This window comes from Primulina tabacum, chromosome 7, assembly GCF_025594145.1.
Source record: "Primulina tabacum isolate GXHZ01 chromosome 7, ASM2559414v2, whole genome shotgun sequence".
NCBI classification, from domain to species: Eukaryota; Viridiplantae; Streptophyta; class Magnoliopsida; order Lamiales; family Gesneriaceae; genus Primulina; species Primulina tabacum.
This window is the reverse complement of record NC_134556.1, coordinates 20,220,562-20,281,509: the sequence shown is the minus strand read 5'-3', so window position 1 is coordinate 20,281,509 and position 60,948 is coordinate 20,220,562. Positions and strand designations below refer to the sequence as shown.

Here is a 60,948-nt window from a genome sequence, read left to right as displayed (position 1 = left end):
TATCCTACAAAGTAGCACAAATTGGATCTACTATCCAATTTGTCTCCCACTGTCTACTTCACGTAAGCAGGACATCCCCATATTCTCAAGTAAGAATATTTGTGAGGTTTTTTCATCCATATCTCATATTTCATTTTATCCACTGCTTTAGTATAGACATTATTCAACAACATTACCGCAGTTTCAAGCGCAAAGCCCCAAAACGATATAGGCAATTCAGTGAATCCCGTCATAGATCGAACCATGTCCATCAAAGTTCGAATTCGACGTTCAGAAACACCATTCAATTGTGGTGTTGCTAGTGGAGTCCACCGTGAGAAAATCCCATTCTCTTTTAGATAACCCAAAATTTCAGCACTTAAGTATTCTCCACCTCGATCAGATCGAAGTGCCTTAATACTTCTTTCCAGCTGGTTTTCTACTTCAGATCTGAACTCTTTGAATTTTTCAAATGCATCAGATTTGTGTTTCATCAAATAAACGTACTCATACCTCGAATGGTCATCAGTAAAGGTAATGAAGTAGGAATGTCCAAATTTTGTGCTAACACTTAGCGGGCCACAAACGTCCGTGTGGATCAAATCCAGTAGACCATGCGCACGTTCCACGTTTCCATTGAATGGAGTTTTAGTCATTTTTCCTTTTAGACAGGACTCACAAGTTGGTAGAGAATTTATGTCTGACAAGTCAAACATGCCTTCTACCACTAGCTTGTGCATCTTTCTTTGGGAAATATGACCTAGTCTAGCGTGCCATATTTGTACGGGATTTGGATCTTCTATTTTTCTTTTTTTGTTGTTGTTGTTTTCGCACGCACTTGGATATTGTTTAACGGAATATCCTTTAATTTTAAGTTATAGTGATCGTCTGTTAATTCTTCAGTTCCAATCAAACATTCATTCTTGTATAAATTGCAAACACTTTTAGCAAAAACACAAGAATAACCATCCCTATCAAGCATAGAAATAGAAATAATGTTTTTAACCAATTCTGGAACAAATAAAATGTCTCTCAAAAACAACTTAAAATTATTTTCTAAAATTAAAGTAACGTCTCCAACGGCAGTGGCAGCAACTCTTGCTCCATTTCCTAGTCTTAGAAAGGTCTCACCATCTCTAAGCCTCTTTCTTCTTCCCATCACCTGCAAATCATTGCATAGATGAGAACCACATCCGGTATCCTATTACCCAAGAAGAGGAATTAATAGAAACATTAACTTCAATATAAAACATAGCATGGCCAGAACGCTTTTGGGCAAGATACTCCGTGCAATTACGCCTCTAATGTCCAGGATTGTTGCAGTGGAAACAGACATGCTCTGACTTGTCGGGCTTTGAAGGCCCCGGAGTAGGTTTCTTGTATGATTTTTTTTTGGGCTTGTTCTTCTTTAGAAGGGCAGAACGCTTCTTGCCTTTATTTGGGGCTCCCTTTTTCGCACCAGACGAAGAACCCACAAGAATAACAGGCTTCTCCTTTTTGATTGTGGCCTCATAAGTAGTGAGCATATTGACCAACTCTTCAAGGGTGGCCTCAAGCTTGTTCATATTAAAGTTAACTACAAATCCATCGAACGAGGAGGGTAGTGACAGCAGGAGAATATCAGTCGAGAGCTCACTAGGAATAACCACGTCGAGTCCCACCAACTTCTCAATGAGCACAATCATCCTAACACCATGCTCATGGACAAAAGTCCCATATCACAGACATGAGTTTTTTCACAGTAGCATGTCTCTCTGAGCGAGTCTGTAATCCATACAACTATTTCAGATGAAGGTGAATGTCAGCAGCATTCGCAGCCTCCTCGAACCGCCTCTGCAGTGTGAGGGCCCGTGCTCCTGATTAATTTTTAATTATCAAACAACAGGATTTATTAGCATAAACAGCGAAAACGAGTAAAAATTTTCAATTTTAGGCCTACAGAAATTTCGGCATGACCTCCCCGTAAATAGGACATACCAAAAATTCCAAAACAACACAACAAAACATTTATACTCGAAAATAGAGTCCAATAAAACAAACAGAATACCAATTGCACATAGAGCCAGCTAGGCTCGATCACACCAAATAATATCCAACACTCAAAATACAACCATACAAATACACGAGGCATCTCCTCGGCAAATGACTCAATATAAATAGTATATATGGGGACTCCCAACTCAAACCGACTCACTGGGCTCCACTGGCAGACGCTCCGCTAGCTGCATCAGAACCACATGTATAACCTGCTATAGAATCACAAAACAAACCACAGCAGCCCCGAGGGACACGGGTCAAACCTCAGTACGAAGATCAAATAAATTAAAACATAAATAAATGACATGTAATAAAATCAATGCAATGCAATGCATGTAGGGTACCAATAATCTCGGGTATCAAACTTGATCCAAAGAAACGAAAGCAACAATTGTGGCCACATGTGCCAGGGGTGTGACGTGTCAAATACGCCCTCGGCCCTGCACATCTGCGTCAGGGGTGTCAGTCTGCAGAACTGCTCGGCCCTTTCGCTAGTCATCAGAGGTTTGACGCTTAAACGCCCTCGGCTCTGATGTCTAAATAACTCATCCAAGAGTAAACAGAGATCTCGGAAACAACAGAGTCATGGCTCGATATGAATGCGTGCTCAACAATGCATATAAATCCATAGATTATTCCAATATATTTAAAAATTCAGATTTATTTAAAAAAATTTTGAGGAATAATCTTGAAATACATCCAAACACCACAAAGAGCACATAAACACATACTTCTCATAAAATCACATCAATTTAATTACACGTCGTTATAGACGCTGTAAGGAATCGATCAATCCGTACCTTAACCTTCAAATTAAATTACCACAATAGTTTATAAACTCCTTGGTGCTTCCTGGCTACTAAAACCTGTGGCAAATAATTAATTACCATCAAATAAATATTCAACTCTTAGCCAAAAACAATTTTACTAATTCCAGCTTGGACCTAAGCTCGGTTGTAAGGCCATTACTCAACCAAAACTTAACCAACACATACTTATCATACATGGCTGGAATCGTAACTCAAAATTCCATATTTCATCAGAAGACTTCAACATGAAATTCAATCATCTCGAAACTGAAAAACACCCAAAACCAGCAACCATGAGATGCAAGGTCTGTGACAGATTTAGTTTCGACACTTAGAAGTATAAAATTCATATCTAACTCATTATTGACTCAAATCAATATCCGCCAATTGGAGATGAAAGACAACTCAAATATCTAAGTTTTCCTAGAAGAAACCATTTCCAGAATCCTAACAGAATAATCCTAGAATTAACAAGAAGGCGCTACTACATGCACACTTCGCGGACAGAAGTCTGTACTGAGCAGTTCCGGCAAAAACAGCATAACGACCTCAATTCTTAATGGATTTAAACGAATCTTATATCAATATGAAGACAACGCATAGATCTACAACTCTCTTTTGAATCACAAGTCCAAAATCTGAGAGAATAAATGTCATAAACTCGAATTACAGAAGCTAATCTGCACAGCTCCAACACAGCCTTCCATTTTGACACAGTTTGGTAAAAAAAATCATATCAAATCCGTTTTTAATTGAAATTCCATTTTGTCAGTGGCTACGGAAAGCTTAGACATAGAGCTATAAGTTCTTAATGAACCACAAGTCAAGAATCTTAGAGCACGACACACCAAAAACCCAAAAAACAGAACTCAAAAACCTGCAACTCGAAAAAAACAGCAACCAACTTCTTCCATGGACAAACTTTTAAAACCTAGGCTTAGGGATTACCTTCAAAAGCTTCCTTTGAACTGAAATAGAGTTAGAATCGACCTCTTCACACTCTAAAGAACCAAGAAAAATGACAAGCAAGAGGCTGGAAAATTAACGAAGCAACAGCTCGGTAGCTAGAGGAGATGCAAGAAGAGAAGGAAATGGATGCTTGTAGAAGAAACGAGAGATTTAAAGGAAGAAATGGATTGGGCTTGGGGCAAATGGGCTTCCTATAACACATATCTATATACATGAATTCAATTATTTATCCCAATTGCTAGAATATGACCCGATCCAAAAATTACAACTCTCGCGTGCTATTAAATTCCGATATGCATTTTAATATCGTCTATAATTCCGATATTTGCTAATACATATTTTTAACACACAAGTATTATTATTTGGCGTAATTATTTTAATTTAGCACTTTAAAATAATTATTTCTAATTCTTGTCAAATACTGAATAATTAAATTCGGGTTCTCACATTCTCCCCTCCTAATAAAAGATTTCGTCTTTGAAATCTAACATACAAAACACTAGTACACAAAGTGGTTAAAACATTTACCACTGATAATACATAGGAAAATCTGAGTACATGGAGTTATTCATCATATTTTCAAACAAGTGAGGCCACTCTTGACGCATTCGAGCCTCTAACTCCCATGTAGCTTCTTCTATCCCATGTCTACTCCACTGCACCAAAACCAAAGTAATCGTCTTGTTCCTGAGTTGCTTCTCTTTGCGATCAAGAATTTGAACCGGCTGCTCAACATAACTTAGGGAACTACCTAACTCCACATCCTCGGTACTCAAAACATGAGATGGATCTGGCTCGTACTTCCGCAGCATCGATACATGAAAGACATCGTGTATCGCAGACAAACTCTGCGGCAAGTCCAAACGATAAGCCAAAGTGCCAATCCTCTCAACAATCCCATACGGACCAATATAACGTGGAGCTAACTTCCCTTTACGTCCAAATCTCATAGTACCACGAAACGGCGATACTTTCAAGAAAACATAATCACCAACCTGGAACTCTAAAGGCCGACGCCTTTTATTAGCATAACTTGCTTGACGATCCTGGGCTGCTTTCATTCTTTTACTTATCAATTCAACTTTATCTTTCATTTCTTGTACAAACTCTGGTTTAGACATCTGTCGTTCTCCTACATCCTCCCAACAAATCGGAGATCTGCACTTTCTGCCATATAAAGCTTCAAATGGTGCCATACCGATTGTTGTCTGAAAACTATTGTTGTAAGAGAATTCGACCAAAGACAATGATTCTTGCCAACCACCTCTGAAATCCATTACAACTGCTCGTAACATATCCTCTAGAGTCTGGATGGTTCTTTCTGACTGACCATCTGTTTGGGGATGATAAGCAGTGCTCATGGCCAACTTTGAACCCAAAGCTGATTGCAAACTACTCCAAAATTTTGAAGTAAACCTTGGATCGCGGTCTGATACTATGGTTATTGGCACACCATGCAATCTCACCACATGATCAATATACAATTTCTCCATTTTCTTGTAAGTACAAGTACGGTCATATGGAATAAAATGGGCTGATTTAGACAATCTATCAACAATCACCCAAATTGCATCACAACCACTGTTAGAACGAGGTAGGTGTGTCACGAAATCCATAGCAATGTGCTCCCAATTCCACTGTGGTACTTCCAGACTATTTAACATACCGCCAGGTCTCATTCGTTCAGCTTTAACCTGTTGGCAAGTTAAACATTTAGCCACGAAATCAGAAATTTCCTTCTTCATACCTTCCCACCAATAATGAGCTCTCAAAGTATGATACATCTTTCGATTTCCTGGATGAATGCTATGTCGACTACAATGTGCTTCACGTAGTATAGCTTCTTTCAAATCTATCAAATTAGGAACCACAAGTCTCCCATTAAAGCGCAAACTACCATCTGAGGCAACGGTTAACTTATCTGACTGATCTGTTTGAGCCAATTCTTTCAATCTATGAATATGCGGATCAGTTTTCTGCGCTGCTTTAATACTTGATATTATCTTTGGCTCGACTTTGATAGATGAAACTATAAAGTAATCTCCACTTGTTTGATAAGTCCATCCTGATGTTTCCAAATGCTCGTGGACTTTAGAAATATTCAGAGATGTCAGCATAGCGTTTTGAGCTTTCCTGCTAAGTGCATCTGCAACTAGATTCATTCGCCCTGGTTGATATTGAATCTCACAATCAAAGTCTTTAAGAAACTCCATCCATCGACGTTGTCTCATGTTCAAGTCGGATTGTGTGAAAAGATATTTGAAACTCTTGTGATTAGAATAAATTACAAATTGTTCACCGTACAGATAATGAAGCCATATTTTTAACGCAAACACAATGGCAGCCAATTCTAAATCATGAACTGGATATCGAGTCTCATGTGGCTTCAACTGTCGAGATGCATATGCAATCACTCTCCCATTTTGCATTAAAACACATCCCAGTCCATTCAAAAAAGCATCTGTACATACAACAAATCCACCTGAGCCTGAAGGTAAAGCTAACACTGGAGCTGTTGTCAACTTTTCCTTCAAAGTCTGAAAACTTGATTCACATTCTGCAGTCCACACAAAACGTCGATCTTTTTGCGTTAATTGAGTCATAGGCCTTGCAATAACGGAAAATCTTTCAATAAAACGCCTATAATACCCTGCTAATCCCAGAAAGCTGCGAATCTCAGAAACATTTGTTGGTGTTGGCCAATTAATAACAGCTTCGACTTTACTGGGATCCACTGAAACTCCTTGAGCAGATATAACATGACCCAAAAAGACTACTCTGTCCAACCAAAATTCACACTTAGAAAATTTAGCATATAATTGTGCTGCTCTGAGTGTTTGGAGGACTAGTCTCAAATGTTCTCGATGCTCCTTCTTTGTTTTTGAATAAATCAAAATGTCATCGATGAAGACAATAACAAATTTGTCTAAAAATTCTCGAAAAACACGGTTCATCAAATCCATGAAAACCGCTGGAGCATTAGTCAATCCAAAAGGCATGACTAAGAATTCATAATGCCCATAACGTGTCCGAAATGCAGTTTTAGGAACATCTTCTTCTCTAAATCTAAGCTGATGATATCCAGAACGAAGATCGATCTTGGAATATACAGACGTACCCTGCAACTGATCAAACAAGTCATCGATACGCGGGAGTGGATATTTATTCTTCACTGTAGCTTTATTCAACTGCCGGTAATCAATACACATCCTCATCGTCCCGTCTTTCTTCTTTACAAACAATACTGGAGCTCCCCAAGGTGACATACTTGGTCTAATATAACCTTTCTCCAATAAGTCTCGTAATTGTTCCTTGAGTTCTTTCAACTCCGCTAGAGCCAAACGATACGATGCTCTAGAAATTTGATTCGTCCCTGACATTAACTCAATACTGAAATCTATTTTCCTTTGAGGCGGAAAGCCAGGAATTTGATCAGGAAATACATCAGGAAAATCCTTTACCACAAGAATATCTGAAACTTTCAACATTTCTTCCTGGGTGACATCAACTGCATAAATCATGAATCCTTCATTCCCTGCCGATAGTAGTCTAAACATTTCCATTGCTGACACTAATGGAATGCGTGACTGAGAATCATTACCATAAAAGTTCCACTTATCGCCAAAATAAGGTCTAAATCCGACAACTCCATGGAAACAATCAACGGTGGCTCGATAATTCGACAAAGTATCCATTCTCAAAATACTGTCGAAGTCAGACATAGATAATTTGATTAGATTAGTTATCATAAGGTTATCATCAAATCTAATCACACAGTTCAGAACTATCTCACGAGACATCAAATACACACCAGCAGGGGTAGACACAGACACCGTATCCAACAACAAGGTAGTAGCTATCTCATGCTCATCGATAAATGCAGCAGACAGAAATGAATGAGATGCTCCCGTGTCTATCAATAGACGTGCAGGATGATAAAAAATAAAGCATATACCTGCAATGACCCCTCCGGGCGTCTCATGAGCCTGGTCCTATGTCAAAGCATGCACCCTAGCCTGCTGAGGTCCTGGAAAGTACTGCTGAGCAGATCCTCTCGGCTGTTGGTAGCTAGGCTATGGAGTAGATGGTCTAGGCACTGGGGCTCGTGGAAACTGGCTAAACTGTGAGGGCTGATACTGCTGTCTTCCCGCATTAGGACAAACTCTCGCATAATGTCCCGGTAATCCACATGTATGGCAGTCTCCCTGAACTCCTGTGCACTGGATAGTAGGATGCCTACCTCCACATCTCCCACAAGAATCTCGAACATAACCACTAGGTCTTTCTCCACGAGAACTGCCTGAACTAGATGAACTACTGTAAGACTTCTTCTTAAACTGCTTTCTTTTAGCTCTGAATTTCTATTTCTTCGGTGGCTGGTTTGACTGTGGAGGCTGATAAGGAGGTATGCCCACGGGCATCTGAATGCTACTCCCGGACCCTTGGGAAGTAAAAGATGGAACCTGTTGTGATCCTCCCCAAAGCAAACTAGCCTCAATATTCTTTGCTTTCTCTACCGCTTCTGCATAAGAAGTTGGTGCTCCAGTCATAACCAACGTATGTATCGTACGATTCAGTCCTTGCATGAAACGCGAAAGCTTGGATCGATCACTATTTGATACATGAGGTACATAAGCTAGTAGAGCAGAAAATTGAGAGGCGTACTCTCCCACTGACATATTTCCCTGAACTAACTGATTGAACTCGGCTTCCTTAGCAGAATAATAAGATGGAGGCGAGTATTCTTGAATAAAATGAGTACGGAATACCTTCCATGAAATTATCTGACCAGATTCTCGGATTGCTTCCTCTGTGGCTTCCCACCACAGTTGTGCTCGATCTTTGAGTTGGTAAACAACTAACTTGAGTCTCAGTTCTGGAGTGTACTCCACAAAATTATATAAATAATTCATACTCTTCAGTCATGCCGTTGCTTTTTCACCACCTTCATTTCCAAAGAATTTTGGAGGACGCATATCTTGGAATTTAGCAATCACTAACTCCATTTCTCTCATTCTTTGGGTCAGCTGCTGAACTTCGCGATCCACTTCAACATTTCTTGCAACCTGCCTTTCCGGACGAATTGGTGGCTCCTGCTCTACTTCTACCTCTATATTCACATTTTGATTTGCCCTTCCACTAGGGCAGCCACGTCTACCTCTGTCAATACCCTCAGTATTCCCTATGTTCTGAGCTTCAGACTCTTGGATAACTTCTTTTCCTTTTCTGCCTCTTCCTCCCGGTGCCATTCTACAAGACACAAGGATTAATCCACAAGCAGAAAAAATAATAGTAAGCACTGAAGGGTTTCAAGGAAATTTAAAACTTACTCCACTAGGTACAAATAAACGAAGCGTCAAACTTACTTCACTACTAGCTCTATCTCAGCTAAGTTAAATAATCATAGCATGCAAATCAAATAAAGAGCAAGTAGTAAATCAAATACGCAATCAATTTATTTGTGTCTAAACTCGAGTGTCCTAGACTCTAATTCGAGCATACCCCAGTTACGCTCTGATACCAACAGTGAGGGCCCGTGCTCCTGATTAATTTTTAATTATCAAACAACAGGATTTATTAGCGTAAACAGCGAAAATGAGTAAAAATTTTCCATTTTGGGCCTACAGAAATTTCGGCATGACCTTCCCGTAAATAGGACATACCAAAAATTCCAAAACAACACAACAAAACATTTATACTCGAAAATAGAGTCCAATAAAACAAACAGAATACCAATTGCACATAGAGCCAGCTAGGCTCGATCACACCAAATAATATCCAACACTCAAAATACAACCATACAAATACACGAGGCATCTCCTCGGCAAATGACTCAATATAAATAGTATATCTGGGGACTCCCAACTCAAACCGACTCACTGAGCTCCACTGGAAGACGCTCCGCCAGCTGCATCGGAACCACCTGTATAACCTGCTATGGAATCACAAAACAAACCACAGCAGCCCCGAGGGACAAGGGTCAAACATCAATACGAAGATCAAATAAATTACAGCATAAATAAATGACATGTAATAAAATCAATGCAATGCAATGCATGTAGGGTACCAATAATCTCGGGTATCAAACTGGATCCAAAGAAACGAAAGCAACAACAATGGCCACATGTGCCAGGGGTGTGACGTGTCAAATACGCCCTCGGCCCTGCACATCTGCGTCAGGGGTGTCAGTCTGCAGAACTGCTCGGCCCTTCCGCTAGTCATCAGAGGTGTGACGCTTAAACGCCCTCGGCTTTGATGTCTAAATAACTCATCCAAGAGTAAACAGAGATCTCGGAAACAACGGAGTCATGGCTCGATATGAATGCGTGCTCAACAATGCATATAAATCCATAGATTATTCCAATATATTTAAAAATTCAGATTTATTTAAAAAAATTTTGGGAATAATCTTGAAATACATCCAAACACCACAAAGAGCACATAAACACATACTTCTCATAAAATCACATCAATTTAATTACACGTCGTTATAGACGCTGTAAGGAATCGATCAATCCGTACCTTAACCTTCAAATTAAATTACCACAATAGTTTATAAACTCCTTGGTGCTTCCTGGCTACTAAAACCTGTTGCAAATAATTAATTACCATCAAATAAATATTCAACTCTTGGCCAAAAACAATTTTACTAATTCCAGCTTGGACCTAAGCTCGGTTGTAAGGCCATAACTCATCGAAAACTTAACCAAAACATACTTATCATACATGGCTGGAATCCTAACTCAAAATGCCATATTTCATCAGAAGACTTCAACATGAAATTCAATCATCTCGACACTGATAAACGCCCAAAACCAGCAACCATGAGATGCAAGGTCTGTGACAGATTTAGTTTCGATACTTAGAAGTATAAAATTCATATCTAACTCAATATTGACTCAAATCAATATCCACCAATTGGAGATGAAAGACAACTCAAATATCTAAGTTTTCCTAGAAAAAACCATTTCCAGAATCCTAACAGAATAATCCCAGAATTGACAAGAAGGCGCTACTACATGCACACTTCGCGGACAGAAGTCTGTACTGAGCAGTTCCGGAAAAAACAGTATAACGACCTCAATTCTTAATGGATTTTAACGAATCTTATATCAATACGAAGACAACGCATAGCTCTACAACTCTCTTTTGAATCACAAGTCCAAAATCCGAGAGCATAAATGTCATAAACTCGAATTACAGAAGCTAATCTGCACAGCTCCAACACAGCCTTCCATTTTGACACAGTTTGATAAAAAAAATCATATCAAATTCGTTTTTAATTGGAATTCCATTTCGTCAGTGGATACAGAAATCTTAGACATAGAGCTATAAGTTCTTTATGAACCACAAGTCAAGAATCTTAGAGCACAACACACCAAAAACCCAAAAAACAGAACTCAAAAACCTGCAACTCGAAAAAAACAGCAACCAACTTCTTCCATGGACAAACTTTTAAAACCTAGGCTTAGGGATTACCTTCAAAAGCTTCCTTTGAATTGAAATAGAGTTAGAATCGACCTCTTCACACTCTAAAGAACCAAGAAAAATGACATTTAAGAGGCTGGAAAATTAACAAAGCAACAGCTCGGTAGCTAGAGGAGATGCAAGAAGAGAAGGAAATGGATGCTTGTAGAAGAAACGAGAGATTTAAAGGAAGAAATGGATTGGGCTTGGGGCAAATGGGCTTCCTATAACACATATCTATATACATGAATTCAATTATTTAGCCCAATTGCTAGAATGTGACCCGATCCAAAAATTACAACTCTCGCGTGCTATTAAATTCCGATATGCATTTTAATATCGTCTATAATTTCGATATTTTCTAATACATATTTTTAACACACAAGTATAATTATTTGGCGTAATTATTTTAATTTAGCACTTTAAAATAATTATTTCTAATTCTTGTCAAATACTGAATAATTAAATTCGGGTTCTCACATGCAGTTCATTCGACATAGAAGCCAACATATAGCTTTTAGCTTGGAGATCATGGTCCCATCATTTCTCAAGCTTAGCTAGTTCAGTCTCACTGACGTCCGAAGCTGCCTCCTTCGGTGGCTTCTTATCAAGTACATACACAATCTTTTCCGAGTTCAAAACAATCTTTTAATTTCGAAACCAGTCATTATAGTTAGGGCCAGTCAATTTGTTTTGATGGAGAATGATTGAAAGCGGGTTACGAGCAGTCTTCGTAAATATACTGAAAAATGAAAACAGATCATGGTTACTGATAATTTTAAAATAATTCTAAGATATAAAATATGGATTTTTATTTTATAAATTTCCCTCCCACTATTTTGAAATTTCCACCACCCTCTGATGAAAAAGGGAAATCGTATTTCCTTAGTGGGCACGTAGAGTCCAATTAGCCAATTATAATCCTGAATAATATCAGCCAATTATAATTTCTAAAAGGTAGAATCCAATTGCATCCCTATGCAACCTCCGTGTGTTTTACCTCACGTTTAATAAGGACACAATAATATGACGCCGTTTATTTTCACGTGTCAAACCAACCCATCAATATTGAACTGTAATGGACGGTCGCCATTAGTTCCCCCAGTAATATGAGCCGAAGTCATAGGAGTTCCACTCAATTCACATCATATGTCCGGTGGAAGTCACAGCTTTCCGGCGTCCAGACCTCCCCAATAATATGAGCCAGACACTGTCCACGGGTAGCGATCAACATGCAACCACAGTTGATGGAAGACAAGGAAATATTAAACTCTTTTAATTTTTACTTTTTCGGTTTTGAATCATATCCAAAATGAGGGATTTTAATTTTAACATTGCCTCATCATTTTAATTTAAAAATCGTGTGCCATGTTTGTATGTTTGCCAGATTTATTCAACTATATTATTTAATAATATACATACATGCCTATTACTATATATCGCATATATCATAATATGACATTCAACAACAGATAAGGATGATCGATCGCCTACACTATTAGATCCATGCGAGCCAAACATGGATCTAAGTCCAAAACCTAGGTGAATGCAGGGATGCAAATGCAACTTATTACAAAAACTTCCAATATTTTACATGTCTTCATCTTGTGCATCGAGCCCACCATCTTCCAGTCTTGATCTCCCACTATTTCTAATAATTACATTTAAATAGCCATGGCACATAAGGGATACATCTCATAGGGTGGGAACAAGCCATAAACCAGGCCCACTTTAAAAATATCAAATATTAACAAAATGAATAAAACAGTATAATAAACTAACATTCACCAAACACATTGGTCAAGGCTCTCGATCATCCTTCATGCATTTAATATCAAATATTAACATCAATTAATTAAAGAAATTTAATTAACTGATAAATCATATATCTAATAATTTATCACTAACCACCACAATTATTAAAGAATTTAATAAATTAAATAAACACCTTTATTTAATTTTCAATTAATTCAATAATAATTGATTTCTTGTAAAACTCATTTTTACCATAAATAATTAAAATCATATTCTAATTATTTATTTTACAAGAAAATTATTAATTTTCCAAAAAGTAATTTTTCAAAAAAAAATTGAACCAATTTTCAAAAATAACAATTTTGCCCAAAAATTTGAAAAATCAGAAAATCGCACCTTAAGCCCAAACAATTCAAGCCCATTATCCAAAAAAAGGCCCGAGACGTTCCCGGGCAGCCGCCCGCGCTGCCTGAACGTTTCGGGCAGTCGCAGGCACGCCTGCGCGCACAGCAGTGCGCCCGCGGCGCGCAGGCCGCGCTGCACGTTGCATGCTGGCCTCGCACACGCTGCGCGGAAGGTCTCTTGAGTTTGAGACTAGCATATGTGATGTTGTGTACTGCGTTTCTTGGTAAGATCATAGAGATGTTCAAACATGCAGATGGGTAGTCATTTGATGATTAAATGGTGGGACCATGATCTCCAAGCTAAAATTATATTTTGGCTTCTATGTCGAATGAACTGCAGAGGCGGTTCGAGGAGGCTGCGAATGCTGCTGACATTCACCTTCATCTGAAAGAGTTGTATGGAGTACAGACTCGCTCAGAGAGACATGCTACTGTGAAAGAACTCATGACTACACGTCTGCGAGATGAGACTTCTGTCCATGAGCATGGTGTGAGGACGATTGAGCTCATTGAGAAGTTGGTGGGACTCGACGTGGTTATTCCTAGTGAGCTCTTGACTGATATTCTCCTGCTATCATACCCCCCTCGTTCGATGGATTTGTGGTTAACTTTAATATGAACAAGCTTGAGGCCACCCTTGAAGAGTTGATCAATATGCTCACTACTTATGAGGCCACAATCAAAAAGGAGAAGCCTGTTCTTCTTGTGGGTTCTTCGTCTGGTACGAAAAAGGGAGCCCCAAATAAAGGCAAGAAGCGTTCTGCCCCTCTAAAGAAGAACAAGCCCAACAAAAAGCCATACAAGAAACCTACTCCGGGGCCCTCAAAGCCCGACAAGTCAGAGCATGTCTGTTTCCACTGTAACAAGCCTGGACATTGGTGGCGTAATTGCACGCTGTATCTTGCCCAGAAGCGTTCTGGCCATGGTATTTTTATATTGAAGTTAATGTTTATATTAATTCCTCTTCTTGGGTATTGGATCCGGATGTGATTCTCATCTATGCAATGATTTGCAGGTGATGGGAAGAAGCAAAAGGCTTAGAGATGGTGAGACCTTTCTAAGACTAGGAAATTGAGCAAGAGTAAATGCCACTGCTGTTGGAGACGTTACTTTAATTTTAGACAATAATTTTAAGTTGTTTTTTAGAGACGTTTTATTTGTTCCTGAATTGGTTAAAAATATTATTTCTATTTCTATGCTCTATAGGGATGGTTATTCTTGTGTTTTTGCTAAAGGTGTTTGCAATTTATACAAGAATGAATGTTTGATTGGAACTGGAGAATTAACAGACGATCTCTATAACATAAAATTAAAGGATATTCCGATAAACAATATCCAAGTGCGTACGAAAACAACAACAAACAAAAGGAAAATAGAAGATCCAAATCCCGCACAAATATGGTACGCTAGACTAGGTCATATTTTCCAAAGAGGGACGCACAAGCTAGTGGGAGAAGGCATGTTTGACTTGTGAGACATAAATTCTTTACCAACTTGTGAGTCTTGTCTAAAAGAAAAAATGACTAAAACTCCATTAAATGGAAACGTGGAACGTGCGCATGGTCTACTGGATTTGATCCACACGGACGTTTGTGTCCCGCTAAGTGTTAGCACAAAATTTGAGCATTCCTACTTCATTACCTTTACTGATAACCATTCGAGGTATGGGTACGTTTATTTGAGGAAACACAAATCTGAAGCATTTTAAAAGTTCAAAGAGTTCAGATCTGAAGTAGAAAATCAGCTGTAGAAGTCACAGCTTTCCGGCGTCCAGGCCTCCCCAATAATATGAGCCCGACACTGTCCGTGGGTAGCGATCAACATGCAACTACGGTTGATGGAAGGCAAGGAAAAATTAAACTCTTTTAATTTTTACTTTTTCGGTTTGATATAAATTTTGAATCATATTCAAAATGAGGGATTTTAATTTTAAAATTGTCTTATCATTTTAATTTAAAAATCGTGTGCCATGTTTGTATGTTTGCCGGATTCATGCAACTATATTATTTAATAATATACATACATGCATATTACTATATATCGCATATATCATAATATGACATTCAACAACAGATCTGGATGATCGATCGCCTACTATTAGATCCATGCGAGCCAAACATGGATTCAGGTCCAAAACCTAGGTGAATGCAGGGATGCAAATGCAACTTTTTACAAAAGCTTCCAATATTTTACATGTCTTCATCTTGTGCATCGAGCCCACCATCTTCCAGTCTTGATTTCCCACTATTTCTAATAATTACATTTAAATAGCAATGGCACATAAGGGATACATCTCATAGGGTGGGAACAAACCATAAACCAGACCCACTTTAAAAATATCAAATATTAACAAAATGAATAAAACAGTATAATAAACTAACATTCACCAAACACATTGGTCAAGGCTCTTGATCATCCTTCATGCATTTAATATCAAATATTAACACCAATTAATTAAAGAAATTTAATTAACTGATAAATCATATATCTAATAATTTATCACTAACCACCACAATTATTAAAGAATTTAATAAATTAAATAAACACCTTTATTTAATTTCCAATTAATTCAATAATAATTGATTTCTTGTAAAACTCATTTTTACCATAAATAATTAAAATCATATTCCAATTATTTATTTTACAAGAAAATTATTAATTTTCCAAAAAGTAATTTTTCAAAAAAAAATTGAACCAATTTTCAAAAATAACAATTTTGCCCAAAAATTTGAAAAATCAAAAAATCGCACCTTAAGCCCAAACAATTCAAGCCCATTATCCAAAAAAAGGCCCGAGACGTTCCCGGGCAGCCGCCCGCGCTGCCTGAACGTTTCGGGCAGTCGCAGGCACGCCTGCGCGCACAGCAGTGCGCCCGCGGCGCGCAGGCCGCGCACCACGTTGCATGCTGGCCACGCACACGCTGCGCGGAAGGTCTCTTGAGCTTGAGACTAGCATATGTGATGTTGTGTACTGCGTTTCTTGGTAAGATCATAGAGATGTTCAAACATGCAGATGGGTAGTCATTTGATGATTAAATGGTGGGACCATGATCTCCAAGCTAAAATTATATTTTGGCTTCTATGTCGAATGAACTGCAGAGGCGGTTCGAGGAGGCTGCGAATGCTGCTGACATTCACCTTCATCTGAAAGAGTTGTATGGAGTACAGACTCGCTCAGAGAGACATGCTACTGTGAAAGAACTCATGACTACACGTCTGCGAGATGAGACTTCTGTCCATGAGCATGGTGTGAGGACGATTGAGCTCATTGAGAAGTTGGTGGGACTCGACGTGGTTATTCCTAGTGAGCTCTTGACTGATATTCTCCTGCTATCATACCCCCTTCGTTCGATGGATTTGTGGTTAACTTTAATATGAACAAGCTTGAGGCCACCCTTGAAGAGTTGGTCAATATGCTCACTACTTATGAGGCCACAATCAAAAAGGAGAAGCCTGTTCTTCTTGTGGGTTCTTCGTCTGGTACGAAAAAGGGAGCCCCAAATAAAGGCAAGAAGCGTTCTGCCCCTCTAAAGAAGAACAAGCCCAACAAAAAGCCATACAAGAAACCTACTCCGGGGCCCTCAAAGCCCGACAAGTCAGAGCATGTCTGTTTCCACTGTAACAAGCCTGGACATTGGTGGCGTAAATGCACGCAGTATCTTGCCCAGAAGCGTTCTGGCCATGGTATTTTTATATTGAAGTTAATGTTTATATTAATTCCTCTTCTTGGGTATTGGATACCGGATGTGATTCTCATCTATGCAATGATTTGCAGGTGATGGGAAGAAGCAAGAGGCTTAGAGATGGTGAGACCTTTCTAAGACTAGGAAATTGAGCAAGAGTAAATGCCACTGCCGTTGGAGACGTTACTTTAATTTTAGACAATAATTTTAAGTTGTTTTTTAGAGACGTTTTATTTGTTCCTGAATTGGTTAAAAATATTATTTCTATTTCTATGCTTGATAGGGATGGTTATTCTTGTGTTTTTGCTAAAGGTGTTTGCAATTTATACAAGAATGAATGTTTGATTGGAACTGGAGAATTAACAGACGATCTCTATAACATAAAATTAAAGGATATTCCGATAAACAATATCCAAGTGCGTACGAAAACAACAACAAACAAAAAGAAAATAGAAGATCCAAATCCCGCACAAATATGGTACGCTAGACTAGGTCATATTTTCCAAAGAGGGACGCACAAGCTAGTGGGAGAAGGCATGTTTGACTTGTGAGACATAAATTCTCTACCAACTTGTGAGTCTTGTCTAAAATGTTTTACTTTTTCGGTTTGATATAAATTTTGAATCATATTCAAAATGAGGGATTTTAATTTTAAAATTGTCTTATCATTTTAATTTAAAAATCGTGTGCCATGTTTGTATGTTTGCCGGATTCATGCAACTATATTATTTAATAATATACATACATGCATATTACTATATATCGCATATATCATAATATGACATTCAACAACAGATAAGGATGATCGATCGCCTACTATTAGATCCATGCGAGCCAAACATGGATTCAGGTCCAAAACCTAGGTGAATGCAGGGATGCAAATGCAACTTTTTACAAAAGCTTCCAATATTTTACATGTCTTCATCTTGTGCATCGAGCCCACCATCTTTCAGTCTTGATCTCCCATTATTTCTAATAATTATATTTAAATAGCCATGGCATATAAGGGATACATCTCATGGGAAGAGAACGGGCCATAAACCAGTCCCACTTTAAAAATATCAAATCTTAACAAAATGAATAAAACAGTAAAGTATCCTAACATACACCTAACACATTGATCAATGCTCTCGATCATCCTTCATGTATTTAATATCAAATATTAACACCAATTAATTAAAGAAATTTAATTAACTGATAAATCATATATCTAATAATTTATCACTAACCACCATAATTATTAAATAATTTAATAAATTAAATAAACACCTTTATTTAATTTCCAATTAATTCAATAATAATTGATTTCTTGTAAAACTCACTTTTAATATAAATAATTAAAATCATATTCTAATTATTTATTTTACAAGAAAATATTAATTTTCCTAAAAGTAATTTTTTAAAAGAAAAATTGAACCAATTTTTTATGATAACAATTTTTCTCAAAAATTTGAAAAATCAAAAAATCGCACCCTAGGCATAAACAATTCAAGCTTATTATCCAAAACAGTGCCCGAGACGTTCCCTAACAGACGTTCCCTAACAGCCGCTAGACTTTTCATAGTTTAGAGGTGAAAATCAAAACACACACGCTTGATTCAAAAGATCGGGACAACAACGATTCTTTGTTCGTCAGTGAATTGAGGGCGCGATTTGATTTTAATTGTGTTTGCTATTCGTTCGTACAAAGATTCATATCACTTAGTCTAGTTTCATGATTATTGTACATTATTGTACTTCTATACTGAGATGTATATTAGTAAATTCCAGTACGTTTCGCACTTGCATTTTAAGAAAGAAAAATTTTTAGACCCTGTTTATCTGAGACTAGCATCTGTGATGTTGTGTACTGCGTTTCTTGTTAAGGGCATAGAGATGTCCAAACATGCAGATGGATAGTAATATGATGATTATACCAAACAACCCTCCCTCGGACTTTCCATGTCATTATCATTCATCGAGAGGATAAGTCTGTGGTTATGATTGTACGCTATTAGTCCTTACGACCCGGGACAACACTGAGGCTCTATATCCTAGAGCTGTGCTTTGACTCGTTTACCGACTCCAGGAGAGTCATTAGGTGGCGAGATTGAGTACAATTGCGACACATGTAGGAGCCAGTGCATTGTAGTCGGGGATTCACCGCTCACCTACGGGTGTGGATATCCTATATGTGATCTGATGAAATAATAGTGCGTGGAATCTCTGGCCAGAGTATGAAATATACGTTGGAGAAGGAGTTCTCCAATAGTACATGCGATGCCACTATTATATGCGTCACATAGTTATCTAATTGTTATGCAACCCTCGATGAACCAATGATTGCAGATTCGATCGAGATATATGAGATGAAGGGACCGTACTGTACGTTAATCATAATCGACTGGTTTTTGCAGGCACTATCAGTGATACCTAGGGAGTCGTGGGGCGATGCTACTAGACGCTCTTACCATGATTCGATGGGTTTAATCAGAAAATAGTTTCTGACATTCTCATGATCAAATGTTGGTGCATGGAATGGGGCAAATTAAAGTAAGCTCGATTAAAGGATTATGTCCTGAATCACAAAGAGTTGTGAACCCACGGCTATCTGTATCCCTGAACCATTGATGGTCACACAAGTACTGGTTTACTTGTTCCCGTTGAGATAATAAATTCAATGAGTTGAATTTATGAGAAATAAGTTTGATATGATCAATCGATAAGCTTATAAATAAAGTTTATAAAAGCTTATAGAAATTTTGAGAGCATGACCGTTAAAACAGTCAAAAGGAGTACACCTGCCTTATTTAGACACTGGTGATCTCGAAATTAAATTGTGCATCATAATAACAAATAAGTTGAAATTGTCATATCGATGATGTTGGATCATCGATTGGGATTATGATGATATTAATATAATGGGAGCATGGATCATGGGCTTGTAAGAGAATAAGCTCATCATGCTAATTTATTAAAGTTCAAATGGGCTTTAATAATTATATTTTAATTGAATTAAAATATAGCCCATTAAGTTTTATAAAATATGGTATTGATTTATGTAATATGAAAATATTCATGATACCATAGGTATAAGAGAATCTACTCTAACATGCAATGTACACCATTAATATTCATATCCACAACATGCAAACAAATTCTAAATCGTTCGTTTGCAAGCCGATAAAATCAAATTCGTTAAAAAAATAAATCGAATGGACAAAAACGATAAACCAAAATTTTACAAAAATTTAGTACAACTTTAAGTTTAGTAATTGATAAAAATCATTGTTTTTCAGTATATCAAAACAGAAAGTCTGAAAATCCAAAGCAAGATACGGAATCTGTAACAACTAGCTGGTACATATATAACAATGATTAAACTTTGAATACACGCAAATCAGTAGAGTATTTATCAATAACACAATACTATAAATTTAGATAACCATGCTACCGTGCTTCCTATCGCGTCCTCGAGAAACTGCATTTCATCATTTGGTCGAATTAGGTCCACCTTCTCCATCAAAACCTTATCAACCCAAACTTTCCAACACGATCAACCAAGAACAACGTGATGAACTTTTGTGTTTGCTAATTCATCAGCACACCAATGAAGCAGCTTACATTTAATATTAGCATGGATATCTCCAAGACTCACATTCCTCAAATTTGACTGTAAATAAACAATGAAAAGCTATTGATTCAACCATGTCTATTTTTGTAACAATTTTGCGGTTTAAAAATACATAATTTAAAGATAATACCTTAGAAACATGATCAAAATTACCATTTTTCTTGGCACCAACATCGATATCAAAATTACTACCAACTTCATTATTTAAAGATAATACCTGAGAAACATGATCAAAATTACCATTTTTCTTGGCACCAACATCGATATCAAAATTACTACCAACTTCATTCCCAATACCGCTACCAATGCCACCATTAGCAACCTAATTTTACAACCAAATCGTGTCAAGCGATGTAATCATGATAATTCAAAAGCATTTAAGTGTTATATATATACCAAACATATTTTTTATATGTTGTTTAGTTACTAACATGTTCTTACTGATTTTGTTGATTCATACTTTGCAAAAACATGGACCTCATTTCTTGCATTCCTAGCTGATTTTGTTGCATTTGTTGTTGAAGGCTTTGTACCATCGTTTGAAGTTGTTGAACAGGTCCATTTTGTTTCACAGAAGCTCCAACTTTCAATGGTGTAACTCTGAAGCCAATTCCGCGAACTATACCCCGAGCTTCCTTGCCAAACACAAGGCTAATTGCATCATCAACAATGTTAGTTGTGTTTTGAGATTCAGGTGGACATTCTTGTATTTCTTTCTGAAAAAAAAAATTATGAGCAAACGAGATAAAACCGAGAAGGGGAAAATTGTGTTAATATTTTAAAAATAAAATATTAATTTTATTATCATTTTCTCTCCAACAGCTAAAAAACAATTAACGCATCATTACGCGTTATTCATAGAAGTGGTATTACTTACATCGATGGTAATTCTTTGATCCATTTATGCAAAAACATCGACGGTAATTCTTGGATGGAGGTTTAATAAAAAATGGAATAAATGATATAAAATAGAATCGAATCAATATTCTAGCAACTAAAATATGGAAAATGGAAACATTTTCTCAGTATACCTGTTTATAGCGAAAGATGTAACTATCTTCGATCTTTAATCTCGTCTAGAATTGTTGTGGAACGATATCTCTTTAAATCCTTGGTGTCGATGGTGGTGCTACGATCATCGAATATGAATGTATCTTGAATCTTGGGCTACAATATGACTTAACGAAAAAAAGCACTCAATTTTGGTTTTAAGTTATTTTTTATGCTAAAAATATTACTTTCAAGAAAAAATACTCAATGAAATTAAATCATTCAACTTATATCAGGAATAACACATGTGACATGAAGCAATAACTGCTAAAAAAATACAATGTATGTGCAACATACTAAGAAAGCAATACAGAGCAAAGACCACTTGCAAACCACGTATAGCATTACCAAATACGAACATATTAAAGGCTATCCAGATGGAAAAAACCAACAGTCATCAAAATCAGACCTTTTTGCTACCTTCACTATGAGGATCTGTGTTGTATATGTACAAGTCATAAGTGATGCTCCTAAAAGAATTAAGATTCCAAGGAATACCAGAGATGAAAAATATGGCCAAAACAGAGGGCGAAAATCCACCTCCATGTGAAGAATCCCAAGACAGATATTCCACCTCCATGTGGTTATATATGATACTCAAGTAGCATTCCCACAAGTTGAATGAATTGACCAATTAAATCGGATTGGAAAAAATGAGGATGAGAAAACCAATTAAATCGGATTGGAAAAATACTCGAATCCAGATAGCTTGTATACCTGAAATATAGACTGGAATTCAAGCTAAAATGCTCCAAGAATCGAAATTGAACGGGTAGTGGTGGTCTCAAGATGGTGCAAAGGTTGTATCTCGCAGGAAAACTTGCCGGAATCGTGATTGGGCAGATCTAAAATTGGCTGAAAATCACAGGGATAACAGGGAAAACATTGTGGCTTCGACTTCTCAACAACAAACCACTAAATAACAATAAAATTGAGAGACACAATCACCGAAAACGGAGGAAAAAATCGCGCACGGAAAAAGACTGAAACAGGGCTCCCACTCACGCTAGTTCTTCCAATCTGAGGCAGGGAAGGAGGAGCAAGGTTAGGAGAACAAGGTTGCTGGCTACTGCGCTCCAATCTCTGGTTGCCGGATAACACGCAGCGGTGGTTGGAGTCGGGACGCAGAACACCGAAGAGAGGAGGGGAAGGGTTAAGAGATTTGGGGTTTCACTCTCTCTCTCTCGTATTGTGTTGTGTAATACCAGTATAATTGCATATGTATTTAACAGCGCACATAAATGCACGCTGCGGATAGAATATAATATTACTATCTGCAGCGTGCTTTTAATGCGCACCGTTAATGTATAGGTTATTAACAGCACACATAAATGCACGCTGCGGATAGTATATAATATTAACAGCACACATAAATGCACGCTGCGGATATTACTTTCCGCAACGTGCTTATAATGCACGCCCTTAATTATTGTCAAGTGCAACAATATTAACAGCGCACATATTGTGCCTGCCATTAAAAGTAATATTCGCAGCGTGCTTTAAAAGCACGCTGTTGATGACGTGCTGCGGAAAAGCATTTTCAGATGAATATCGATCGTTGGCAAGGAATGGAGGACCGGAGACGATTAAGATGATAAAGATTTAAAAGCTAAATTTTTATTTTTAGTTACGAAAACGTTTATTTTAAATAATTCAAAAATTTTAACTTTTTTAAGGTCAAAATTTAATTAATTAGTGGAGCAAGGAATTTTATATAATTTATATGAGATTTTTGAAAATATGTATTTTTAAAACTTTTAATTTGAGGCCTAATTGATTTATTAATCTTAATTGACCTAATTTATTATGTAAAAACTAAGGTTAAATTAAGCGCATTAACTAATTGATTCAGAAAGCCTTTTTGTTTTTTAAATATATAATTAAACCCTAAAACCTACACACACACTGTAACGTCCAAAATTCAACCTACGTAAAGTACATACCTGCAAATTGTAACGCCCCGAAAATTTAAAAATCCACGCGAACTACATGCACACAAATTATTAAATTCTCTTGTATTTTAATTAAATGTTTTAATTGCATGAATTAATTATGTTGTGCATATTTGCATGTTTAAAAATATTTTTCTACATGGTTTCATTAAAATATATTTTTAAAGGTTATTCGAGTTGCGATCGAAGAATGGAGACTGAGGGCTGAAAAAAATAGAAAATGGTTTTATTAAATAATTGTTTTTAATTATTTAAAATATGGTTGGTGCTTTTTAATATTTTTGAAAATAAAGAATTTTTATGTGATTTTATATGTCGAGGCTTAAATTTTATCGGTGTTAGTTTTTCAACAAAAATACAAACGTTTTGACAACCCGGCTAATAAATTCACAGACTTATTTAAACAAAATTATTTTTAATATTTTAATTAAGCACTAATGGGCCTAATTAACCCCACTAATGAGCCTAGGCTTGATTAAGGTGTAATTAACTATATATTATGAAATAAACCCACCCCATAACCTATCAATCATTGTTGCGTGTTTTCTTAATTGCTCGCAAGCGCACGACGTCAAGTTATAGTAAAATGAATTTTTAAGTACGAGTGTCGATCCCACGAGGAGTGTAAACTAAAATTATATCAATGCTTGTAATTAAAATAGTCTCAACTTTATTTAGAAAAATCAAAAGAGATTTGGTTTACTTAAACGAATTAATTGAAAACAAATAATTAATCTAATCACCGAATTGAGAAATAACAATGAGAGAAGATATCTAGAGAAATGATTTCACCAAGTTTCCACGATAATTATTCTCAGTTAACTTTATATTCACGAATTTCAATTATGTAATGACCAAGAACACTTAATTATTTTATTCCCCCTTTCCCAAGTGACGAATAAATTGTATCAATCAAAATTCGATTCAATTATTCCTAATAAAATCTAAGTTTAAATGATAATTGCAAACAATATTCTTACATAAGCCTCGCTAAAGTTATACGCCTTCCGAACACTATAAACATTCAACGATGTGTCTCTAATGATCTATAATCCTAGTCCCTCTCCCGAGTTATAGAATTAATCAAACAACAAACAATTTATGGCCAGTAAATTGCAGTGAAATAAACACAGAGAAACACAATTAAATATAAAATGGAATTCAATCATATAAAATAACCATGTCAAATTATCGTATCCACAAAGCTACATCATTCTCTAGAATGGAAATTTAGTTCATCACGAAATCCAAGCGAAAACAAGACATATTCGTGAGTCTAGACATCGCTACACAGTAGAATATAGAAAGCGAAGGAAAAGATAACAAATCAGAAGTGTCGTCTCCGTCCCCGGATCCGTTGTTCTTTGTATTTGTGACAGTTCTTCGCACTCTGAATCTTCGTCTTGTGTTTGCTTGTGCGTTTCCTCGTTCTTTTCTCCAATGACGGCTGCCCCCGTGTTTCTTTCCCCCCGGAAGCCCCGGTTTCTGACCTAGCCATCGCGCTTTTATAATTATCTGGACGCACGGCGCGCGCGGTGGCGCGCATCATTCTGGTCGCTAGTTCATTTCTGCGCGCGCGCTGGTGCGCGCGATCTCGCACTCTCGCGCGTGCCTCTCGGGTTTTTTGCTGCTTCCGTGCGCACGGGTGCGCGTGATGTTGCGCGGTGGCGCGCAGGCTTCTGGTCTCTCGCCTATGTACCTGTGCGCGCGGCTGCGCGCACTTCTGTTTAATACCTGCTCTCAGCTATTCTTTACGGTGCACGGCTCTATTTTCTTGCATCTACTTGGCTTCGTTTCCACTATTTTCTCCACTCCTGGAATGACAACAAAAACAAATCAAAAACGCATAATTCTGTTCGAAACAAGCATAATTCAAAATGGATTTTAATGTAAACTAAGTGAAAATCTTGCACTTATCAAACCCCCAAACTTGAACTTTTGCTAGTCCCGAGCAAAATAGAATAAAAGCTAATGATCAAGGAAAAGATTTACGCAACTACTAAAGTCATGGATATGCGAAAAGTGATATTGACCTCCGACTTATCTAATTTCATGTAATTCACGATTTTCCAAGAGTCACTTGTGTGTGTAATATGTCAATGTTCATTTACCCCGTCGAATGCTCAAATAGAGTTGTAATGCCCATTCGCCTTATAGAATCAAGAAATCATCAGTTCAGTTCAACTCACATTCCATCAACATATAAATTTGCATTCACAGATCACATAGGACTTTATCGGTGATTATTCGGCTCGAAAGATGGTCAACACAAGTATGCCAAAGATGAAATCACACAATGAGATGCTTGCACGCAAGTGATTAAAGTTTATACTCGTTGACAATGTTTTTCAGGTATCCATAGGCTTGACTTAAACAACCTTTCTCCACTAGTATATTGGATAAATGTGACAAGGTTAATAGGTCTTGTAGGCTTGTAACGTTAGGCCACGGCTCACGGCTACAATAAAGGGTATGGAAATCAAAATTTGAGAGAAATAATCAAATCTTCATCATTTTCACTATCATTTCATTCACCATCACTTTATTGCTTTCTTCCCCATCATATCCTCCATTTTCGAACTTTTCCTTTTTCACCACTTTTGTTTGATTCATTCCCTTGATTGTTTTTTTGTTCCCTTTTTTTTTTCAACTCCTTTTTGCACACTTCAATTTTTCTTTTCTTTTCAAGGAGTATTTGAATCATTACAATACCCATGAACTTATTTCTCTCAAAATTAGGTAGGGGAATAAGTGTATAAGCTTCATTAGGTAGTCGTTGTGGGATGTAGAATAGATACAAGTGGGGGCTAATTGTATGTCATTGACATACACCACTTGATTTTTAATAGGCTCAAAATGGGACACTAGGGATATTTCATGTTCATTTGGTAGGCTCGAAGGCTCAAAACGGCTCCAAAGATCGCCTAAATCATTCCTATATCACATATTATCCGTATTTCGCATCGAAAAGTTTTCAAGCAAGTTCTAGATTTCCGTCAATCCATTAGTCAACTCATACCAACTAATCACATGCATTTGCTCAACAAAAAATGATATACGAGGTGGGTACAAAAGAAATTCTCAGCATCTCAGTTAATTCGAAGCTCAAAGGGCTACAATTGATAGTAAACAAAGAACAAAGGCCCAAAGATATTGTGAAAAAAATTGCCTAGATCATTTCTATGTTTGCAAAAGTGTGAATCAATGTAATGCAAAAATTACCAAAAATCAGATCTCCCTCATCTATTTAGCATCACAGTCATGCAACTTGTCTCTAAGCAACGATAGTATCAACAAACACGACAGTGCAAAATAATTGTGACTCCTAAGTTATCATGAACACATATATACTTCAGGATCGCAATTCAATTTTCATCATCGGTCACACATTTTACTTATCCATGACTTCTCCTAACAAATCTAGCATGCAATAACTAAAAAACTAAAGAAGAACCAAAAAATCAATTTAACTACTGAGTAATTAAAAATAATAATAATAATTTTAACATGCAAGCAAAAATTCACCCCCCCAAACTTAAAGTATTCATTGTCCTCAATGTATAGAAATAAAGAACACGACAACACATACCTCGCGCACGAGTGTCATAACTCGGGGCTCGAGTCATCATTCGCAGCATCTTCAGCATCATCGTCTATGGGCTGCGGCGGTGATAGATCTGGTGGTGGGTTAAATTAACAACTAAGGGACTAAAATAAAATAAAATAATAAAAACAAATTGAATGCTAAAAATTAAAATTTGTGGGTTGCCTCCCACGCAGTGCTTGGTTTAACGTCATCAGCCCGACTATACCAATCCTGTTCATGGTGGATCGTATGATATCTTGGAAGCCTTGAGTTCTACATTTTGACCATCAACCTCCATGGTCAGTTTTTCTTTTCTCAAATCAATGACGGCTCCAGCAGTAGCCAAAAATGGTCGTCCTAAAATAGCACGAACATTCTGACTGTTTCCCATGTCTAGCACCACAAAATCTGCTAGAAGCCTTAATTTATCAATCTTAAGTTCAACATCTTCCACAATACCCAGCGATGTCCTGACCGATTTATCTACCATCTGAAAGCTTAGTCCTGTGGGCTTTATCCTACTCAATCCAAGTTTCTCGTAAAGATAACTAGGCATTATATTCACACTTGCTCCTGAATCACAGATAGATTTTCCACCAATTTACCCCCTATTTCAAATGGTACTGTAAAATGCCTTAGAACTTCTTGCATGAAAATTTGCGGAAAATTAAAAATTTTCTTTTTAAAAGAAGTTAAATGGCCTCATTCATAAAATCACTGGTGAATCAAGTTCAATATTTCAAAATATTGCAGCGGAAGAAAATAAAGTTTGCCAAAAATCACAATTTAAAAATATCCAACGACTGATAAAATGTTTGCGGAATAAAATAACAACTGCTGCTCTGAGGTCCTCGGGTGCCACTACTGCCGACCCAAGCTGGCTCACTGGTCCCCGCCCTCGGCCCTGGCCTCATCAGTACCTACAACAATCAAGTCTAGTGAGCCTAAAGACTCAGCATGCTTATATCGCAGGTAACGAGTAAAAATCTGAATTAAAATATGCATGAGATAACATATCCTGTCCTCAGGCATGCTGAAATAATCTGTACTGAGCAATTATAATACGTGCATAACTGAACTGATAATCACAGTAAAAAAAAATGTTTGCTCCTTGGAGCCTGCACTGAAATAACTGGTAAAATTTTCTGTTGAGATTATGTTTTACGTCTGTCGCCCCTGCACTAAGCTGAACTGATCGGTAACTGGCTACCGGGGAGGCTGAAACTAAACTGAGCTGGCCGGTCACTGGCGACTGGGTGGTACCATACTGAACTGATCGATCACTGGCGACTGTATAAAATAACACTCCCACATAGTGAATGAACCACAAGACATGGTATGGACCGTGGCTAAGGGCCATAGGCCAACCAAGATCCATACCACTCCACAAACTCGAAACACAAATGCTGTACCAAAATCGAAGGGCAGAGAGGGGAGGGGCTGTTCTTGTTTTTAAATTAAAAACCGATGAGCCATGGTTCGAATCATTCCTTGGGACGTTGTGGAGAGGATTTGGTCGGTGGTTCAAGCCCCAATGGCCAAAAGTCTCGCAAACGATGCGATGCAAGCAAGGTTGCAGCTGCTGGAAAATTACAGCAAGTTGTTGTGTCGGTTCGGAGGCTCGTTCGAGTTCTCGGTCGGCTTCTAACCTATGGCCTTGGACTGTACAGTGCCCCAGTGAGTTAGGAAGGTCATGTTTTTGACCGTTGATGATTCGGATCATTTTTAAGGTCGTACGAGAATTTACGGTGCGATGTGCCAAATTGACTCTCGAAAGAGCGTTTCGTGTTTTGGCCTCCATTCCACCTAGATTTCGACCCTATCATTTTAGGAGCATTATTTTATGATTTTTCAGCGTATTTTAATCATGACTATACGTCGGTTCGGTGTCGGTTCAGGTTGGCTCGGAGTCATGATTAAATGCGAAGTCATTAGGCGTCATAGTCGCATCTTTTGAACTAAATTGCATAGTTGGTCAAGTTTAAGCTATTGCATATTTTTCATGGCACAGTTAGGTTGCAGCGAGCCTGGGGACTATCCAATCCAATCCAGTTGGTAAAATTACGAGACATTTTCATTATGCCAGTTAATTATTTTACGTGCATTAAATAGAAAATGATTATTTTTGAGATTTATGCGATATGGCTTGTGGTTCATTCACTATGTGGGAGTGTTATTTTATACAGTCGCCAGTGATCGATCAGTTCAGTATGGTACCACCCGGTCGCCAGTGACCGGCCAGCTTCGAACCATGGCTAAGGGCCCTAGGCCAGCCACAATCCGCATCACACCATAACTCAAACAACACTCCAACCGAGCCCCACGTGTAGGTGTGTGTAGTGATGTACTTTGATCGTTGTCTTGTGTCGTTCCAGTGGCCATTTGTTTGACCATGGCACGATCCAAACATCTAGGGACATGGTATGGACCGTGGCTAAGGGCCATAGGCCAACCAAGATCCATACCACTCCACAAACTCGAAACACAAATGCTGTACCAAAACCGAAGGGCAGAGAGGGGAGGGGCTGTTCTTGTTTTTAAATTAAAAACCGATGAGCCATGGACCAAGCCACCAAAAGGGCGACTTAGTCACGTCTTAGACTTGCTAGGGAAGGGATCTAACCATGGCTATAGGCCATTGGGGCAGCCAGGATCAGATCCTTTCTAGAATGTAAGTTGCCAAATTCTCTCTTGTTTCTAGACTAGGATATGTCCACTAATTAATTAATTAAGGGTGATCATTAAATGGAAAGATTATCATGCTAATAGATGACAAGGAAAGGGTCAAAAGTGAGTTGGCATATCATAGTTGACACACTAATGGGGTGGCCGAAATTTGCAATAAAATGAAGGGGAAATATTGTTATCTAGTTGATAATTAATAACTCTTAAAAGCCTTACTAATCCCTTAAATAATTTAGTGAATAAAACCCTTAATTAAGTAACTTAAATGAGCTCATTTCTTAATCACCTCAAATAATTAAATTAAATCCTCAACTTCCCTTTTTAACTTAAATGAACTAACTTCCTAGCTAAATTAACTTCTGGAAGTATTTCTCCAATCTTAAATTCTATCTCAAAACTCCAACTCCGGTCCGGCCTCACTGAAATAACTGAAATACTAAAACTCAAACTACTGAACTGAAATAATAAATAATTAACTTCAAACAAATGCATTTAAAATAATCATGCAATGAAGTCAACTAAATTTTAAAAATCTAGAATTATGCATGGCTTATACGTCTACTGATTTACGGGTTCTACAATCCTTCCCCCTTTAAAATAAATTTCGTCCTCGAAATTAGAACTCACCGAATAACACGGGGTATCGATCTCTCATCTCCGGGTCAGACTCCCACGTAGCTTCCTCCTCAGAATGGTTGAGCCATTTGACTTTGACTCGCTTAACCAACTTGTTCCGAAGTTTCTTCTCCTGCCGGTCTAGGATCTGCACCGATCTCTCCTCATAAGACAAGTTTGAAGTAAGCTGCAACGGCTCGAAATTCAGCACATGCGAAGGATTTGCCATATACTTCCTCAGCATGGAGACGTGAAAGACATTGTGTACTCCGGCCAGATTCGGCGGAAGAGCCACACGATAAGCTAGCGTCCAAACTCTGTGAAGGATCTCAAACGGTCCAATGAATCTCGGACTGAGCTTCCCTTTCTTGCCAAACCTCATGACACCCTTCATAGGTGCCACTTTCACAAAGACATGATCGCCCACTGCAAACTCTAAATCTCTCCTCCGCTGATCGGCATAACTCTTCTGTCGGCTCTGAGCAGTCCTCATCCTATCACGGATCTTGACTACTACCTCTGCTGCCTTCTGGACAATCTCTGGACCCAACTCAGCTCTCTCTCCTACCTCATCCCAATGAACAGGAGATCTACACTTGCGGCCATACAGTGCTTCATACGGAGCCATACCTATAGACGACTGGAAACTGTTGTTATAGGTGAACTCAACCAGTGGACAGTTCGTCTCCCAACTCCCTGAGAAATCGATGACGCAAGCGCGAAGAAGATCCTCCAAAATCTGAATAACTCGCTCCGACTGCCCATCTGTCTGCGGATGGAAAGCTGTGCTAAACAGCAACTTCGTACCCAAAGTCGAATGCAAACTCTTCCAAAATGAGGAAGTGAATCTGGGATCTCTGTCGGATACGATAGAAACTGAAATACCATGGAGTCGGACTATCTCTCGGATATACAGCTCTGCATACTGAACCATGGTGAAAGTCGTCTTAATAGGCAAGAAGTGCGCTGATTTGGTAAGACGATCTACAATCACCCAGATGGCATTCGATCCTCTGGCTGACTTCGGCAAACCGGTCACAAAATCCATGGTAATGTTCTCCCACTTCCACTCGGGAATAGGAAGAGGCTTGAGCAAACCTGCTGGTCTCTGATGCTCGGCCTTCACTAACTGGCAAGTCAGGCACTTGGATACAAAACGCCTGATGTCCTTCTTCATCCCTGGCCACCAATACAATAGATGCAGATCTTTGTACATCTTCGTACTCCCAGGGTGAATGGAGTACGGGGACGTATGGGCCTCTGATAAGATGTATGCTCGGATAGAATCACTGCTAGGAACCCATATCCTATCTCGGTATCTCACAATACCGTCGCTGACTGTATACAAAACACTGCCCTTGGCTTCATCTCTCTTCTTCCACTGTGCTAACTGCTCATCTGCTGCCTGACCACTGCGAATACGGTCAATAAGAGAGGACTGGATAGTCAAGGTAGATAAACGAGGAACTCTATCTCGAGGATAAGTCTCAAGATCGAACTTCTGCATCTCAATCTGAAGAGGTTTTTGAATCGTCAAGTGAGCCATCACTGCGACTTTTCTGCTCAAAGCATCCGCGACTACATTAGCTTTGCCCGGGTGGTAGCTAATGTCACAATCGTAGTCTTTCACAAGCTCCAACCAACGCCTCTGACGCATGTTCAGCTCCTTCTGCGTGAAGAAATACTTGAGGCTCTTGTGGTCGGTAAAGATCTGACACTTCTCTCCATACAGATAGTGCCTCCAAATCTTCAAAGCAAAAACTACGGCCGCTAACTCCAGATCATGGGTAGGGTAATTCTTCTCATGGACTTTCAGCTGTCGAGAAGCATACGCTATCACTCTCCCATGCTGCATCAAAACTGCACCTAAACCAAGCTTCGAAGCATCGGTATAAAGGACAAACTCACCAGATCCTGACGGTACAGCCAAAACGGGTGCTGAGATAAGAGCTTGCTTCAAAGTATCGAAGCTCCTCTGACACTCCTCGCTCCACACAAATTTCACTTTTTTCATGGTCAGTGCTGTGAGTGGAACGGCAATGGATGAGAATCCCTGAATGAACTTCCTGTAATATCCTGCCAACCCAAGAAAACTGCGGATCTCGGATGCATTCTGAGGCACAACCCAATCTCTGACTGCTGCAACTTTTGCGGGGTCTACCTCAATCCACTGCTGGAGACAATGTGGCCCAAGAACGCCACCTTCTCTAACCAGAATTCGCATTTACTGAACTTTGCGAATAATTTGTGCTTCTGCAATGTCTGCAACACTGTGGTCAGATGCCTGCTGTGCTCCTCCCGACTCTTGGATTAGACGAGTATGTCATCTATGAGCACTATCACAAAATGATCGAGATACGGCTGAAATATGCGATTCATGAGATCCATGAAGATCGCTGGCGCATTCGTCAGACCGAACGGCATCACAAGGAACTCGTAGTGACCATAACGAGTCCTGAAAGCAGTCTTCGAGACATCAGCATCTCTCACCCTCAACTGATGATAACCAGAACGCAGATCTATCTTGGAGAAAATCGAAGCTCCCTGCAACTGGTCAAACAGATCCTCAATCCTCGGCAGTGGGTATTTATTCTTCACTGTAACCCTGTTCAACTCCCGGTAGTCAATGCAAAGCCTCATCGAGCCATCCTTCTTTTTCACAAATAAGACCGGCGCTCCCCATGGAGAAAAGCTCGGGCGAATGAACTCCTTGTCGAGAAGTTCCTGAATCTGCTTCTTAAGCTCTGCCATCTCTGTCGGTGCTAGTCGGTACGGCGCTTTGGATATCGGAGCCGTACCTGGCATAAGCTCAATGGAAAACTCCACCTCTCTCTCGGGTGGCATACCAGAGACGTCTTCGGGAAAAACGTCTAAGAAATCTCTTACAATCGGAACATCTGAGGCTGACTGGCTGGGTTCCTCAGGGACAGATAAAAAGGTCGCTAGAAATGCCCGACACCCTCTATGCACGGGTTTCCTAGCCTGAACATAAGGAATAATGCGCGGTAAAGGAAAGTACCTGTCCGGCTCAAATAAGAACTGCTCCATTCCAGGCGGTTGGACAAGAACAGATCTCCGCTGGAAGTCTATCATTCTGTTCCTCAATAGCCAGTCCATCCCTAGGATGATGTCAAATTCTGGCATCGGTAGCACAATCAGATCCGCATAAACAAGTTTACCGTGCAACTCAAGTTCTATATCTCGGATAACCTTGGTAGCTGCCATCTCCTCGCCTGACGGCAACACTACTGAAAAGGCTGTATCTAGCCCAATGGTCTGGATCTTGAGAAAGTTTGCAAATACCTCCGAAATAAACGAGTGAGTGGCCCCTGAATCTATCAAGGCCTTGGTAGCGGAACCAGATATAAAAATTCTCCCTGAAAGAGCGGAGCTCTAAGTTGAATCCAGTAGTTACAAGAACTAAACTTATATACATGCAATGGTCAAAGTTCTTCTAACTTAAATCTCAAAAATACTACTGAGTAGAGCATGCAATCCTATCACAGTTCTAAGTTCAATATTAATCCTTATTCCCAAAGCACGGAAATTCAAATAATAACTTAAAGTTTAAAGGTACCTGTCAACAACATAGTCTCAGGGTTGGTTTCCGCGGCATGGAGAGCAAAAACCCTGTCCTGAGTAGGCAGATTCCTCTGAGGGCACTGCAGCAACATGTGGTCTGGACTGCCGCACTTAAAACACTTTCCTGAGCCAGCCATGCATGCCCAGGATGGCGACGTGAGCACCTGGGACAGACGGGGTGCTCTTGAGTCCTCGGGGCTGGGCGTCCCCGCTGCTGCTGCTGCTGGCCTCGGTTCCTGGGCGGTCCATGAAAAGGCCTCTTATTCTGCTGCTGATGCTGATGAGGAGGAGGGCGGTGTGGTGCCTGGACTGGGTGCTTGCCCTGGCGATCCCTCTCGATATCCCGCAGATCCTGCTCTGCGGCTAAGGCCTTGGAGACGACAATCTCATAAGTAGAAGGGTCAGATACCCTAACATCCCGGCGCAAGATCGGCTGTAAACCTACCAGGAAGTGCATCAGCTTGGCTCTGGCATCATTCGCGATCAGGGGCACAAAGTGACAGCCCCTCTCGAACTTACGGATGAACTCCGTAACCGTCATATCCCCCTGCCTCAGACTCATGAACTCAGTGGTCAGCCTGGTGCGAACCTCCTCAGCAAAATACTTGGAGTAGAAAACTTCCGTAAAGCGGGTCCATGAAAGTGTAGCCAAAGTCAAGGCTACCGAAGCTCCTTCCCACCATAAGTGGGCATCTCCAGTGAACAGGTAGGTGGCACATCGGACTCGGTCTGCGTCCCCCAGCTCCATAAACTCAAAGATGACCTCGAGGGATTTGATCCATCTCTCGGCAACCATGGGGTCAGATGTCCCAGAGAATTCCTTCGGGCGCATCTTCATGAATCGCTCATAAACAGCCTCGGGCCCTGTCGGCCTGGCTGCGGATTGTCCCCCGCAAACTGTGCGAAGAACATTGCCATCCCAGCTAACATCTGGCACTCATCTCCGGTGGGGGTGGTGGAGGAGGTTGTAGGTCTCCCTCCGGTCTACGCTCCTCCCTGTCCTCTCGCCGAGGCTCCTCCTCTCTGTTGCGCTCTAAAATGCGTCTAGGGGGCATACTGTTCCAACATAACCCATACGTAACTAACATGCATAATTCTATAATTTATTTTAAATGAACACTGAAGTACTGAAAATCTTGAAGCATGCTGACAAAATAATTCATGCTTTAACTAAAATGCTAAACAAAATGCTGAACTGAAAAACTTACGAACCGAAGACGTGGCTTCGTGAGCTTCTCGCAGTCAGTAGTAGTGAAACCCTATACAGAACCACCGCTCTGATACCAATTGTAACGCCCCAGATTCGACGACTGTCCTCACTGTACCAAGACGAGTCTTTCCAGCGTGCTTATGTCCTCACTCACACGCACCCTGGAAAACTTCCCAGGAGGTCACCCATCTCAAAATTTCCCCAAGTCAAGCACGCTTAACTTTGGAGTTCTTATGTGATGAGCTACCGAAATGAAGATGCACCTTCGTGATATGAGTAGTACAAATCAAATCTTTTTAAGCCCTATTCAACTGTACAGTCCATTACATTGAACAGTCTCAGAATCCCTCTCATTCCCGTGTGGGTCGGTTCATTCATGTTCCCTCCACCTAGAAGCCTACCAAAAGCCGTTCATTGTCCGTGCAACTGATGGCACCGGCGATCACCCCCCGCCCTCTTCGGCCCCGGGCCTCACATGCCCACCAGCTTCCGCTTGGTTCGTCCCCGAACCACACCGTACTAAGAGAGGTCGGCTCTGATACCAATTGTAAAATGCCCTAGAACTTCTTGCTTGAAAATTTGCGGAAAATTAAAAATTTTCTTTTTAAAAGAAGTTAAATGGCCTCATTCATAAAATCACTGGTGAATCAAGTTCAATATTTCATAATATTGCAGCGGAAGAAAATAAAGTTTGCCAAAAATCACAATTTAAAAATATCCAACGACTGATAAAATGTTTGCGGAATAAAATAACAACTGCTGCTCTGAGGTCCTCGGGTGCCACTACTACCGACCCAAGCTGGCTCACTGGTCCCCGCCCTCGGCCCTGGCCTCATCAGTACCTACAACAATCAAGTCTAGTGAGCCTAAAGACTCAGCATGCATATATCGCAGGTAACGAGTAAAAATATGAATTAAAATATGCATGAGATAACATATCCTGTCCTGAGGCATGCTGAAAATAATCTGTACTGAGCAATTATAATACGTGCATAACTGAACTGATAATCACAGTAAAAAAAATGTTTGCTCCTTGGAGCCTGCACTGAAATAACTGGTAAAATTTCCTGTTGAGATTATGTTTTACGCCTGTCGCCCCTGCACTAAGCTGAACTGATCGGTAACTGGCTACCGGGGAGGCTGAAACTAAACTGAGCTGGCCGGTCACTGGCGACCCGGTGGTACCATACTGAACTGATCGGTCACTGGCGACCGTATAAAATAACACTCTCACATAGTGAATGAACCACAAACCATATCGCATAAATCTCAAAAATAATTATTTTCTATTTAATGCACGTAAAATAATTAACAGGCATAATGAAAATGTCCCGTAATTTTACCAACTGGATTGGATTGGATCGTCCCCAGGCTCGCTGCAACCTAACTGTGCCATGAAAAATATGCAATAGCTTAAACTTGACCAACTATGCAATTTAGTTCAAAAGATGCGACTATGACGCCTAATGACTTCGCATTTAATCATGACTCCGAGCCAACCTGAACCGACACCGAACCGACGTATATTCATGATTAAAATACGCTGAAAAATCATAAAATAATGCTCCTAAAATGATATGCTCGAAATCTAGGTGGAATGGAGGCCAAAACACGAAACACTCTTTATGGCCAGTAAATTGCAGTGAAATAAACACAGAGAAACACAATTAAATATAAAATGGAATTCAATCATATAAAATAACCATGTCAAATTATCGTATCCACAAAGCTACATCATTCTCTAGAATGGAAATTTAGTTCATCACGAAATCCAAGCGAAAACAAGACATATTCGTGAGTCTAGACATCGCTACACAGTAGAATATAGAAAGCGAAGGAAAAGATAACAAATCAGAAGTGTCGTCTCCGTCCCCGGATCCGTTGTTCTTTGTATTTGTGACAGTTCTTCGCACTCTGAATCTTCGTCTTGTGTTTGCTTGTGCGTTTCCTCGTTCTTTTCTCCAATGACGGCTGCCCCCGTGTTTCTTTCCCCCCGGAAGCCCCGGTTTCTGACCTAGCCATCGCGCTTTTATAATTATCTGGACGCACGGCGCGCGCGGTGGCGCGCATCATTCTGGTCACTGGTTCATTTCTGCGCGCGCGCTGGTGCGCGCGATCTCGCACTCTCGCGCGTGCCTCTCGGGTTTTTTGCTGCTTCCGTGCGCACGAGTGCGCGTGATGTTGCGCGGTGGCGCGCAGGCTTCTGGTCTCTCGCCTATGTACCTGTGCGCGCGGCTGCGCGCACTTCTGTTTAATACCTGCTCTCAGCTATTCTTTACGGTGCACGGCTCTATTTTCTTGCATCTACTTGGCTTCGTTTCCACTATTTTCTCCACTCCTGGAATGACAACAAAAACAAATCAAAAACGCATAATTCTGTTCGAAACAAGCATAATTTAAAATGGATTTTAATGTAAACTAAGTGAAAATCTTGCACTTATCAAACCCCCAAACTTGAACTTTTGCTAGTCCCGAGCAAAATAGAATAAAAGCTAATGATCAAGGAAAAGATTTACGCAACTACTAAAGTCATGGATATGCGAAAAGTGATATTGACCTCCGACTTATCTAATTTCATGTAATTCACGATTTTCCAAGAGTCACTTGTGTGTGTAATATGTCAATGTTCATTTACCCCGTCGAATGCTCAAATAGAGTTGTAATGCCCATTCGCCTTATAGAATCAAGAAATCATCAGTTCAGTTCAACTCACATTCCATCAACATATAAATTTGCATTCACAGATCACATAGGACTTTATCGGTGATTATTCGGCTCGAAAGATGGTCAACACAAGTATGCCAAAGATGAAATCACACAATGAGATGCTTGCACGCAAGTGATTAAAGTTTATACTCGTTGACAATGTTTTTCAGGTATCCATAGGCTTGACTTAAACAACCTTTCTCCACTAGTATATTGGATAAATGTGACAAGGTTAATAGGTCTTGTAGGCTTGTAACGTTAGGCCACGGCTCACGGCTACAATAAAGGGTATGGAAATCAAAATTTGAGAGAAATAATCAAATCTTCATCATTTTCACTATCATTTCATTCACCATCACTTTATTGCTTTCTTCCCCATCATATCCTCCATTTTCGAACTTTTCCTTTTTCACCACTTTTGTTTGATTCATTCCCTTGATTGTTTTTTTGTTCCCTTTTTTTTTTCAACTCCTTTTTGCACACTTCAATTTTTCTTTTCTTTTCAAGGAGTATTTGAATCATTACAATACCCATGAACTTATTTCTCTCAAAATTAGGTAGGGGAATAAGTGTATAAGCTTCATTAGGTAGTCGTTGTGGGATGTAGAATAGATACAAGTGGGGGCTAATTGTATGTCATTGACATACACCACTTGATTTTTAATAGGCTCAAAATGGGACACTAGGGATATTTCATGTTCATTTGGTAGGCTCGAAGGCTCAAAACGGCTCCAAAGATCGCCTAAATCATTCCTATATCACATATTATCTGTATTTCGCATCGAAAAGTTTTCAAGCAAGTTCTAGATTTCCGTCAATCCATTAGTCAACTCATACCAACTAATCACATGCATTTGTTCAACAAAAAATGATATACGAGGTGGGTACAAAAGAAATTCTCAGCATCTCAGTTAATTCGAAGCTCAAAGGGCTACAATTGATAGTAAACAAAGAACAAAGGCCCAAAGATATTGTGAAAAAAATTGCCTAGATCATTTCTATGTTTGCAAAAGTGTGAATCAATGTAATGCAAAAATTACCAAAAATCAGATCTCCCTCATCTATTTAGCATCACAGGCATGCAACTTGTCTCTAAGCAACGATAGTATCAACAAACACGACAGTGCAAAATAATTGTGACTCCTAAGTTATCATGAACACATATATACTTCAGGATCGCAATTCAATTTTCATCATCGGTCACACATTTTACTTATCCATGACTTCTCCTAACAAATCTAGCATGCAATAACTAAAAAACTAAAGAAGAACCAAAAAATCAATTTAACTACTGAGTAATTAAAAATAATAATAATAATTTTAACATGCAAGCAAAAATTCACCCCCCCAAACTTAAAGTATGCATTGTCCTCAATGTATAGAAATAAAGAACACGACAACACATACCTCGCGCACGAGTGTCATAACTCGGGGCTCGAGTCATCATTCGCAGCATCTTCAGCATCATCGTCTATGGGCTGCGGCGGTGATAGATCTGGTGGTGGGTTAAATTAACAACTAAGGGACTAAAATAAAATAAAATAATAAAAACAAATTGAATGCTAAAAAATAAAATTTGTGGGTTGCCTCCCACGCAGTGCTTGGTTTAACGTCATCAGCCCGACTATACCAATCCTGTTCATGGTGGATCGTATGATATCTTGGAAGCCTTGAGTTCTACATTTTGACCATCAACCTCCATGGTCAGTTTTCCTTTTCTCAAATCAATGACGGCTCCAGCAGTAGCCAAAAATGGTCGTCCTAAAATAGCACGAACATTCTGACTGTTTCCCATGTCTAGCACCACAAAATCTGCTAGAAGCCTTAATTTATCAATCTTAAGTTCAACATCTTCCACAATACCCAGCGATGTCCTGACCGATTTATCTACCATCTGAAAGCTTAGTCCTGTGGGCTTTATCCTACTCAATCCAAGTTTCTCGTAAAGATAACTAGGCATTATATTCACACTTGCTCCTGAATCACAGATAGATTTTCCACCAATTTACCCCCTATTTCAAATGGTACTGTAAAATGCCCTAGAACTTCTTGCATGAAAATTTGCGGAAAATTAAAAATTTTCTTTTTAAAAGAAGTTAAATGGCCTCATTCATAAAATCACTGGTGAATCAAGTTCAATATTTCAAAATATTGCAGCGGAAGAAAATAAAGTTTGCCAAAAATCACAATTTAAAAATATCCAACGACTGATAAAATGTTTGCGGAATAAAATAACAACTGCTGCTCTGAGGTCCTCGGGTGCCACTACTGCCGACCCAAGCTGGCTCACTGGTCCCCGCCCTCGGCCCTGGCCTCATCAGTACCTACAACAATCAAGTCTAGTGAGCCTAAAGACTCAGCATGCATATATCGCAGGTAACGAGTAAAAATCTGAATTAAAATATGCATGAGATAACATATCCTGTCCTGAGGCATGCTGAAATAATCTGTACTGAGCAATTATAATACGTGCATAACTGAACTGATAATCACAGTAAAAAAAATGTTTGCTCCTTGGAGCCTGCACTGAAATAACTGGTAAAATTTTCTGTTGAGATTATGTTTTACGTCTGTCGCCCCTGCACTAAGCTGAACTGATCGGTAACTGACTACCGGGGAGGCTGAAACTGAACTGAGCTGGCCGGTCACTGGCGACTGGGTGGTACCATACTGAACTGATCGGTCACTGGCGACTGTATAAAATAACACTCCCACATAGTGAATGAACCACAAGCCATATCGCATAAATCTCAAAAATAATCATTTCTATTTAATGCACGTAAAATAATTAACTGGCATAATGAAAATGTCTCGTAATTTTACCAACTGGATTGGATTGGATCGTCCCCAGGCTCGCTGCAACCTAACTGTGCCATGAAAAATATGCAATAGCTTAAACTTGACCAACTATGCAATTTAGTTCAAAAGATGCGACTATGACGCCTAATGACTTCGCATTTAATCATGACTCCGAGCCAACCTGAACCGACACCGAACCGACGTATAGTCATGATTAAAATACGCTGAAAAATCATAAAATAATGCTCCTAAAATGATAGGGTTGAAATCTAGGTGGAATGGAGGCCAAAACACGAAACGCTCTTTCGAGAGTCAATTTGGCACATCGCACCGTAAATTCTCGTACGACCTTAAAAATGATCCGAATCGTGAACGGTCAAAAACATGACCTTCCTAACTCACTGGGGCACTGTAAAGTCCAAGGCCATAGGCTAGAAGCCGACCGAGAACTCGAACGAGCCTCCGAACCGACACAGCAACTTGCTGTAATTTTCCAGCAGCTGCAACCTTTCTTGCATCGCATCGTTTGCGAGACTTTTGGCCATTGGGGCTTGAACCACCGACCAAATCCTCTCCACAACGTCCCAAGGAATGATTCGAACCATGGCTAAGGGCCCTAGGCCAGCCACAATCCGCATCACACCATAACTCAAACAACACTCCAACTGAGCCCCACGTGTAGGTGTGTGTAGTGATGTACTTTGATCGTTGTCTTGTGTCGTTCCAGTGGCCATTTGTTTGCCCATGGCACGATCCAAACATCTAGGGACATGGTATGGACCGTGGCTAAGGGCCATAGGCCAACCAAGATCCATACCACTCCACAAACTCGAAACACAAATGCTGTACCAAAACCGAAGGGCAGAGAGGGGAGGGGCTGTTCTTGTTTTTAAATTAAAAACCGATGAGCCATGGACCAAGCCACCAAAAGGGCGACTTTTTCACGTCTTAGACTTGCTAGGGAAGGGATCTAACCATGGATATAGGCCCTTGGGGTAGCCAGGATTAGATCCTTTCTCCTTGACAGCATTACTGAAATTTTGAGACCCAAACTTGTACCGATGGAAAGTTGCTGTAAATTTCGAATTCGAGCAAGCAGGGTGACTGAAATATTGGACTAAAGTGATCCTAATCCATGTTAGGACATGTCTAGATGTCGCCTTGGGAGCCTGGAATCGAACCAATATCTGAAACTCACAAAACAATGCAAACCGTGAAATGCATCTTAAAATCGAAAATTCTGCATGTGTAAGTTTCTGAAATTTGCTGATATAATTCGGTTTTAGCATGACAAAACCTGAGCATGTACTGAAAAATAATTGATAATATGACTTGATTGAGGTTTGAAAGAAATCTAGACATGCCTGGTTTCGTTTCGAAAGAAAACGAACGAAACGACGACGACGCGGCACGGAGGAGTGGAACGCTTTCTTGTCTACCTTTCTTGCTCTCGATTATTCTCTCCTCTATTAAGCTACGAACCTCATGGTTTTAACACTCTGAAAATGCTCTGAATTTCGAAATTTGGGAGAGGGGAAATGGTTAGGAGTGTGTGAGGGAGATCCACTAATAAAGGGATACCAAGTCTCCCTTCCTTTGAAATTTGAAAAGTTGTTGCTATCAAATGATATGTGGGATGGTTCTAGAATGTAAGTTGCCAAATTCTCTCTTGTTTCGAGACTAGGATATGTCCACTAATTAATTAATTAAGGGTGGTCATTAAATGGAAAGATTATCATGCTAATAGATGACAAGGAAAGGGTCAAAAGTGAGTTGGCATATCATAGTTGACACACTAATGGGGTGGCCGAAATTTGCAATAAAATGAAGGGGAAATATTGTTATCTAGTTGATAATTAATAACTCTTAAAAGCCTCACTAATCCCTTAAATAATTTATTGAATAAAACCCTTAATTAAGTAACTTAAATGAGCTCATTTCTTAATCACCTCAAATAATTAAATTAAATCCTCAACTTCCCTTTCTAACTTAAATGAACTTACTTCCTAGCTAAATTAACTTCTGGAAGTATTTCTCCAATCTTAAATTCTATCTCAAAACTCCAACTCCGGTCCGGCCTCACTGAAATAACTGAAATGCTAAAAATCAAACTACTGAACTGAAATAATAAATAATTAACTTCAAACAAATGCATTTAAAATAATCATGCAATGAAGTCAACTAAATTTTAAAAATCTAGAATTATGCATGGCTTATACGTCTACTGATTTACGGGTTCTACAGGTACTACAAATTCTCCGGGGTCTTGTAGCTTCTGAGGAAGCTTTCCTTGCCTGCCCTTATCATCTCCTCCAGTAAATGCCACCTCTTCCTACTCTGCAGACTGAATATTAGAGTGTAGGGTCTTGAGATCTTCAAGACCTTTTTTCTTTTGAAACTCAGCCTTCAATTGTAAAAATCTTTGGAGGTAGGGAAGTAAAGAAATATCAATGCATTGATCAAAATCATAACTCTTATCTTTCTTACCTCGATTTCCTTTGCTTGGATTCGGCTGATCAACTTTCTCTTCTCTGCTTACCACTCCAATCTTCTCATGCTGGATGAAGATAGCATTCACTTGTTTCATATTTGGATCTGCAGTCCTTGGTAATGCACCTAATGGTTGAGACGTGAGTTGCTTCGTTATCTGCCCAACTTGCGATTCCAGGATTTTCAACGAAGCTCCAATATTTTTCATGTGTGTCTCAAGGTTGTCAAGTCTAGACTCAGTCCTAGCCATCCTCTTGCCAGATTCAGAAACGAATGTCCCAACTAAATCCTCAAATGACGGCTTCCCTTCCCCATTTGATGTATTGAACCCCGGTGGAGGATTCAATACATTAGTATTGTTTGCATATGAAAAATTCTCATGGTTCCTCAAATCAGGATGATAAGTGTTAGGGGGAGGGTTACCTCGATATCCTCCATAGCCTCCAAAGTTTTTGTTGTTGATGTATTGGACTTCTTCAAGAAAATGTGGTTCTTCAACAACAAGTGGTGGTCCCTCAGTGTTTGATGTACTCACTTTCTTCATGGTTGCTATCTGTGTAGTCAACGCTGAGACTTGCGCAGTGAGTGATGTGATAAGATCCACGGCATAAACTCCAGTTGTCCTCTGTACTCCTGACCTCTCAGATGGCCATTGGTAGCTGTTAATAGTCATCTGCTCAAGTAAGTCGTAGGCTTGAGCAGGAGACTTGGCAAAGATCGTGCTACCTGCCGCTGCATCCACTGTTGTCTGTGTCTGACCATTCAACCCGTTATAGAATAGCTCAATCTGCACCCAGTCTTCAAAACCATGATTCGGGCACCTCCGCAACAACTCTTTATACCTTTCCTAAGCTTCATATACAACTGTCTAAAAGTGTTGATCTCAATCTTCAACTGTGCAGACTTTGCAGGGGGAAAATATTTCGAAAAGAACTTCGTCGCCAGCTCCTGCCATGTCGTGATGCTCCCTAACGGCACTGATTGGAGCCATCATCTTGCTTGGTTTCTGAGAGAAAATGGAAACAAATGCAATCTAATAATATCGTCAGGAACATTATTAATTTTTACCGTATCTGTGATTTCCAAGAAGGTTCTCAGGTGAACATGAGGATCCGAAGTAGCAGTTCCAGCGAACTGGTTTTGTTGAATCATATTGATCAGGACGGGCTTCAGTTCAAAATTATTTGCGTTGATGGTCCCTCGGGCAATGCCAGAATAATGATTGTTGATCAATTGTCGGAAGTGATCTCTGATTGGTATAGCCTCAGGCGGCATCTGTCGGTCATTCTCTCTGTTATCAGCCATCGCTTTGATTTCTTCCCTTCTCGCTTTTCTTAATCTTCTCGCAGTTCGTTCGATCTACGGATCAAAAATAAGCAAATCAGGGCTGTGCGATCTTAGCATGCACTGTCAAACAGAGAAAGTGAATAAATCAAAAATGAAATAAAATAAAAAAATCTAAATTAAACTCTAGACTAATTGGTAACAATACTGATATAAATTCAAATTTTGACACTCCCCGGCAACGGCGCCAAAAACTTGTTGCGTGTTTTCTTAATTGCTCGCAAGAGCACGACGTCAAATTATAGTAAAATGAATTTTTAAGTACGAGTGTCGATCCCACGAGGAGTGTAAACTAAAATTATATCAATGCTTGTAATTAAAATAGTCTCAACTTTATTTAGAAAAATCAAAAGAGATTTGGTTTACTTAAACGAATTAATTGAAAACAAATAATTAATCTAATCACCGAATTGAGAAATAACAATGAGAGAAGATATCTAGAGAAATGATTTCACCAAGTTTCCACGATAATTATTCTCAGTTAACTTTATATTCACGAATTCCAAATATGTAATGACCAAGAACACTTAATTATTTTATTCCCCATTTCCCAAGTGACGAATAAATTGTATCAATCAAAATTCGATTCAATTATTCCTAATAAAATCTAAGTTTAAATGATAATTGCAAACAATATTCTTACCTAAGCCTCGCTAAAGTTATACGCCTTCCGAACACTATAAACATTCAACGATGTGTCTCTAATGATCTATAATCCTAGTCCCTCTCCCGAGTTATAGAAATAATCAAACAACAAACAATTTATGACCAGTAAATTAAAGTGAAATAAACACAGAGAAACACAATTAAATATAAAATGGAATTAAATCATATAAAATAACCATGTCAAATTATCGTATCCACAAAGCTACATCATTCTCTAGAATGGAAATTTAGTTCATCACGAAATCCAAGCGAAAACAAGACATATTCGTAAGTCTAGACATCGTTACACATTAGAATATAGAAAGCGAAGGAAAAGATAACAAATCCGAAGTGTCGTCTCCGTCCCCGGATCCGTTGTTCTTTGTATTTGTGACAGTTCTTCGCACTCTAAATATTTGTCTCGTGTTTGCTTGTGCGTTTCCTCGTGCTTTTCTCCAATGACGGCTGCCCCCCGTGTTTCTTCCCCCCCGGAAGCCCCCGTTTGTGACCTAGCCATCGCGCTTTTATAATAATCTGGACGCACGGCGCGCGCGGTGGCACAAGAACTGGCGTGGTGGCGCGCATCATTCTGGTCGCTGGTTTTTTTCTGCGCGGGCGCGCGTTCTCGCGCTCTCACGCGTGCCTCTCGGGTTTTTTGCTGCTTCCGTGCGCGCGGGTGAGCGAGATGTCACGCGGTGGCGCGCAGGCTTCTGGTCTCTCGCCTATGTACCTGTGCGCGCGGCTGCGCGTGAAGTGGCACGACCGCGCGCGCACCTCTGTCCAATACCTGCTCTCAGCTATTCTTTACGGTACACGACTCTTTTTTCTTTCATCTACTTGGCTTCGTTTCCACTATTTTCTCCACTCCTGGAATGACAACAAAAACAAACCAAAAACGCATAATTCTGTATGAAACAAGCATAATTCAAAATGGATTTTAATTTAAACTATCATACACCCCACTTCCCCAACAAAGTAAAATTCTTTTCTCCCCACCACCGAATACATGGCACTCACACAATAATTTTCAAGGGAAAAGCTTCAAGTTTTGCAAAGGTTTTCTAGCTGACGTCCCCTCGCCTTCGTTCTTCAATCATCAACAAATAATCGTGCGTTAAATACGCAAAGGCATACCATATTCTCCTTTTACTCATCATCACACCATATTATGTAATTATGTTTGAAATTGCATGAAAATAAGTTGCATCTTTAAAGATTTTCGTATTTGAATCTTACATGATTTTTAAAACATGTATTTTGATCCAAAAACCATGAATTGCATGTACCTAAGGGGCTGCCATGATTAGGATGTGTTAGGGTCATGTTTTACACAAGTTTAAGGGGTCCTAGAACACCCCAAAAGGCTGCACAAGAAATAGAAACAAGCTGGAACCACTTCTCACGGTTCGGGGTGTCAAGGATCGATTATGGGTTAAGTGTTGCATGGCCTAGCTTGGGTCATAGCTGAGTCTCGGTTTGGGTCAGGGTAAGAGTCCTAGCCACGCTAGGACTCGAGACAAGAGGCAGGGGAGGAGTCCTAGCAAGCTAGAACTCAACCTTAGAGCACCAAGAAAGCAGCACAGGGTAGCAGCTGGTGCAGGGAGGAGATGGCTCGGACTGGGGCTTTGGACTTGACTAGGTCGAGTCATAAGGGTCCTAGGGAGAGCCTAGATAGGGTGGTGCAAGGTCTGGGTTGTTTGAGAAAGCTGTAGGACCAGAAAACTCCAGCTGCACAAGAATGGTGCTCACGTGAAGGCTAGTGCTCGACTTTTGGTGTTTTGGGGGCTTGGGTCAGTCCACGGCCTGGGGCAGTTTTTTAGGCTGTCTCTAAGGGTCCTGTGATGAGTCTTGTTGTGTTGGTTTATGGGCTGGTTGGCTGGATAGAAGGCTGGAACCAGAAACGTGAAAGCTGTATAGAAGTGGGTCATGGAAGGGCTGTAGGGTTCGGCCTTAGGGTGTCAGTCAGGGGCTGGACCAAGGCTCTTGGATACGGTTTGGGACATGTCTTAGGGTCCTAGGATGAGTCTTGTGGTGGTGGTTAAGTACTGGAAGAGTACTAGACTAGGTGGGAGTCCTATTAATCAAGGGAACCTCACGCGCACACACATGCAGTACATGGTCTCACTTCCAGGTGAATTTGAGCAAGCCAGGGCTAGGTTCAGGTGCTTGGGCTTGGTCAGAAGGGTTCCTAGATGGGTTGCCTCGGGTTTGGCTCGAGGTGGCTCAGGCGTGGCTCGAGTATTTTGGGAGATGGCTCGAGGTGTTCGATTAGGTATCAAAAACAAAAATTTAAGAACTAAAATTGGAACCATAGGTCCACGGGGGTGGCTCATGATTTGGAAGGGTAGAATAAATAATAAAAATATTATGTTTAAAATTTGGGATCAAAGTAGTAAGTTTTGGATTAATTCGGGATTTAATCGCCGCACGAAATGTTAATTAAAGAATTAATTGAAAAGCCTAGTTTTAAGCTTTATAAAATTATACAAAATTATATTTAAGCTCAAATAATTATTAAAAGTCTAAGTTTTTAATTTGGAAATTTTATATTAAGGTTTGATTTAATTCGGGATTAAAACGCATTAATACGTTACATTTAAATATTATTTTAAAAGTCCTCGATTTAGGCTAAATAAAAATACGAGAAAATTCGTGTAAGCTTAAATAATTATTTGGGACATGTTGGATCAATGGAATTAAGAAAATGTCAAAAACGTTAAATTTTACGTGTAGAGGTAAAACAGTTATTTTACACTCGAAAATTAGTAAATGTCATGTCAGTGTTCTGAATATTGTTTTATATGCTAATATGATTATTTTCAATTATTATAGATGTTTATGAATTTTTATATGTTAAAATATGTATTTTAATTGTTTATGGATTTAATATGTTAAAAATATTTATTTTAAAAATGTTTATGAATCGTTGTATCTTCAAACGTATTTTAAAACTTTTATGGGTATCTATATTTTAAATTTTCAATTTTAATTATTTATATATTTTTATGATGTTAATATGTTTATTTTTAATGTTTATGGATTTTTAATATGTTAAAATGTTATTTTAAATATTATGATTTAATATGTCAAAACGTTTATTTTAATTATGATTTAAATGTTTATTTTAAATGTTTATGATTTTAAAATGTTCATTCTAAATGTTTAAGGAATTTTTGTATGTTAAAACGTTTATTTTAAATGTTTACGGATTTTTATGATTTAACGTGGACATTTAAAAGACATGTTGCATGCTTGGTTTAAAAGAAAAACTTTATATGCATGTTTAAATTTTATAAAGTGATGAGAATATGAAACATTGAAGGAAGTGAAGTAATTGTGACTAATACGATGATATGTTGGAAATATCGTGAGGGTTATGGTCTTAGTGGGAGCCCGACGATCGTGTTTCCGTGGATACGAATATGTATACGATGATATGTTAATACGTAAGGCTAGGACTCAGTTTACCGGTGAGAGTGTTGCTGATGTCCCCGCCGCCCAGTACTATGGTTACATGTAGATGGATCCATCGCCCAATACGAATACAAATACAAAAGTCACAATTAACGATTTGAATTCAACAAAAACGAATATTATTATGAATATGAATATGTATATGGATACGAATATAAATATGTTTATGATTAATATGAATATGTTTATGTTGATATGAAAATGTTTATGAATAGGTTTATGAAAATGTTTATGTTTAAAGTTGATGCATCATTATGAAAATGGTTTTGTTTAAAATTGATGCATCTTCATGAAAACGATATTTTAAGTACAAGTATTTTTTACTGTTGCCTGTGTTCTGTATACGTATTATGTCGTTATCAAGATTATGGTGTGTTGAGTCTTTAGACTCACTAGATGTGATTGATACTTGTGATTATGATGATTATGTTAATGGAGGTCTTGATGGTTGATCTGACTAGACTGAAGGTGCACATAACCCGAGGTCCGACGCTAGTTTTCCGCGCTAGTTTATGATTTATGATTTTAAGTTATGTTAAAGATATTTTATGGCTTTTACTTATGTTTATGAGTTGTTTTGAGAGGTTTTAGTATGGCCTATACTTTTCAAATAATGTTTTTAGGTTTGGTAAAACGTTCGTCGATTTTACGATTTGAACTATTTCCTTGATTTTTAAGTATTAGTTGGTTGCTTTATTTTAAAAATGGTGCCAAAATAGTTTACATATTTGTATGAGTGTACGGCCGATGCAATAGTTAGGTTTAAAAAAAAATCTAATATTTTTTAAGAAAACGAATAGTTGACGTTTCACAAACGATTTAAATTGCTTACTTGCTTTGTTTAATTGATTTTAAATGATTACATGATGCATATTATATGAGTAAAGGTCTGATTGCATGATTAAATGATTAGATAGCATGATTTCATGAGGATTGAAAATATTATCCGAATATTCGATAATAGGCTGGTGAAAAGAGACTGGGGACGACGATGATAAAATAAATATTTTTCAATAAATAGTTTCAACGCTTATTAATATGATTAAATATTTCTAAAAATGGTAGAGTTCAAATTATTTAATAAGATGAGTTCGATTTTATCCGGGAAGCCGGTTTTGGGCAAACGAGGGATCCTAAAAGATCAAAAGTATTTATTTTGAAAACTAATTTTTATAAACTTTTATTTTTCAATTAAATAGGTGTTATTGGGCCTAATATACCTATGATTAGTAGGTCCAATTGCTTCTAAACTCAAAGACCCAAAACCCATGCCCATTAACATACAAATTAAAATCTATAAATTAGAAATCTAGGGCTTCTAAGGGGCATATCAGCGAACACTAACATACACCACATACCAATATTTTCGAAAATGCTAAGGAAGAAAACAAGGAGTTTTCGTCGTCTGTTCGTTCTTCTTCGCGCTCCATGCCAACGATCGTATATTCGAGCGTTAACGCAAATGCACATTTCTAAACTCCTTTGAAGCATCATTCAAACAATATTATGCTTGATTTGTTTATTTTGTATGAAAAATATTTATGCACGATTTGTTTAATGATAGAACAAATATTTTCAAAATTTTGATGATTTAACGCTTCTATGAAAAACGTTATGATTCCTAAGGACATGCTGCCGATATGAGGTGTTTAAGGGACAAGAAAAGAACAATTAAGGGATGATATGTAGGCTGGAACATGCATGATGGGCTGTGCATGGTAATGTGGTCGAACCTAGGGCTTTCTTCATGGGTTTTCTTGTGGGCATGGGACGACAAGGGAGGAACCGCAGCATGGCTCGGCCAGGGCTTTGTCAGGTTTCGTGTGCAGCCTAGGGAAGAGGCTAGGAGGAGTCCTAGCATGGCTGGACTCTTGGAAAAGCAAGGAATTACACTAGGCACTAGGGTTTCACGGTTGTTTGGCATAGGAAGGCTCGGCCATAAGGGTGATCAATACAGAGCTCGACTGGGCTGGGTCACAGTCGCATGGAGGCTGCGTCTAGGGTCTAGGAGGAGTCCTAGCATGGCTGAACTCTTAGTTGTGCAAGGAAGGAGGCCGCGGGTCCTAGTAGATTCATGCGCATGTGGGGCTGCGCGTGGTCTAAGCACGGGTTGGGCTGGTTAGGACTGGTCCATTTGGGTTCTAGTAGGGTCCACGGTAGCAGGCTAGGGTCTGCGTTAGTCAGGGCTCGTTCTGGCTCGAAGGTGGTTCGATTGCAGGCTTCGTTGGGGATCGATGGGTGCTCGCTGCTGTGTATAGTTATATTGTTAATGATGTTGTGATGGTTATTGACGTTTCGTTTCGTGTCGTTAGGCAATTGGGATAAAGAGTAGTCGTAAAAATCGTTTTGTTGTCAAAAGTCGTGTTCACAGGTTTATTGTGCCACTTGTGATGCGTGGTTGTTTTGGGGCAATTGTATAGGCTTGAGTCAGTGTTATAGTATCCTAGGATGGGTCTCGAGGTATCGATTCATAGTCGGGATGATCGAGTTAGGGAGATTAAGTCACAAGCACAGAAATTTTCGTTAGTTTATTCCTTCAGCAGGTACACGGACCCGTACACTGACCCTGGCACGAGGTCCATGCCTTTGTTTCCTTTGAAGTATCATTTTCCAGAGCCTACATGGACCCTGACACGGGGTCCTTGTTCTTACTTCTTTTCGGGTATAATTTTACAGAGCCTACTCGGACCCGTAGCCGGACCTGGGCACGGGGTCCGTGTGCTCCTTTTTGGGAAAAAGTTTTAGAGATTGTTTTGGGGTTTTATGTCATGGTTTAGTACGATAATTAAACGAGGTCAAGTCCCGAGTAATCTAAAATGTCATAAGCTATTTATTTCATTCGATGGTGAGCACGAATACCTACGTCTAATTTATGCAAGTTAAGTGTTGAAATTCATGTGAGTATGTGCAGCAGTGGCCTCAAGCGAGATCCAACGAATCCCTCAACGGCAAGTAAGTATGTTCGACGTGCAAAGAAAATATTTTTAAGTTTTTGAGGTAAGCTAAATGTCTTCTGACCAAATTATGTATGGGATTGGAAAGCGGTAAAGTATGACCTGGGACCGATCCACCCCGTTAAATTATGAACGGGTTTAGATCAGGATTGGAAAGCGGCAAAGTATGACAATGGACCAATCCACCCGTTAAATTATTAACGGGGATCTCATGTATGTGGCAGTGGATCTTCCCTTTCAGCTGTTGCGTGTTTTCTTAATTGCTCGCAAGCGCACGACGTCAAGTTATAGTAAAATGTAGTTTTGAATAAACGTGTCGATCCCACGAGGAGTGTGAACTAAAATTATATCAATGTTTGTAATTAAAATAGTCTCAACTTTATTTAGAAAAATTAAAAGAGATTTGGTTTACTTAAACGAATTAATTGTTAACAAATAAATAATCAAATCACCGAGTTGAGAAATAACAATGATAGAAAATATCTAGAGAAATCATTTCACCAAGTTTCCACGATAATTATTCGCAGTTTAATTTATATTCATGAATTCCAATTATTTAATGACTAAAAACACTTAATTATTTTATTCCCCCTTTCCCAAGTGACGAATAAAATGTATCAATCAAACTTCGATTCAATTATTCCTAATAAAATCTAATTTTAATTGATAAATGCAAACAATGTTCTTACCTAAGCCTCGCTATAGTTATACGTCTTCCGAACGATATAAACATTCAACGATGTGTTTCTAATTATCTATAATCCTAGTCCCTCTCTCGAGTTATAGAATTAATCAGACAACACACAATTTATGGCCAGTAATTTGCAGTAAAATAAACACAAAGAAACACAATTAAACGAGAAAGAATTCAGTCATATAAAAACAGAGCCAAATTATCGTATCCACAAAGCTACATCATCCTCTATAATAGAAAAGTATTTCATGACGAAATCTAAATAAAAACAACACATGTTCAAAGTTTTAGACATCGAAATAAGAGAAAATATAAAAATGGAAGAACAGAATAACAAATCCGAAGTGTCGTCTCTGTCCCTAGATTTGCTTTTTTCGTATTTGCAATCGATCTTCGCGCTTTGCATCTTCGTCTCGTGTTTGCTCCTGCTCTCCTTTCTGTATTTCTCCAAAAAACAACCTCCTCAGTTCTGAACCCTCGATTTCTTTTTATCCCCCTTTCTGGGCTCTAAGTCGAAGCCCATTTAATCTAGTCTCGCCTCCATTAGCGCGGCGGTGCAGAGTAAGTGGTGCCTAGGTGCCTGTCGTTCGTGGGTGTGAGCGTCGCGGCGCATGTTCCTTAGCTCCTAAGCGCTTATCTCTCGGGTTTTGAGGCGTCGCGGCGCTGCTTGGGCAGCACCTAAGCGCTTGTCTATCGGCATGCTGCCGCTGCAGCGCTGATCTTGTAGCGCTGTGGCGCATCTCTTTCGCACATTGTGGCGCTGCAGTGCTTGTTGTGGCGCTGCGGCGCTTCTTTTATCGCCGTTTCACGCTCATAAACATCTCTGATTGCTTTAAACCATCCCATAGTTGTATATCCCCTGCACTACACAAAAACAACAAAAACCAAGCATAAATCTGTTCGAAACTAGCATAGATCAAATGGATTAACATATAAATTAAGTGCAATTCTTGCACTTATCAAACAATTCTTGCACTTATCAAACCCCCCAAACTTGAACTTTTGCTAGTCCCGAGCAAAATAAAATTAAAAAAAATAGGAATGCAGACTCAAGCAAGGAATTAACGCTGACAACTATAGTCATGGATATGCAAAAAGTGACAGTGGCCTCAGATTTATTTATTTTCATGTGATTCATATTTACTCGAGAGTCACGTGCATGTATGATATGTCAATGTTTATTTACCTTATCGAATGCGCAAATAGATTTACAATGCCAAATCGCCTTATAAACTTAAGAAGTCTTCCGTTCGGTGCAACTCACATTTCATTAAAATACACATTTACTTACACAGATCACAAAGGACTTTATTGGTGATTATTTGGTTTAAAAGATATTCAATACAAGTATACCAAAGATGAAATCACACAATGAGATGCTTGCATACAAATGATTTAAGGCTATACTCGTTAACCATGTTTATCAGGTATCCATAAACTTGACTTGAACAACTTTTCTCCACTAGTATATTGGATAAATGTGACAAGGTTAATAGGTCTTGTAGACTTGTAACATTAGGCTACGGCTCAAGGCTACAATAAAGGTATGGAGATCAAAATTTGAGAGAAATATTTGAACTTCATTAATTTCACTCATTTTCATTCTCTTTTCATTCACCATCCACTTATTGTATTTTTCTCATTCATATCCTTCCTCTCCCATATACTTTCTTTTTCACAACTTTTGATTCACATCTTTTCGTTGTTTTTCTTCTTTTTGCCTCTTTTTTTTTGAACTCCTTTCTGCACATTCAATTTTTTTCTTTTTCTTTTCAAGGAGTATTTGAATCATTCTAACGCCGCCAATGAACTTATTTCTCTCAAAATTTAGATAGGACAATAAGTGTATAAGTTTCATTAGGTAGTTGTTGTGGGATGTAGAATAGATACAAGTGGGGGGCTAATTGATGTCATTGACACACACCACTTGATTTTTAGTAGGCTCAAAGTGGGACACTAGGGATATTTCATTTTCGTTTGGTAGGCTCGAAGGCTCAAAACGGCTCCAAAGATCGCCTAAATCATTCCTATGTCACATATTATCCGTATTTCGCCTCGAAAAGTGTTCAAACAAGTTCTTGACTTACGTCGATCCAATAGTCACCTCATACAAACCAATCACATGCAATTTTCAATCATATGATAAATGAGTTAGGTGCACAAAGAAAAGTCAAGCATCTCATTCTACTCGAGGTTCGATGGGCTAACAATTGATAATGAATAAAGAAGATAGGCCCAAAGATGTTGAAAAAAAAATGCCTAGATCATCTCTACGTTCGCAAAAGTGTCAATCAATGTCATGCGAGAATTACTAAAAATCAGATTTCCCTCGTTTAATTAGCATCACAAGCATGCAATTGTCTCTGAGTACCGATAATATCAACAAACATGACAGTGCATTAAAATGTGACTCCCAAGTAATCAAGAACACATTCTTGTTTCCGACTCACGATTTTATTTTCATCATCGGCCTCACTATAGCTTATCCATGACTAGTCCTAACAATTCTAACATGCAATGAAATAGATAAACAATTTTTATTTTTTTATTTTATTTTAATCGAGAAATGCTGGGAATAATTGATCAAGAAATTCCTAAAATAAGAACGAAAACTGAAACTCAAAAGTAAAACAGAGTAAAGCAGAGTAAATGACAAATAACGACAGTAGACGACTCCCCCAAACTTAAGTACGTGCATTGTCCCCAATGTACAGTAAGAAAGCAAGAAAAACAAGGGGATTACGTACCTCATACAGCGAGCATCAGGACTCGCTCTCCTCGCCTGAAAGTTTAGGCTCCTCCTCATCATCATCAGGTCCATGTCCAAATGTAGGCGATGGTGGGAATGACTCACCAGATGGACTAGTAGCAGGGTAATGCTACGCAAGCACGCGATGATAATAATACACGTACGCCTGGTGCTCGCGCGTCATCCGCAAGAATCTCTCCAGCTTACACTCAACTTCATCCATACGGTGGCTGTTGGTCTGTGCACGTGAATCCTGTGGGGCGGGCTGTGTCGGTGCACCACTGTCTGAAGCTTCTCTTGAACCACGAATAACCATTTGTCTTCTCCTATCCCTTGGGAGGGGTCCAGACAGTGATATATTGCCTTTGGTATGCAGTAATGTCCCATTAGCATCCCAAATGACCCCCGCTGCATGACAGAGGTCGATGATAGTCGATGAATGGGGCATGCTAACAGTGGATTTATCCCTAGCCGCCTGCAAAATAGATGTTATAATCACCCGGCCCGCGTCCATTGTCCTACCGGTGAGGATACAAAAGACCAAAGTTGCCTTCGTCTTCGTCACGTCAGACACATGCCCAGATGGCATCAGTTGAACAACCTCCAGTATTTAAGCCGACTCTTCCATACCCTCAAAGATTCAAAAAGAAGAATTTGGATGATCATTTCACAAAATTCTTAGAGATTTTTAAGAAGATATACATCAACATACCATTTGCTGATGCTTTGGAGCAAATGCCAAATTATGCAAAGTTTATTAAAGATGTGATGTCTAAGAAAAGGAAGCTGCAGGAATATTAGAAATGAAAAAGAGTGGTCAATTAAAAAGTATTCAAGAAATTGCTTGGCATATTTGTGAACACATGATCATTCAAAAAAAGATTGTCCAACATTACCTTCATTTAAAGAATGTCTTCATGAACAAGAATATTATGTTAATAATTATAAAAAACCAATATTAGATCCTTTTTCACAATCATTTAATCCTGGATGGAAAAATCAGCCTAATTTTAGTTAGAGGATTGATAATAATGCACAACCTTCACAATAATATTTTCAAAATAACCAAAATCATCAAGGTTATATTCCCTATGTTACACCTCCAAGAAAGAACTTTGAAGACGTAATTCATGCATTTATCCAAAAGCAAGAGTCTATCAATATTAAAAACAGTCAATCTATGAGTGATTTGAAAGAAACTCTTGCAAAATTTGCATCTGCACTTAATATTCATGAAAAAGAAAAGTTTTCATCTCAACCTCAACCTAATCCTAAAATTCAAAATCAAGAATTAAATAATAATAAAATTGATCAAATAAAATTCGTTATTACCCTTAGAACTGGTAAAATAGTTAATGTTGCATATAGTAATGAAAACAAGGAGCATTTAAAATCAAAGAGTAAGGATGATAATCCTGATACTTTTGAGAATGATGATACCTTAAATTCTAAAAATAATATGTTGAATGATAAATCATCTGAAATAGTAAATGAATCAAATAAACCTCTACCATTTCCTCATGCATTAACAAATCATAAAAAACAAAAAAATGATTGTGATATCTATGAAATTTTTAAACTAGTAAAGATAGATATTCCATTATTAGATGATATTAAACAAGTACCTTCCTATGCAAAATTTTTAAAAGACTTATGTACTGTGAAGAGAAAATTGCATGTGAAGAAGAAAGCATTATTGGCTGAACAAGTAAGTTCTATTTTTCAAAACAATTCTAGTTTAAAATATAAAGATCCTGGTTGTCCAACAATTTCATGTATTATTGGAGAAAATAAAATTAAAAAAGCTTTGTTAGATTTGTGAGCAAGTGTAAATTTACTTCTTTATTCAGTTTATGAATAACTTAATTTAGGAGAATTAAAACTCACATCTGTTACTCTCTTATTGGCAGATAGGTCAATCAAAATACCTAGAGGTATTGTAGAAGATGTGTTGGTTCAAGTTGATAAATTCATATATCCTGTAGATTTTATTGTGTTGGATACACAACCAATAGAAATACATAATGAAATCCAGTAATATTGGGACGACCATTTCTAGCAACTTCAAATGCTTTAATTAATTGTCGAAATGGAATAATAAAACTGTCTTTTGGAAATATGACTCTAGAACTTAATGTGTTCAATTTATGTAAACAACCAAGTATTACTGAAAATGAATATGATAATGAAATTGAAACAATTGTGGAAAAAAATATACAAGAAGAAAACATAAATCAACAAGCTGAAGTTTTTTCAATAGAAAGTTTTGAGTCTGAAAATAATTTTAAAGAAGATGATAATATAAAACTTGAATTAAAATTTTTACCATTAGAATTGAAATATGTATTTCTTGGTGAAAATAAAATATTTTCTGTTGTAATTTCTTCAACTTTCTACCAAATCAAGAAGAAGATTTAATTAAATTACTTAAAAATATAAAAATTCAATTGGATGGACTTTGAAAGAGATAAAATGTATAATTACTTTAATTTGCACACATAAAATTCACTTGGAAGAAAATGCTAAAACATATTAACAATCACAAAGAAGATTAAATCTACACATGAAGGAAGTTGTTAAGAATGAAGTATTAAAACTATTAGACGCTGGAATTATCTATCCAATCTAAGAAAGTAAATGGGTAAGTCCAACACAAGTAGTACCTAAAAATTCAGGCATCACTGTTATAAAAAATGAAAAAGGGGAGTTATTACAAGCTAGGATTCCATTTAGTTGGCGTATGTGTATTGATTATAGAAAATTAAATGATGCAACTAGAAAAGATCATTTCCCACTACCATTTATAGATCAAATTCTATAAAAAGTAGCAGGTAATTCTTATTACTGTTTTCTTGATGGGTATTCGTGGTATTATCAAATACCTATATCATTGGAAGATCAAGAAAAACTACTTTCACTTGTCCTTTTGGAACTTTTGCATTTAAAATAATGCCATTTGATTTATGTAATGCTCCGACTACTTTTCGAAGATGCATGTTAAGTATTTTCAGTGATATGATTGAAGAATTTGTAGAAGTTTTTATGGATGATATAACTGTTTTTGGAAACTCATTTGAAAATTGTCTTAAAAACCAAGAAGAAGTATTAAAAAGTTGTGAAGAAAAAAATCTTGTTTTAAATTGGAAAAAATGTCATTGTATTATTAAATCTGGGATTGTGTTAGGACATGTGATATCTGAAAATAAAATTGAAGTTGATAAAATCAAAGTTGATGTTATTGCTAATTTAACATCCCCAAAAACGGTCAAAGAAGTTCGATCATTTTTGGGTCATGCAGGATTTTATAGAAGGTTTATAAAAAATTTCAGCATAATATCTAAATCAATTTCAAATCTTTTAACAAAAGATACACAATTTGAATGGACTCAGAAATGTGAAAATGCTTTTAAAAAAATAATTAATCTTTTAATTACATCACATATTTTACAACCTCCAGATTGGTCTTTACCATTTGAATTAATGTGTGATGCAAGTGATTATGCTATAGGAGCTGTGTTAGGACAAAGAAAAGAAGGAAAACCTTATGCAATTTATTATGCTAGTAGAACCTTAAATAGTGCTCAAATAAATTATTCAACTACTGAAAAAAAATTACTTTCTGTAGTATTTGCATTAGATAAATTTCAATATTATTTAATTGTTTCTACTACTATTTTTTACACTGATCGTTCTGCCGTAAAATATTTATCAAATTAACAAGATGCTAAGCTAAGATTAATACGGTGGATTTTATTGTTACAAGAATTTGATATTATAATTAAAGATAAAAAAGGAAAAAAATGTCGTAGCCGATCATTTATCAGAATAATGACTGAATCATCTCATAATGAAATACAAATAAATGAAAATTTTCCAGATGATCAGTTGTTCTATGCTCCTATTGTGAGGCCCGGGGCCGAAGAGGGCGGGGGGTGATCGCCGGTGCCATGAATGAGAGGGATTCCGAGACTATTCAATGTAATAAACTGTACAGTTGAAGAGGGCTTAAAAGATTTGATTGTTACTACTCATATCACGAAGGTGCATCTTCTTTTCGGTAACTCATCACATAAGAACTCCAAATTTAAGCGTGCTTGACTTGGGGCAATTTTGGGATGGGTGACCTCCTGGGAAGTTTCCCAGGGTGCGTGTGAGTGAGGACATAAGCACGCTGGAAAGACTCATCTTGATACAGTGAGGACAGCCGTCAAATCTGAGGCGTTACAGTTGGTATCAGAGCCGACATCTCTTAGTACGGTGTGGTTCGGGGACGAACCAAGCGGAAGCTGGTGGGCATGTGAGGCTCGGGGCCGAAGAGGGCGAGGGATGATCGTCGGTGCCCTTAGGTTGCACGGACAATGAGCGGCTCCTGGCAGGCTTCTAGGTGGAGGGAACATGAATGAAACGATCCCACACCGGAATGAGAGGGATTCCGAGACTGTTCGATGTAATGGACTGTACAGATGAAGAGGGCTTAAAAGATTTGATTGTTACTACTCATATCACGAAGGTGCATCTTCTTTTCGGTAGCTCATCACATAAGAACTCCAAAGTTAAGCGTGCTTGACATGGGAAAATTTTGGGATGGATGACCTCCTGGGAAGTTTCCCAGGGTGCGTGTGAGTGAGGACATAAGCACGCTGGAAAGACTCATCTTGATACAGTGAGCACAGTCGTCAAATCTGGGGCGTTACACCTATTATGCCATGGTTTGCTAACATTGTAAATTTTATTGTGACAAATAAAATGCCTTCTCATTGGAATTCACAGGATAAGAATAAATTCTTGATAGAAGTAAAAAAAATTATTGGGATGATCCTTACTTGTTTAAGTATTGTCTTGACCAAATTTTTCGACGATGCATACCCGACAATGAAGTAAGTAATGTTATTAAATTTTGTCATTCTGAAGCATGTGGAGGTCATTTTCATCCAATAAAATATCTACAAAAATCTTAAAATGTGGATTTTGTTGGCCATCTTTATTTAAAGTTACGCATTTATTTTGCAAATCTTGTGAAAACTGTTAGAAGATGGATCAATTTCAAAATGAAACATGATGCCTTTAAATCAAATCATAATTATTGAAATATTTGATAGTTGAGGGATAGATTTTATGGGTCCATTTCCATTATCTTTTGGATTTACTTATATTTTAGTTGCTGTTGATTATGTTTCAAAATGGATTGGAGCAATTGCATGTAGAAGTAATGATCGTAAAGTTGTTATAAAATTTTTAAAAGAAAATATTTTTAACCGATTTGGATTACCTAGAGCAATAATTAGTTATGGGGGAAGTCATTTTATAAATTAATCATTTTCTTCTTTGTTAAGAAAATATGACATTACACATAAAATTTCTATCCCATATCATCCTCAAAGTAATGGTCAAGTTGAACTTGAAAATAGAGAAATAAAACAAATTTTAGAAAAAAATAGTTAATTCAAATCGAAAATATTGGACTTTAAGATTAACCGATGCATTATGGGCATATAGAACTTCATTTAAAACATCATAAGGGATGTCACCATATATGTTAGTTTTTGATAAGTATTGTCATTTAACGGTTGAGCTTGAACATAAAGCTTATTAGACAATTAAAGCATTTAATATTAATTAAGATGATGCATATAAATTAAGAAAATTGCAATTAAATGAACTTGAAGAATTAAGAAATGATGCATATGAAAATTCAAAG

The 60,948-nt window shown here is 38.4% G+C and overlaps 2 protein-coding genes and 2 long non-coding RNA genes across 4 annotated transcripts; 1 reads left to right on the top strand and 3 right to left on the bottom strand.

The window, feature by feature from the left end:
- Nucleotides 1-1,888: 1,888 nt before the first annotated feature.
- On the bottom strand, nucleotides 1,889-3,943 carry LOC142550828 (uncharacterized). Its single transcript, XR_012821415.1, has 3 exons — nucleotides 3,774-3,943; nucleotides 2,361-2,882; nucleotides 1,889-2,228 (listed from the first exon to the last, which is right to left on the bottom strand). It is a non-coding gene; the product is annotated as an uncharacterized LOC142550828 (long non-coding RNA).
- Nucleotides 3,944-14,035: 10,092 nt separating this feature from the next.
- LOC142550598 (uncharacterized) lies at nucleotides 14,036-14,461 on the top strand. Its single transcript, XM_075659671.1, has 2 exons — nucleotides 14,036-14,345; nucleotides 14,436-14,461. Exons 1-2 carry the CDS (start codon nucleotides 14,036-14,038, stop codon nucleotides 14,459-14,461), a joined length of 336 nt encoding a protein of 111 aa, XP_075515786.1.
- Nucleotides 14,462-20,672: 6,211 nt separating this feature from the next.
- Nucleotides 20,673-22,956, bottom strand: LOC142550827 (uncharacterized). The gene is made up of 5 exons (XR_012821414.1): nucleotides 22,714-22,956; nucleotides 21,747-22,620; nucleotides 21,147-21,431; nucleotides 20,933-21,037; nucleotides 20,673-20,754 (listed from the first exon to the last, which is right to left on the bottom strand). It is a non-coding gene; the product is annotated as an uncharacterized LOC142550827 (long non-coding RNA).
- A 4,582-nt stretch (nucleotides 22,957-27,538) lies between these two features.
- Nucleotides 27,539-27,859, bottom strand: LOC142550597 (uncharacterized). The gene has a single exon (XM_075659670.1). It carries the CDS (start codon nucleotides 27,857-27,859, stop codon nucleotides 27,539-27,541), a length of 321 nt encoding a protein of 106 aa, XP_075515785.1.
- Between the last annotated feature and the right edge of the window lie 33,089 nt (nucleotides 27,860-60,948).

Coding starts and splice junctions, on each gene's coding strand:
- LOC142550598 (XM_075659671.1), top strand. CDS start 14,036: ATGAACAAGCTTGAGGCCACCCTTGAAGAGTTGATCAATATGCTCACT. Junction 14,346..14,435: donor CCAGAAGCGTTCTGGCCATG/GTATTTTTATAT, acceptor AATGATTTGCAG/GTGATGGGAAGAAGCAAAAG.
- LOC142550597 (XM_075659670.1), bottom strand. CDS start 27,859: ATGCCTAGTTATCTTTACGAGAAACTTGGATTGAGTAGGATAAAGCCC.